The sequence below is a fragment of the Physcomitrium patens genome, chromosome 4 (assembly GCF_059467195.1).
Source record: "Physcomitrium patens ecotype Gransden chromosome 4, ASM5946719v1, whole genome shotgun sequence".
NCBI classification, from domain to species: domain Eukaryota; kingdom Viridiplantae; phylum Streptophyta; class Bryopsida; order Funariales; family Funariaceae; genus Physcomitrium; species Physcomitrium patens.
Genome location: NC_143413.1, coordinates 17612552 through 17684640, shown reverse-complemented (window position 1 = coordinate 17684640; position 72089 = coordinate 17612552). Strand labels below are relative to the sequence as shown.

The 72089-nt window shown below is 30.7% G+C and overlaps 3 protein-coding genes across 3 annotated transcripts; 1 reads left to right on the top strand and 2 right to left on the bottom strand.

Annotated features, from left to right (window-relative positions):
• The first annotated feature begins 34144 nt into the window (after window positions 1-34144).
• LOC112281271 (chaperone protein dnaJ 8, chloroplastic) lies at window positions 34145-35673 on the top strand. The gene is made up of 2 exons (XM_024517583.3): window positions 34145-35021; window positions 35203-35673. Exons 1-2 carry the CDS (start codon window positions 34707-34709, stop codon window positions 35374-35376), a joined length of 489 nt encoding a protein of 162 aa, XP_024373351.1. The 5' UTR covers window positions 34145-34706; the 3' UTR covers window positions 35377-35673.
• A 618-nt stretch (window positions 35674-36291) lies between these two features.
• Window positions 36292-39366, bottom strand: LOC112281270 (transcription elongation factor TFIIS). The gene is made up of 3 exons (XM_024517582.3): window positions 38569-39366; window positions 37097-37788; window positions 36292-36910 (listed from the first exon to the last, which is right to left on the bottom strand). The coding sequence occupies exons 1-3, from the start codon at window positions 38731-38733 to the stop codon at window positions 36580-36582; spliced, it is 1188 nt and encodes a 395-aa protein (XP_024373350.1). The 5' UTR covers window positions 38734-39366; the 3' UTR covers window positions 36292-36579.
• Window positions 39367-52187: 12821 nt separating this feature from the next.
• LOC112281514 (serine/threonine-protein kinase STN7, chloroplastic) lies at window positions 52188-55900 on the bottom strand. The gene is made up of 4 exons (XM_024518121.3): window positions 55463-55900; window positions 53885-54445; window positions 52845-53500; window positions 52188-52682 (listed from the first exon to the last, which is right to left on the bottom strand). Exons 1-4 carry the CDS (start codon window positions 55866-55868, stop codon window positions 52521-52523), a joined length of 1785 nt encoding a protein of 594 aa, XP_024373889.1. The 5' UTR covers window positions 55869-55900; the 3' UTR covers window positions 52188-52520.
• Between the last annotated feature and the right edge of the window lie 16189 nt (window positions 55901-72089).

Here is a 72089-nt window from a genome sequence, read left to right as displayed (position 1 = left end):
AAATGTAGTAACCAAAGATCATAATAGCATAGTAATATTTGATATAATAAAATCTCCTTTGAATCTATTATTTTAAGATTATTATGATTAAAACATTATAATTTTTAAATAGATTGAATTTCTTATAATCTTGACTTTTCTTGTAGTTTAATCTAAATTTTTTATAATCAAATAGAAATACTTAAGTCTAATACATCCAAATCCTTACTAGTAGATGCGAGAGCTTTCATGCATGTGATAAAAAAAAAAAGTCATCTTTTGCTATACATGCCACACTTATTTCTAATGGTGAAAAGATATCAAGAGGTATTCCTAATCAATATTAAGATTTTTAAGATGTCTTTGAAAAGAAGAGTGCAAATATTCTTCTTAAGCGTTGATCTTATGATTATTCAATTGATCTTTAAGAAAAAACTTAATTGCTATTTGGACCAATCTATAGCTTATTACAAAACAAGTTAGATATACTAAAGGAGTACATTGATAAGAACTTAGCTAAGAACTTCATATACCATTCAAAATATCAATCTAGAATTTTTATCTTATTTAAAAAAAATAAATGATAGATCTTTGTATAGACTATGGAGGATTTAATAAGATTAATATAAAAAATAAATATTTTTTATCTTTGATTTCAGAACTTGACCAAATCAATGAAGCAAAGATCTACACAAAAATAGATCTATGAGGAGCATACAACTTGGTCCTCATCAATGAAGGAGATAAATAGAAGATTACTCTTTAAACTAAATATGAATATTTTGAATATAATGTGATGCCTTTTGGATTCACAAATGCACGAGCCACTTTTCAACATCTTATGAATGATATTTTTCATGAATTTTTTGATGATTATGTCATATTTTATTTAGATAATATTCTAATCTAATTTTAGAATATAAAAATATAGACTTTATGTTTATTGTGTATTACAAAAACTTAAAGATACATAGTTATATGCTAAGATAAAAAAGTGTGTATTTCACTCTATTCAAGTTGACTTCCTAAGATCCATCATTTTTAACAAAGACCTCATAATAGATTTCAAGAAGATTCAGACTATCATGGATTGAAAGATTTTAAGAATAATAAGAAATGTGCAATGTTTTTGGGCTTTCCTAATTACTATTGGATCTTCATAAAGAATTTTTTTCAAGTTGCACCTCCACTTACATGTTTGATTTGTAAAAAAAAATTAAAGTGGAATAAAGAAGCCAAAGCATTGTTTGATGCATTAAAGAAGGAAATTATTTTTGCACCAATCTTATATCATATTATTGCATGGCATGATTTTCAAACTAAAAATACATTGGATATCTAGCTATTGAAAGTTTAGTTTTAACTTATTGGCCAAGTTTCAATAAGTGATTTATTTTTATTATAAAGAATAAATAAATATAATAATAAAAAAAGATATTTTATTAATAAAACCTTTTCCTTTAAGAAGATTTGTACATAAGGCTTTTTAGAGCATTTAGAAATTTATTGACATCCTTTGCTGTATTAAATCATAATTAATCATTTGCTTGCAAGTTAGATTTTTAATAATTTGAAAGAAAATCCATAGTTTCTTTTCAAAAACTCATCTTTATATTATAATTTTATCATAGCTCTATATCTCTATTATATATATATATATATATATATATATGTAAAATCTTGGCTTCCAAAAATTCCTTTATTTTGCACAAAATGTTCAAATTGTAGCAAAATCCTTTCAAAATATTTTTTTTTTCCAAAAGATTTTTCCAAAAATTCCTTTATATATATATATATATATATATATATATATATATGTAAAATCTTGGCTTCCAAAAATTCCTTTATTTTGCACAAAATGTTCAAATTGTAGCAAAATCCTTTCAAAATATATTTTTTTTTCAAAAGATTTTTTTCCTTTTAAATTTAGAATTTCATATCTCTTGATTCAGTTATTTTATTTTTCTTAAATTTTTAGAAAATATAGCATTTATTCTTAAGCTTTACTATAAAAAAATAAACTATAAATTTACTACAAATTATTTGGTATCTTAGAAATCCTAGCAACTACTTTAAATTCCAATTTATAAGTACCTAAGTATTATTTTCTTTATATCTCAAAAATCCAAAATTCAAATGTCACAAAATTTGGTATATAGTTTGATAATCTAATAATATATATTTATAGAAATTTTTATCTAAAGTTTTGTCTAAATATTTGACATATGGTTAGAATCAAATCATTCATGAAATTGATTAATTAACAAATCTTAATTTAAAAATACTATCTTCAAGCAATTGTTGCTCTTTTAAATCTATTTGAAACTTTTTTTTTTTGAATAAAAAATGTAGTCCTTCAAATCAACATTTTAATTGTATAATATCATCTTCAAAAGTCTTTTATATGCATGCATTATTTTCCAAAGAGTAATAGTAGGTACAAAATCAATATCTTGACTTTGAGCACCTATATTTCTTTTATAAAAATTCCAAATTACACAAAATTTGCACAAAAATTATATATGAAATCCTAAATTTAATAACTTTCATATTTGATGTTAAAATTCCAGCAAGAAAGTAATCCTAATTCCAATTAAGGCCTCAAGCAACCTCCTTGATGTCCATTGGATATGAATTTTTATTAATAGGAAAAGAGATTTTTATCATCCATCTCTATTCATCCATATAGATGGCCTAACTATTCCACTTTATATAAAAATCCTTCTCTAATATTTATTTTAATAAATTTTACATGGGATGTATCCTAAACACCAAATAAAAAAATTAAAAAATTAAAAAATTAAAAAGTCACCAATGTCTAATAAGGGTGGCTCTAAATATGTAAAAATTATTATCAATATAAAAATCAATCTCAATAGTAGCCCTTTTATTCTATCTACTTCAAAGTAGAAATCTAACTATATTTTGTAACCAACTAAAATTTAATAATCTAACTTTCATTATATTGTATAATAAATTATATATTATATATATTTATGTATTTTTTTTACATATTAGTCAAACCAAAATACAACAACATTTATTTGTCTAAGATATTTTTTATAGAAACATATCCATCAAATTTTGCCTTGGATATATTATTATTATAAATGGAAGTAAATCACAAATTCTACCTTGTAGCTTTTGATTTCAAGAAAATTTTCACAACAAAGATCAATTATAAAATCTATGAATTTTTTTTTTTGCAATTATAGATTCTTTTTAAGAATGGTGTCACTATTTGGAAGGCACTTCTAATCTAGTCATCTTATATATGGATTGCAAGATCCTTGAGTATTTTATGTCATCATGAATGTTGAAACATTACAAGGGTCCTTAGAGCATGTCATTATCAAGATTTGATTTTAAGATCACATATCAATCTAAAAAATAATAAAGTTTATCAAACATATTTTTTAGATATTCTTATCTTATACCAAAAGAAGAGGATGGAATTTTTCATAAATAAAGAATGATTGACTTGATGCTTGAGCAATTTCATCTTTAAGCAATAAAATTAATATTAATTATGGATTCAATATTTATCAAGAAAATTCAATCAAGTAGGTCTTATGATTTTTTAATTTAATATATATATATCTAAAGTTTCATGATAATTCAAGGTTTAAGTTCAATAACAACCTATTTTATTTCAAAAGTCGCCAATATATTCCAAATTTTTACATGTTCTTTAAGCTCATTACAACTCTCTAGTAGTGTTATACTAGAAAGTAGCATAACATATAAAAATAATATAAAATATTATAAAATTATAGATTGTGATAAAAAATAATAATAAAAATAAAATATCTATTTAATTTATATAAGTTTATATTTTAAGTTTTGTAATTAAAGATAGAAATTGTAAGATTATTGGTAAGCAATTTATAGGGCTTAAGTATCAAAGGTGTAATATTTTGGCTCTTAGGCCATCCCATGTAGATAGATAAGATGAGTGATAGAGGATTTCATTCCCATTAGTTGAAGATTATGCTCAATAGGCTTCAAGATGTTTTTTTTAGGATCATGTTGGGATTTGAAGCCACTTTATGGTGGCCATTTAAGATAAGGCAATGTTGTGATATAATATGGCTAATGAATGAAAGAAAAAAGAAAATATAACATTATAGAGGATGCTAATTTAAAATATTGTAGGAAGTTATCTTAGAAATATAGATAATAGTCAAAAAGATAATAATATTAAAGAGTGCTAATGCTGACTTTTTCCAAAATAGGCTTCTATTTACTTTGTATGCCCATAAATAAGACAAAATAAAATAGATTAGAAAATTAAATGATATAGGCATGTACAAGAAGGAATTAAGAATAGATTTTAGAAAAATTTACCTGAAGAAGCCAAGGCTTGATATCCAAATTGGATTGGTTGTCAACTTGGATGAAAATCAGATTGTGAGGTACAAAACCACATACTATGGTGACTCTAAGGTTCTTTGGTAGATCAAAAAATAGAATATGAGAGAAAACTAGAGAAGAGATTTTTGAGCATTGATTTTATGTCGTTTGAATTAATATTGAAATTTTGAAGGATTTTCAAAGTTAGTAATGTTTTTTGTGAGAATAGGGTGTGAAAAATAAAAATATGTTTATAAATTTGAAGGTTTCTTGAGTTTTATATTGTGTATATAAGTGAAGATGAGCAGTGTATTGATATACTCATTGTAAATGTATATGCAAAATTTGAAGATAATCAAACAATAATATTGAAGTATAAAAAGGTTTTTGTAGCTTGAGGTCTCAAAAATTAGAATTTTAAGATTAGTAAGTATTTCTAAGATTTTTAGAATTTTTTTTTTTGGATTGAAAGAAATTTCATCTAAAAATCCAAGATATGGTCCAAATTGAATCCAAAAATTGATTTTGAACTTATAACTCGTTTGAACAATTAGTCGTAGCTAGAGGTCTAGTACTTTTTTGAGGCAAATTCTTTCTACTACAACACTATTAGTACTCCCACTAAGAGAGCCTCAAAGCACTAATTCTTTAGTAAATCAAGATAGAGGATACAAAGCAAGAAGGTACAAATAATGGAAGTAATTAAAATCTTGTAGATGAATTTTGAAGGGCCAAGCAAATATTTATGGCTCAAAAAGTTACTAATGCAACTTTTTAAGGGACCACAAAAGCATTAAAGGATATTATTGGCAAAGTAAGGATATTTGATAGGAAGAATATTATTAAATTTTTGAAGGTCTATACATGTGAAATAGAAATCTATCAAATTCCAAAAGATATGATGATTGATACCTTTAATTTAGCAATTTTTTCAAAAATCAAAAAAATGATGAGACAACTATATGGAAGCATCAATGTGAACACATGGACTAGATTTGAAGAGAAATTAAGAGATGGAAACTTTGATGAAGATATTGAAAAGTTGACTAAAAAGATTTTTTTGATTGAATAGACCAACAGTCAAACAAATATATAGGTCCAAATAAGCTATTGAGAGAATTTGAGAATAAATTTAGATAACTCTAATTATCTATAAAGCTCTTTTTAGAAGTGAAGAAAATAAAATTATTTTTATAACCTACAAATAAATTAATAGAATATAGATTGCTTCTTCTTCAAGATGGAATAGCAAAAGGTAGTGTTACGACCAATTAGAGGAAGTTGGAGGAGACATTGAGCCTCATTACTAAACAATTATATGTGAAATCTAGAGGATTTGGAACAAGAATGGAAGCAATATCAATAATAGCTATAAAGCTCCTTCAAAAACTTTGGTGACTTTTATTCCATCTAGCTCTTTAAAGAATAAGATTATAGATGAAGAAATATTTAAAGAATTGATGATGGGTATGAAAAAATTGAAAGCAAAAATAAATGCTTTGAAAAAAAGCACAATGTCAGGCACTTCATGATTGGCTGAAGGACAAAGGAATTTGTATTGAAGTGTATTTGATGTGATGATCCAAACTATAAATATAGTGATTGTAGATTATATATAAATTCCATGAAGAATGATATTATTACCTTCAAAGAAGATAAAATTAAAGATGTAATGGATGAGCTTGTAGAGACTAACTTTGAGAGAATAAGCATGAAAAAATTGATGGAAGATAGATTGGAGAAGAATAATTCTTTATGTGATAAAAAAATAAAGACTTATATTATTGAAGCCAAGTATTTGGAGGTAGAAACCTCTATAAATATATCTACAAAAATAATAGTGAAAAAAATATAAGCTTTAGAAGACTCACTAAATGAAATAATCTAGTTGATGCAACTATCATCAAAGCCTATTTGGTGAATAAGTATGGAGAGAAGGAATTTTTTGATATATTAAAAAAACAAAGAGAGACAAAATTGGTGAAGAAGAGGAGTTAGGAGAGTCAACTAATAAGAAGAAGGTCCTAAGTGGTAGAAACATTGCTCCAAGAAAAGGATCAATAAGCAACAAAAGGCAAAAACAAGAAACAAGGAGAAGAAAGACAATACTAAGAAAAAAAAATAAGACAATAGTCTATAAGCTTCAATTTGATATTGAATCCTTAGTTGATATGAAGGGCATCTTAAAAGAGAAGATTTTGGATGATAAGATTGAATTTATCTTATAAAAAATTCTTGGTATTGCCAAAAAAGACTTTTATGAATTTATTATCAATATTATTAAGATGAAGAAGCAAATGATAATTGAATTAGTAATGAAAAGAGCACTAGATACTCTCATGACCAAAGAAGAAGAAGAGGAGATTGGATAAGTATTTGCCTTGTATAGAATAGGTAGAAATTGATTTTTGTAGGACATTAATTAGATATTAGTAAAATTGATTAATTATCTATTAGATAATCAATTTAGGAGGTAGGATGGATGATTTAGTTGTGATATGTGGTTAAGTAAGAAATATTGGTTGGAATATTTATTTTAGAGTAAGTATAAATCAGTTGAAGAAGAAGTAGAAAGGACTAGACTGTGATAGTCATGAGCCGGGGTAAGCTTGGTACTACATCTTATTTTTATTATTTTTTATAAAAAAAAGGTAATGGACGGATTTTGAATAATGTGAAGTGAAATTTTGTAATGAAAGATAGATTTGATTTATATAATGTCAAATAAAAAATTAAATTTATTATGTGCTGAATAATAAGTGGAGAATTGAAAAGTCAAGAATTGAAGATGTTTGTGAAATATGGATATGAATGGAAGAATTATAGTACATTTATTATTGAGAGTTGAGAGTGTTCGACAAAAAGAAGTTTATGGAGTTTGAAATTGTGTGAAGCAGATTAGTGGGAATGAGAGTTAATTTTGGAGAATTCCAATGATTGGATTATGAAATACTTTATGGAGTCAATTAAGATAGTACAATATTATATATTATTATTATAAGTTTGGAAAGAAAAAAAAATAGTGAATGCGTAAGATGGAATTATCAATTGTAATATTTTATTTATTAAAAGAAGAATTGATAGAATGTGGAAGGTATTGTAGCATTCTTAGGTGTTTTAGTAGATGAGAAGATAGTTAATTTTGTGATCTTAATGTGTAAACTCATGTGGATAATCTTTCTCTATGTTTGAATTCTCTTTTACAGATTTATTCTAAAAAGGTATTTAAAAAATGAGTAATACTACAATTACACCTTGAAATTTAATGATGTGGGTAATGGTGACCAAAACAAAAAGTATAGAATCATTTATGATAAGACTCAAAATTCAAAAATTAAAGTTATAGAAAATTTTTTATATGATGAAATAGAGAATGAAGTGCTACAAATATTTTTATGTGATAGAATGGCCAACATCAAGGTAAAAGCTAACATTAACAAAAATCAAGAAAAAAGAATTACAATAGAGGCCAAAGTATTTTAATGTGAGGCCAAAAAGATATGGAAGAATGAAAGAAAAGCTTTGACAGCTTATATTCATCTATTTTGGATAAGTGCTACTATAGAGATATGTATAAAGATTGGAGGCCTTAAATAACCAATTTTAATATTCGTGGATTATAGCTCTAAGATCAACATCTTATCAAAAAAGATTTATGAGAAAGGCAATTGGCCAATTAACACCAACTATAGATGAATATAGAGAGCTACTAATAAAAACATAGCCTATGTAGAATATATCTAATAATAGGTATCAAAATTGGTGATGTAGAGGTGGACTAAAACTTTTTTGTATAAAAACAAAGAAATTATTCAATCATTTTGCAGCAACCACATATCATTACAACAAAGCTATATTGGATGATAGCTCATATTATGCCAAGTTTCATAGCCATGATAGCAAGAAGTTAGTCCAATTTTTTTTAGTATGTCCAAATCATAAGAAGCATAGAAATTAACTTAAAGAAATTTTCATAGACTATGAATATGATGATTTTTTGGATTTATAAATTGCACACATGGAGCATGGAATGCCACATGTTGTCACGGCCATAATCATGTAAGCTAATAATTACATATAGAAATAGGTAGAAGTAAGTAAAAGTAGATAAAAGTAAGTTAATTCTATAATATTTAATATAGAAGCTTCCTAGAAACTTCCTAGACACTGCTTTGACTTCATAGGTGTCTTTAATTGAATTTTTGGATTAGAAACGTAGTCAACAAGTTGGCCATGTGCCACACATGTTGTTAGCTTGAAGATCAAGCTAACTATGTGGCCCACACGTAGAAAAACTTGCCTTGTAAGTCAAGGCATGTGTCCTACAAAGTCAACACATATTGAAGGTCCTATAGAACGTTGCCACGTAGCCCCTAGTTAGATAGTATATATAGAGGCAAGAGTGAAGGCTTCTACACTCTTGTCAACTCCTTTCTTCCTTCTAGTCCAAGTTCAAGAGTCTTTAGTTTCTTATCTTGTGGCAATAGCCATTCCAGTTTCATTTTAATATACATACTTGTTTATATTTTGACTTATTATATCGAGATAGCCTTTTGTGTATATTTTCCCTCATCGAGTCTTTGTCCTTGATAGATTGATAAGAGTACACTTACAATATTAGAGCTTTGTTTTTCTTAAGTAAGAGTGGATTACCCCTTTCTCTTGACAAGACATAAGCGTATTAGAAGTTTGCGGATTACCCACTTCTAAAGTGATATTGTTCTTAGTATCTTCTTTGTTATCAAGTCTTTCTTTTCTTTTGTCTTGAGCAGTATCAAACAAATTTTTCTTCTTAGTATCATTATGGCAGAGCTTCTTGAAATGAAGAGTGTAATGGCACAAATGTAAGAGCAAATGAGGGAGTTAATGCTTGCGATGCATCAACTCAATTCACCAATAGAAGAAAGAACAAGAATAGCAAAAAGTCGGGATATAGAGATGATCGGAGCTGCTTCAACATCTACAACAAATCACGTTCCTTCTCCAATTGTATAACATCCTGTAAGCACTAGAGAACCAAGAATTGCCTTATCCGAGAAATTTGATGGTACGAGATCTAAGTTTCGAGGGTTCATCAATCAAGTACAATTGGCAATTGAACTTCAACCGCAAAGCTATCCAACTCCAAGATCACAAGTCATGTTTATTGGCACTCTACTTTTTGGTTCTGCATTATCGTGGTTTTTGTCTTTTCTTGAACAACGTAATCCAATATTGGATAATTTGGAAGCTTTTTTAGCGGAGTTTCGATCTATGTATGGTGAACACGATGCAACTTGTGTTGCAACAAATAAGATCCGAATTCTGCGACAAGGAAATCGCTCAGTAACACTGTATGCTTCACAATTTCGACAACTTGTAATTGACATCAAGTGGGATGATGCTGCACTCATCAGTCAATTTTTTTATGGATTGCAATACGAAGTAAAGAAATTGATGCTCAACTTACCTGATCCTCAAACTTTGAGTCAAGCAATCGATTTTGTGGTAAAATATGATAATCGACTTTTCGAATTTCGATCCGAGAATCATTCACGGGAACCTCAACGTTATTACTCAATGGCAACATCAACATCTTTGCCAAACGTACATTCGGAGGTAGAAGACATGCAAATTGACGCGGTACGTTTTAAATCCCTAACTGAGCAAGAAAAGATTCGTCATCGTCAAGAAGGATTATGTTTATATTGTGGAGAACCTAAGCATACTGCTCAACATTGTCCAAAGAAATGACGCAACTATAAAATGAGGGGTACAACGATCAAAGAAGACAACATGTCGGGAAACGGATTTGGCCAGCTACAATAGGGACCATGCAGCTGGAACCTTGTACAATTCCAAATGAAGGTCCTATCCTCTCCTCAGAACCCTCTCCTTGTTTTATAATAGACTTATATTTAGGACCTAAGAATTACAAAGCCTCTGCTTTATTAGATTCAAGAGCCTCAGCATGTTTTTTAGATGAACAATTTGTTAAAAGTCGTAAAATACCTTTTATACAGAAACCTAAACCCATACATGTAGAAGTCATAGATGGTCGTCCCTTATCTTCTGGAGATGTCACTCATGAAACTCATCCTATAAAAGTAACAATAGACGGTCATGATAGCTACATAGCTTTTAACATAATTAAATCCCCGTCCAATCCAGTTATTTTAGGTTTATCCTAGGTAGAAAAATATAACCTTCAAATAGATTGGAATTCATGTAAACTTGACTTTTCCCAGAGCGTTATTAATAGTTCTACCAACCAAGTAAAAAATTATAAGTCTAGTATAGTAAAACCTGTACTGATAGGTACAAAAGCATTTATGCATGCAGCAAAAGAAGGATCAACTTTTGCTATTTATGCTGCACCTATTTCTGAAAACGTAAAGACTTCAAGTGGCATTCCAAGTCAATATCAGGAGTATCAAGACGTTTTTGAGAAAAAGAATGCAGATATTCTTCCTGAGCATCGCCCATATGATTGTTCAATCGACCCCAAGGAAGGAACTCAGCCACCATTTGGACCAATTTACAGTTTATCGCAAGATGAGATGGCTGAACTCAAGACATATATTGACGAGAATTTAGCAAAGAATTTCATACGCCATTCAAAATCTCCAAGAGGAGCTCCAATTCTATTCGTAAAGAAAAAAGATGGATCTTTACGAATGTGTGTTGACTATCGAGGACTCAACAAGATCACAATCAAGAACACGTATCCATTACCTTTGATATCAGGACTCCTTGACCAGTTGAATCAAGCTAAGATCTATACAAAAATAGATCTAAGAGGAGCATATAATCTAGTACGGATCAAAGAAGGAGATGAATGGAAGACTGCGTTTCGAACCAGATATGGACATTTCGAATATAATGTCATGCCCTTTGGACTCACGAATGCACCAGCTGCTTTTCAACATCTCATGAATGATGTATTTCGTGAATTCTTAGATAATTTTGTCGTCTGCTATCTAGACGATATCCTGATCTATTCTAAGAACGTCGAAGAACATGAAATACATGTTCGTCAAGTATTACAAAAACTTAGAGATGCAAGATTGTACGCCAAGATGGAAAAGTGTGTATTTCACACTACTCAAGTTGACTTTTTAGGATACATCATTTCAAATGATGGTCTCATGATGGATTCTAAGAAAGTCCAAACAATCATGGATTGGAAGATTCCAAGGACAGTAAGAGATGTCCAATGTTTCTTGGGATTTGCCAATTACTATCGGATCTTCATCAAAGATTTCTCACGAGTTGCAACTCCACTTACACGCTTGACTAGTAAAAATAAATTCCAATGGAATCAAGAAGCGGAAGCAGCATTTAAAGCCTTGAAGACATCGTTTGTCTCTGCACCAGTCTTATATCGTATTGACTTTTTCAAGGCATTTTTTATGGAAACAGATGCATCAGATTTTGCCTTGGGTGCAGTTTTATCACAAATGGGATCAGATGACAAACTTCATCCGATAGCTTTTCATTCAAGAAAATTCTCAGCAGCCGAGATCAATTATGAGATCCACGATAAAGAACTTCTTACAATCGTGGATTCCTTTCAAGAATGACATCATTATCTAGAAGGCGCTTCTAGTCCAGTCACTGTGTATATAGATCAAAAGAACCTTGAGTATTTCATGTCAGCACGCGTATTGAATCGTCGTCAAGCTCATTGGAGTATGTCTTTGTCAAGATTCGAGTTCATTATCACTTATCGGCCAGGAAAACAACAAGGTTTGTCCGATGCCCTATCTAGACGTTCTTATTTTGTACCAAAAGAAGGAGATGTAGCTTTTGAGCAACAAAGAACAGTCCTCTTGAAACCGGAGCAATTTCATCTCCGAGCAATGAAATCAACATTGACTGTTGATTCAACTTTTTTCAAGAAAATCCATTCCAGTATGTCCTCAGACCCTCTTGTTCATGATATCAAGAATAATTCTTCCAAGTCTCATGATCCTTCTAAGTTCGAGTTCAAAAATAATCTATTATATTTTGAAGGACGCCTATATGATCCAGAAGGAGAAGCACATTTACGTGTTCTTCAAGCACGTCATGACTTTCCAGCAGCAGGGCTTTGGATATAATAAGACTTTGGAACTCATATCAAGAGATTTTTGGTGGCCATAAATGTGGAAGTCAGTCAAAGACTTTGTACAATCATGTGATATTTATTCAAGATCAAAAATTCCTCGTCATCGACCTTACGGACTTCTTCAACCATTACCTATACCAGAACAACCATGGTCTTCTGTTTCTATGGATTTCATCACAGATCTTTCAAGCTCAAGATCTTATGATTCTATATTTGTGATAGTAGATCGTTTCACCAAGATGGCACACTTTGTGCCATGTACAAAATCTATCACAGGTGAAGAAACAGCTAAGCTTTTCATTGATAATATCTATCGCTATCATGGATTACCTAAAGATATCATATCGGATAGGGGAACTCAATTTGTGTCAAGATTTTGGAGGATCCTTTTCAAGATTTTAAAAGTAGACATAAAGCTATCTTCGGCTTTCCATCCTCAAACTGATGGACAAACAGAGCACGTAAACCAAGTCTTGGAGCAATATTTAAGGTCTATTATCAACTACCAACAAGATGATTGAACAACCCTTCTACCATTGGCAGAGTTTGCTTATAATAATACGGTACATTCTTCCACGCAAAAAACACCTTTCTTTGCCAATTATGGCTATCATCCACGACTTGATACTTTTGATTTTTCAAAAGTTGATAATCCTGCAGCAAAAGATATGGCAAATCGGTTGTCAGAGTTACATGCAATAATGAAGACACAATTGAAGGAAGCTCAAGAACGACAAAAGATAAACGCAGATCTATATCGTAAGGAGCAACCACAAATCAACATGGGTGATAAGGTATGGCTACTTTGTCGCAATATCAAGACTACTCGACCTTGTGACAAGTTGGACTATCGTAGGCTTGGCCCCTTTTCTGTTTCTGAACAGATCAACCCAGTTGCATATCGGTTACATCTACCAGAGTCAATGAAGATCCATCCTGTATTCCATGTGTCTCTTCTTGAACCATATAAGACAGTGGATATACAAGGAAGAAGACAAATGCCACCGCCTCCTATAGAAGTAGATAATAATGAAGAATTTGAGGTGGAAGAGATATTAGACTCAAGGCGGCCCTGAAATAAGCTGAAATATCTTGTTCATTGGTGTGGATATGATATTAGTGAACGCACATGGGAGCCATCCAGGAATCTAGCAAATGCATCAGCTAAAGTCAAAGTTTTTCATCAACGACATCCATCGAAACCAAGATGAAAATCTCTCTTATAAAAGAGACAAAATTGAAGCAACATAACATTCAATTTCCTATCCTTGTTTGTAACTTCTTTGCATTTGTGACGCTAATTAGATGGAGAGCCAACAACCAGCGGATTCAACTCAAGAACCTTCATTTGCTGACCTATCCGACGAGACATTACGATTGTCACAACCTTCAAGATGACGCAATCGAGATGAAGATCTTCAAGAATGACATGTTCTTCCTCGAATAGATAGTGAGATACAACGCGTTTGGTATCACGATTTGAGAAGGGACTCCCGATGTTTGGTGATTTTGCTAGAGGTAGGAACAACTCTTGATGGTGTTCCAAATATTCTATTTGAAGGAAGTTACGAAGGCCTCAACAATGATCAAATAACTGGGTGGTCTTCCCGCCCTGGTATGGGGCACTATGGATGGTTGAGAGGCCCTATCAATCATCTTCAAAGAGAACAGAGATCAGAGTATGTGGCAAATTTAATTCGTCGCATCATAGATTTCTTCAACATATGATGACCGCTCCTCGTGGAACTCGTCTCTAGAAGGGAGGGTAATGTCACGGCCATAATCATGTAAGCTAATAATTACATATAGAAATAGGTAGAAGTAAGTAAAAGTAGATAAAAGTAAGTTAATTCTATAATATTTAATATAGAAGCTTCCTAGAAACTTCCTAGACACTGCTTTGACTTCATAGGTGTCTTTAATTGACTTTTTGGATTAGAAACGTGGTCAACAAGTTGGCCATGTGCCACACATGTTGTTAGCTTGAAGATCAAGCTAACTATGTGGCCCACACGTAGAAAAACTTGCCTTGTAAGTCAAGGCATGTGTCCTACAAAGTCAACACATATTGGAGGTCCTATAGAACGTCGCCACGTAGCTCTTAGTTAGATAGTATATATAGAGACAAGAGTGAAGGCTTCTTCACTCTTGTCAACTCGTTTCTTGCTTCTAGTCCAGGTTCAAGAGTCTTTAGTTTCTTATCTTGTGGCAATAGCCATTCTAGTTTCATTTTAATATACATACTTGTTTATATTTTGACTTATTATATCGAGATAGCCTTTTTGTGTATATTTTCCCTCATCGAGTCTTTGTCCTTGACACATGTATAAAAAAATCATCAATTAATATATGCCTTAATATAAAAAGAAGTGATTGTAAGCTTTAAAATTTGATAGAGGATGGATTTGTGAATTTTTAAAAGGTTAAAGATTGAGATTCTATGTATAAAATATCAATTATAAAAATTGAGAAAAAATTAAAAAGAATTGGTGTGATTTTGAGTGATGAATTTATTTCTCAATTTATTGAAGAAGAAGGATTTTCAAATAATATTTTATAAGTTTTGGAGTCTTTACATAGAGAAGATATTATATTGATTGATATGATAGTAGAGATTCATTCAAGAGGATTGTATAAAGAGATATTGAAGATAGCTACTGATGCAGGTTGATCAAGAATTATAGCTTAGAGACTAAGATAATAGTAAATATCAAGTATAAGACCTTGTCAAAGAAAGTAAGGCCAGTACCAACACAACTACCATTAGACTCCAAAGATCATATTAAGAAGGTTGAAAAAGAATCTAAATTGAGGAAGACAAGAAAGATTGGATACAATTTCATAGAAGAGACATTGACTAAGTTAAAGATTAGAAGAAGTGATTTCTTGAAAGAAATTGAGAAGAAAAGATTTTGAAAAATAATCTCCATGCATGATAAAGCTTTTGCCTCTTCATAAGATGAGATTGAATGTATTAATCCAAAGATTGTTGTGTCAATAGTTATTTTCATTATTTTACATGTGTATTAGGATTTGAAACTAATTCTTGTGCTAAAAGCCTTACTATCTAAGTTCATGAGTCTATTCAAAGAAAAGATGCAAATAAAAATACTTGAATTATCTATGGCTCTATTCTCCAATTGATAGTTCATAGTGCTAAAGAAATCTAAAGCTTTTTGATTCACCTAAGATATGCAGCCAACCAATAAGGTGACAATGAAAAACAAAGGATGATCACTTGTGGATGAGGTTATTGAGACTTTTATAAAACATGCCATCTATTCTATTGAAGATCTATATTTTGTTTATTAGAGAACTTTCAGCTTGCATTAGAAAATAGAAATTTGATAATCATGAAGATTATATTTGAACTTATGAGAATGTCTACTTTGCCTTAAGATGACACTAACTCAATAGCTCATAGGTAAAATGCCATGAATCAAATCCTAAGAAATTTTGTGCTTTAAAAAGACTAATTTTGTTTTAGTTGCTATATATTTTAAAGACTATAAAGAAGATGCTAGAGACTTAATATTAGATGGTAATGAATATAAAAAGTTTGTAAAGAATCACATTAAAGATGTTGATAAGATTTTAAAGAAGCTTAAAGAAGTAGATCTAATCTTTTTTCTTAACAAGTTTAATTTTAGAATTGATAAAATTATGATAGTTAGACACTTATATAGAAGGTATGGTAGAAAATTTAATCTTAAAAAGATTGATGCTCTTCCTAAGATGAAAGCAAATAGTAGCATCACGAAAGTAAAGAGGTTTTTAGAAGCCTGTGTCTTCTATTAAATTTAGGTTCTTCACTTTACTCACATAGTTGAGTTATTATATAGTCTTTTGAAAAGAAATATTAAGTTCAAATGTGAGCAAAATAAAAGATTAGCCATGGATAGGCTAAAAGAGATTTTGAAGTTACCACTAGTCTTGAGGCAAGTTAACTATGATTATAAAAAACTAGCTATTGTCCCTATTGATACAAATTCTACTATTACTATATGAGCTATTAGTCACAATGATACAATAGATAAAAGTTTTGCCATCAAATTTGGACCAAGAATTTTTACAAATAGACAAAGAGTATATCCACAAGTAAAAAATAAACTTTTGAAAGTACTTACAGTTATGAAAATAGAAAAAAAATTACTTAATTATAGCTAATGTGGTACTAAAAATTGATTATTTACTATTATTAGATATGATTTCTAATTATTCTATTTTTGATATTACCATGCTGAAATAGATAACTTATATTAGATCATTCAATCTTATATTGGTATACAATTTTGGCAAGAAGAATTTTGTAGTAGATATGCTATTTAGAGCCACATATATTTGTAATGAAGAGATGGAGATACAAGAGATTGATGAAGAAGATGAAAATGAGTACTATGATTATGTACAAATTATTAATTAAATAAGTATTAGTAGTGAAGATGAAACTTTCAGAGAAGATCTTTATAGAAGCAAGTTAACAGATATTGGCATCTATTTGAGTATGAAGAAGAGATAAGAAGGCTATTCAAACAAGGCTTTTAAAGAAATCAAATATTAATCTTATGACTATATTCTAAGAAATATTTTTTTTTAAAAGATGCCAAAAAAAAAAAGATAAAATATTATTGAAAATGGTAGATGATGCAAAAACTAAAAATTAAGTTCTTAAGGAATTTCATGATATACTTTGGATAGGCCATAGAAGAGATTGAACCACCTATTATAAAATCAAGGAGCAATATTGATGGAAGAGCCTCTATAAAGATATAAAGGAATTTATAGTTTCTTGTATTAAATACCAATTGGAATCCAAAGTCAGATATAAAGATGAATTGCATCCTACTTATCTACTTACAATACTTTTTCAATGGATGATTGACTTGATTGCAATACTATAAGAATTATAAGGTATAAAGTATCTTTTTTTGGCAAAAGAAGAGCTTTCAAATTATGTTGAAGGTAGAACTTTAAGGACAAAGATCATAGAATGAGTGTACAGATTCATCTTAGAAGATATCTTTTTTAGATATAATAACATTAGAAGGATGAGAGGTGATTGAGGAGAAATAAATACAATAGAGGCTAGAATTTTTTTTCCAAAGATATGATGTGAAGTTGAAGCTAACAATTTTTCATAACCTTAAGGCTAATAGCAAGAGTAAAAGAAGATATCTTTTTATCATTAATGCTCTTATTAAGGCTTGTAGAGGTAAGTCAAGACAATGGCTAAGAATTCTACTATTTGCTTTATGGACAAATAGAACTAATGATAGAATTGTTATTAATTATATGCCTATTGAGCTAATTTTGGACGAAAAATCAATTATACATGTTGTGGGTCATCAAATTGACTCACTTATTTTTTTAGAATAAAAATATATATTTAGAATGTTTTAAATCATAATATATAGTAAATAGAATAGAAATCCTTAGAAAAATATAAAATTAAAATGTTAATGGTAGAAATAGTATCTTAACAAGTCTTGGAAGCAATTAACTACGTTGATTTAGTATTTTTATTTTATTGTTGAATATTAAGAATTATTTATTAAAAAAAATATTTATTTTGGTCTTCTATCTATATGTACTACTTATAAAAACTATAAATTTTATTATTTAGAAGAAGCATGAGAAAGAACCTCATATCATTTTTGTTATTGGTATAAAAAAATAGGATTTATAATGGATTCAAATTAGTTTTTATTATTATCAAAAATCACCAAGGTTGGAAAATGTAGCCTTAGATAGATATTAGCATTATTGAAATATTATAGAATTTTTCAGAATTTATTTATAATTTATTTAGAATATTTTAGGAATTTTTAGAGCAATTTTTAAGATCTTGGTAAAAATGAGTTTTATCACTTTGGGAGCCTTTATGAAGAAATGGAGCAAGATTTGAAAGCCACACAAGGTTTACAAGCTATTTGGGTGTTTTTGAACACCATGGTGAGGTCAAAATTGCAAAAATGTTGGTCCTTCTAGTAGAAAATAGGAGGACCAGCATGTAATATAATCCTTGTAGGAAGGGGAATGCACAAGTTACATATGGGTTGTAGCACCTTGAAGGTAGTTAGGAGGATAAGACTAAGGCTTCGTGGCGTCTCTAAAACCCTCTTAGAAACTACATGTGAGCCTTGGTGAGGCTCGAATCCTTGATCTATAAGCAAGTTACCTTAGAAGTAAAATATTTTTATTTCATTTTTTAATTATTTACTTCATATCTTTAAAACTTCATAACTTATTCATAGTAATTCGGATTTACATGTATCTTATGTCATTGGAAAGAAAATAAAATTAAATATCTATTTTTTTTACTTTTTTACTTTTACTTTTATTAGATAAAAACATAGTGCATAGACTATGTCTTAGTTTTAGAGGTTGTAATTGCTTCATGTCATTTATTTCAATTGCTTTGTGGTTGTTCTTCTTTTGTTCTTGTTATTTGCTTAATTCACTTCACAACACCAATTACAAGCAACTCTTAATTAAAGCCATCTTGTAACTTAGGTTGAGGAGTGAAAATTTACACTCACACATATAGAGGATATGATATCCTAATATCCTAATATTATATGGATATTAGGATATGATACCTTTCTTGAAGAACATGATATCCTAATATCATATGGATATTTCATTGGGATTTAGATATTCTAATATCATATAGATATCATTTTTATTTATGTATGTATTTATTTATTTTTATTTTTATTTTATCCTTAAAGATAAGAATGGATGAAAAGATTAGAATTTAAGATTAATTTCCAAGTGAGATAAAAGTTCTTTGAAATTATTAAATAATATGAATTGATGGTAATAAGACAAATGAGTGATAATATAGCAATTTAGGTGCTAAAGAATGTGATTAGACGGTGATTAGGGAAGAAAAACTTACTTAGAGTATGCTACGTTGAGGGCAGCAGATTCCTTGTCATTCAAAAATTTGCTAACAATTCCACACAGCTCCTATGTACTTGAAATTTTTTGTGGTTGAGGTTGACCTAGAGTTGCTCCTATCTATCATATTTCATGGTGATCCGAGGTCTGACATTCGAGATGTGTGTTTTCAAAGCAAGGTGACTTGAGTTGCCTAGGCAGCAGACCCCCTTCTATTTAAAAATTCACTAAAAATAAGTTAATAGTTTAAAATTTACAAGTATAATTTTTTCCTTAAACCAAAATTAGTAGAGTTATTTTTTCAACAAATCCTAGAAAAAAAAATGAAAGTAAGTACTAAGATACAATTTTTCAAAACTAGTTGTTCAACACTGCCAAGGTAGTAGATCCCTTCGCATTTAAAATTCATTAAAAAATTGATATAGATCGGGAATTAGTGATTTAAATTTTGTATTAAACTAATTTTTAGAGTGCTTTCATTTCAATAATCCACATTAAAGTTGAATTAGAGGTCACCGAGATATAGAGTTTTTAAGCTAACGCTCCTACACTGCCAATGTAGTAGATCCTTGCCACCTTGAAAACTCACCAAAAATTTGTCACAACTTCAATTTAGGCGTGCGTTATGCTGTTACAAAGCTAAGGATGAGTAAAATTTGTTTAAAAAGTTTCATAGAAAGAAAATAAAAAGAGATAGATTAAGCAATTTAAATTGAGGCCATACAAGTTTAAAGAAGAAGATTTGCATTCACAAGATGGGAGAACATTTTGCCATGGCTTCGCCACAAGAAGATGGAAAGAGAGAGAGGGAGCTCAATCATCCAAGCCCTCTTAACCAGGTGGGAGGAGGCCCAAAAGTGGCGGACACATCTCTACCATCAAAATCGGAAAATCCCTAACTAAGATCAAGGGTCTTCAATAACTCTCAGCCCAAATCCGATTTCAAGGCTGGAAATGCCTAAAACTCAAAAATTAACATCTTTTTGGTAAAACTAACACCACCAATGTCTCTAAAATATATTTTTATCCTATGAACAACTATTCAAGAGTCCAAATCTGAGTTCTAAATCATAAGAATCAATTAATTTGCTAATTTAGTTGTAAATTTCAAGTACAATTCTAATTCTAATTAGTCTACTTGGAAATTAGGAAGGATTCTTGCCATCAAAGCCTTCATAATCACCATTCTTCAATTTAAACTCCCTTAAGTATGAGCTCTTGGAAAATCCAAAACCTAATTACAAATTGGCCTTGAATTTGTGATTTTTTTTTCTAATTTTTTTTTTTTTTCAACTTCAAGAAGTGATTAAAATCACTATGAGAGGAAACTCCACCAAAAATTTGGCTTGTCTCCATCTTTTTAAGATCATCATTAATTTAAAAATTAGACTTTATATTTTTAATCCAATTAAATTACAAAATGAAATTTAAGCTTAAAAATCTTCAAAATTAATTAAGAAGATAGAGCAATTAAGTTTAAGGGACTTTCTAACCACAGTCAAATTAGAAATTAGCTTTTGGATTGAAAATTAAGATTGTAGATTAATTTAAGATATAATTCTTAAGAATTAGAAGAGAAATTTTATTAAAATTATAGTTTTATTACTAAAAAAAGATTTAAAGTAATTCAAGAAAAGATAATCATAGACCTTTTAAATTTACTATTTTTTCTTTTTAATTTTAAAATAGTCAATCAATCTACTAATTAGAAGTATCTATCTAATTAACAACCTAAAGATATGATCAAAGTCATAATTAACTAAAAAACTAATTTGGATCTATTGATTAGTTATATTAGCATTAGAAATTAATAAACATATGTTAAAAATTACAAAAAAAATTGTAATTAACCATTGGATCTTTTAATTATGCTCACATCCATATAAACAACCATCCTAAATTCTTTCTAGAATGTTTTATGATAGATCCTACTTGATCTACTAATCTAATTCCAATTCTAGAAACTTCCATGGTTCGAACTATGTATCCTTATGTGTCAATAATATAAATATCTTATCTATATTGTATTACAATTAATCTCCCTCCATTAATGCGAAACGTCCTCATTTTGTTGTTGATGGTATTTCCAAATTATCTCTTGGAAATAGATGAGGTTTTGTACACATTTCCACATTGCATCATCGATGGGATAACCTTTCTAAAGAACTTTGTATTCAAGTTGTAGATATCCACTGCGACGATGAAAGTAGTAATACTCCAAAATGTTGCCCACTTCATATTCTTATTGCTCATCAACTACAACTAGTGGTCGTCGAATTTAATTGTTGGTCATCAACTACAATTGGTGGTAGTAAGTCATTGTATAAATTCCTCCATTGTTGGATTGTTTCTATTGAAGAGACAATAGAAAGTTGTTGGCGTAATTGAATATTGACTAGTATTAAAAAATAATTGTAAATGACTAATACTTGCTTAAATACTATCATTATAAGCAAACTCCAAAGGCATCAAGTATTCATCTCAATCACTATGATGAACCACTACAAATGCTTATAGCATATCTTCCAAGGTCAATTTTGTATCATTTGTTTATCTATCTTTTTAGAGATAGAAGGTTGTACATATGGCAAGTCATGTGCCTAGTAGCTTGAACAAGGCTTGCCAAAAACTTTTCATGGATTGTGGATCCCGATCTAAAACAATGACATGAGATAATCCATAGTGATGAAAGATGATATCAAAAAGACTCCTACAAGTACCGAGGCATCAATATCCAAGCGTAATATAGCCAAGTGAAGTTGCTTCGAGAATCAATCTACAAAGTCGGCAACCGCAGTGAAGTCTTGCTTGAGAATGCTCCAAGCACCTAGCTCTGGAAGGTAGAATAGAAATTGCAACAACAAAATCTTAACTCTAATAGAATATTAATTAAAACTCTAATTAGACCATAACAATGCTAAGCAAGCTTTAAGTAAATTCAAAGAAACCTCAAAGGAATTACAAAGAAATAATAAAAAATCTTAAAAAAATATTAGAATAATGACAAATATATCTCAAATACATCTCAATTCAATCTTAATTTAATCCTAGTTAAAATCCTATTGGACTTCATTCAAACTTTAAGCCAAAAACTAACTAAATCTTAAATCTTAAATAAATTCTAATAAAATCTTAAACTCTAAATAAAATCCTAATTTAATATTAATCTCTAAATCAATTCCTAATCAAATCCTAATCCTAAATCAAATCCTAACCTCAAATCAAATCTTAACCAAACCGTAAATCCTAAATCAAACCCTAATAATTCTTATAACAGATTTAAACCTCAATAACTGATGAAAAAACCATTGATCTTAATTCAAAATTTACACACTTTTTAAAAATTAAATTAAAAATAAGCACAAATTTTTTTAAAAAGATCGAAATTACCAAATACATGATAACTTCAAAAACGTGCTTGAGTATTGGTCAACCTCCTTCTCTGACCTTGATGCCAATCTTTTAGAGCCAATATTTTTCTTTTTCATTGTTTGATTGATCTTAAAATTCTCATGTATATAGGCAAACAAGTCTACTATCCTCACTCATAAATTTAACTCCAATCCAACTAGTAGATTGCAAGAAATCTTAATAACCCTCACTAGACCTAAAATTCTACTTTTTGAGACCTTGACCCACTTAAACCTCAATAACCCTTAATTTTATTATTAGATCAATCTAAAATTCACAACACATATTAAACACAACTATAACCATTAATCCACAGAATTTCACTTGTAGATTTATTACAAAACTCTCAAAATTTTCCAAAACATCAATTCTATTTTATTTCATAAAAACCTAAATCATTCAAAACAAACTTGATTTTATAAAGCCCTTATCAAGTCATTACAAATCCAAATCATCCAAAACTAATGTTTATAGAAACCATATCTAGTCTACTATCAAATTCTACTCTTCAATTTATAAAAGAACTCCAGAATCGTCATCGAGGCTTAGTTTTGTACCTCAGGGTCTGATTTTGACCCTAGTTCATAACTGGCCTTCTTCATGTATCAATATCTAGTTTTTTTACATAATTTTTGCTAGAATTTACTCTTAACTTTCTTCTAAAGATACTTGTATCATTTATTTTTCTAATCTATCTTATTTTGCCTTATTTATGGCCTTACAAAATAAGTAGAAGTTACTATTTTAAAAAGGTAGTACTACTACTAAAAGCTTTAATACCTTACTATCTTTTATCCATATTTTTTTATTTTATCTTTTAACTTGGCTATTCTATAATAAGATATATATTACCATCTTTCTTATAGTCATATTACAACATGACAATGGTATGATTATGAAGAATCTACGGCAAACAAGTAATGAAATCTATAGTCACATGCTTTCAATGTGCCATAGGTAGCAAAATTGGCTACAATAGTCTAAAAGATACTGAGTTGCATGCTTTATTATGTTGATATAATTCACAAGAGCATACAAAAGTTCAAACATTACAATCCAAATCTACCCAAAACCATATATTTGAGATTCATTCTAGAATCTTCTCTCATCTTAGATATCCAGATATTAGGATATCATATTCTTCTTGAAGTATGTGTGTCCAAAGTATAGTATTGTCAAGTATATAAATCTACTTCTTGAAATAGAACAAGCCATTATTAAGATTATAATCTTAATACTGTATATTGTCTACCTTCAGTCAATTGCTAATCATCTTAAAATAAGCATCCCAATGCATAGCTTCCTTCTATTTTGCTTCTTTGGTTAAATTTGAAATGATACTATTAATAGTAGCAACTTCTACTTTGTCTCCTGATTTTTCTTTTAAGTTTGGTCTTCATGATAGGCTATTTGACATAGCAAGTTATAGTTGTAACTTGTATTCAAGTTAGATATCAAAAAGCTGTAATTGTTCTTTTCAACAATAATATTATAATTTCATATTTTCTAGATGCAAATTGTGTAGCAAAGATGGATGGTCAGTCTGAACAATCATAGGCTTCTCCAACAAATAGTGTTGCTATATCTTTATAGCGTGTATAATTGCTAATTGCTCTCGATCATATATAAAGTAATTATGATATGTCCTTTTGAGCTTGCATGATTCATATATTATAGGTTGAAGGCCCCTATCAAAGTCTTGTTGAAGGACCATTTCAATAGCAAAGTTGAAAGCATCAATATCAAGTATACAAAGAAGGTTGAGATCATTCGGTTGCAATATTAGAGCAGTAATGAGTGCCTCCTTCAATCTATCAAAGGTGCTTTGCTGCTCAAGTTTCTATTCAAATAAGGCACCTTTTTTCGATAGATTTGTCATTAAGGTAGCAATGTATGCAAATCATCAAACAAAATGGTAATAATATCCAATAAGGCCTAAAAATGAGTGGACTTTAGAAGCATCTTTGGGGGTTGGCCAATCCTCTACTACTTTCACCTTATTTTATTCTATACGCATGCCTTTAAAGGACACCACAAGCCTCAAAAAGATGACTTTTGACTTTCAAAGTTTATATTTTGATTACTTATATTAGAAATGATTATCTTGTAGCTAGTGTAGCACTTTTTATAGGTGTTGGTCATGCTTCTCAAGGATTTTATTATACATGAAGATATCATCAATGAAGATGACTATATACTTATTCAAAAGGTCTTGAAACAATCTATTCATGTGACTTATAAAAGAGACTGAAGCATTAGTGAGGCCAAAAGGTAAAACTAGCCATTCAAAATATCCATAGCGCATACAAAATATTGTCTTTTTTATATCATGTCTTACAATAGGTGTCTATCAATAGATACTCCAAAGATCCAATTTATTAAAGATGGTTGCATTTCAAAGTTGATCAAGAAGATCATCCACATATGAAAGTGGATATGCATTTTTAACAGGCTACTTATTAAACCCTAGATAGTTGATGTAAAAATAAAGTCCACCATCTTTCTTGGGTGCAAAGAATATAAGTACTCTCCATGGTGATATGCTTTCATAAATGAGGCCTTTTTTCAAGACTTTGTCCAATGTCTTCCACAATTCTTCAAGTTCTTTTGGTGCTAAGCAATAAATTGGTCAACTTGTTGGTTTGGCTCTAGCCAATATTTTTATTTGAAAGGAGGCACCTCGATCAAGAGGCTTACCACTAGGTAGGTCAATTGGAAAGACATCTCGATATTCCTATGTAAGTTTATCTGTCCATTCTACTCCTTTGATTGTCTTTAATACCATGGATGTAAGATTTGAAACCACTATATATACTGATTGCTTATGTTGTATTTGCTTCTTCATAAAGATCATTCCTACAAGTAAGTCTTCGGTTGTAGATTATCTTTCCTCTTCACTTGATATGGAGGTACAAAGAGTCATCTTACATCTACCATCTTTAAAAAAATATTTCCTTGCTATCCAATTAACTTGCTTATTTTTCATTTCTATCTATAGTATATTTATGATAACATCATATCTTAGCTTTGTCACCTTGAACTACTCTCTTACAATGTAGGTGTCAATCAACCTTAAGATTTCTTCTTCACATGTCTCACTCAATATGTTCTCTTGATCATTTGTAAGATATATACTTCCTTCTTTGATTGCCTTAGTTTTAATTCTAAATCAATTAGAAATTTTAGTTGAGATGCAATTTTTTATATAGCCACAATCTACAAGCAATCGATATGGTTGTACACTTAATAGTATTATTACATGCATCAATTGACTCTTTTTATAGTTTTCTAAGGCCATGCCATTTGTCTTTGAGAGACATTAGTTATTCCTAACATTGGCCCTTGGCACCTTTATTGGGGAGTCTCATTTTCTTGCTCTATCTCATTATTGACGTTATGAGTTTTGAGACTATGAAGCCGCCTTTTTTTGTTAAAGTTGGAATTTTGACATTTTGGACAACCTCTAATTTGAAAGCCTAGCTCCCTATAATAGAAATATAATTCTTTTTCTACCAACATTTGTCATCTTTGTAGTGTCAATGAACTATGTAAGGTATCAATCTCTATTGGCATTGATTATTGTACCTTAGTATTAAATAGCAGTATAGAACTTCATGTTATAGATTATACTCTATGATTTTAAAAATTTATAGTATTGATCCTCTCTGTAATCTAAATTGTCTCTTCAAATGTTTTTGGATCCCTTAGTTCCACCTCTCACTGGATCTTAGGTTTCAAACCTTCTAAGAATTGATCTATTATCTTTGCCTCCAAAATATTGCCAATTTAGAGATAGGAACTTGAATCAAGAGATATAAACTTACACCAACTTAAATTATGTAAGATTTGTCAACTCATCATGTGCTATCTTCTCCATGTTGATGGATCAAAATTAATTCATAAACTCGGTCTATGATTCCTCCCAATCACAAAATCCATCTTAAGCTCCATAACTTTGAATTTGATGTCACTACCAAATAATTGTCACATCACTTAAATAGTTGGTTGCATATACAATTCCTTCAATGATAATTATGCTAGATAGTTAGAGGTATTTTTGCATGTTGAAGAGTCATTGAAATACATCTTCTTGTCTTGAAGTTCCATAGTATGTACTAGACTTACTCAATTTCAGCTTAGCAGATGTTGACTTCGTTGTCCTTAAAGCTTCTATTTGCCCTTGTAAAGTAGCTATTTGGTCTAAAAAGGTATTGTATTTGAATCTCCATCTAGGATTTCTCCACCATATCTTCTATGCTATAATTTCTTCATTGGACTCCACTACTATAATGTCTTATCATCTCTTGATTGACTTTTTAAGAATAGATCTTGGTAGCCTCAACATAATACTTAACATAATTACAACAATTGACCTTGGACTAGATGATGACTATCAATACACTACCAAAAAAATGGTCTAACACTCTCTTTGATATGAATGCAATAGAACTAATCTATCTTAGAAACCCAAGACCTTTGTAATCTACCGGAATATAAAGCTTTATTACAAAGTAGGAAAAAATAGACTAGAACAAAAATGAACAGAACTAATCAAAATAAGATACAAAAGATAAAACTAAGTAAATGGAAATAAAAAAAATAGAATTGAATAAAAAGATGCTAAACCAAATTTTATTGAAAAAAAAGATCTAAAGCCTAACTTCTCCACATGCTCCAAAAGGCCCTAGCTAGTCTTATTTATACTTTGTTCTACCACCTTGGACTTTCTAAAATATTCCTAGATGATAGATCCCACTTAAATAACTACCTTAAACTCCTTTTAGAAGATTCTATGGTGAGCCTTACTTAGATAATCATCCTAAATTCTTTCTAGAATGTTCTATGGTGAGTCCTATCTAGTCTACTAATCTAATCTCAATTCTAGGAACTTCCATGGTTCTAATTATCCATCTCCATGTATCAATAATATAAATATCTTATCTATACCCTCTTATATAGATGATCCTTAATCAAGTTTATTCACAATTTTGATGTGGCTTGTACAATGGTGGTTTATGCATCAAACTACATTACTTAGGTACATTTTTAAAAATTTACCATCATTGAATGACATTCAAACAAAAGTATTAAAGTCTTATCAATATATTAATCAATTCCTTGGTCTTCCAATATATGTGAATGTTGTGGCTTTGAGGTCTTATATCCATTGACCTTGTTTGATTTGAACCAACTTGGTATTATCTCATGTACCTACAAAAGTACTTTTTAGAATTAAATGACTTCTTGGATGCTATGTTGATGATATCTAAGATGTTAATCAAATTTTTTTAATTTTCATTAAGGATAATGAACCTCTTCTTTCCTTGATTAATAAGATGGAGGCACCTTGTAGCACATTTTATACATTTGTAATATTTTTCTCATCATTTGTATTTTAAGCATGTAGACTTGATATGAATTGAAATATCAATTCACAAACCTATGAAGAGCCTAACACCAATAAAAAAAAGTGTATCATAAGCTATTTAATTGGCACCATAGTTGCTTTTGATCTCACTAAAAGACAACATCATTTTTTCTTAGATCAAGCTATAGACCTTGATACATTAATATGAATTTTTGGCATATGTCTTATTGTTCAAAAGTATTTTCATGACCATATTAGTAATTTGAGGTTAGAAAAAAATGGTCAAAAGATAGTAGATCTTAAATTTATTAAGGTTGAAGAATCGAAGTCATTTCTTTGTTTATAGAAGAATAAAATTGATAAGCAATAAGTTCAACTTTTCTTTACAATTTTAACTAAAGACCTAGTAAAAAAAAATGATCAAGAGGCTTTTTTATGGGATTTGTTTTTAAAAGATATTTTATGATCTAAAAATATTTATAATTCATACAAATATTGTAATAATAAAGCCTTTTATTTGATTAGAATTGAAGATATCAAAGGCATAGGAGTTGTTTCTTTAATATATTAGTAGTTAAAGGCCATGAAAATATGTAGTGGTGCTCCATTGGTGAAGAATGAAACCACAAAGTTTGATGATTGGCCATTGGATTTAAGGCCACATCTTACTTATGTTGAAGCAAAAAAAATACAAGGTTTTATCTACTCATATTGCAATTGTTTTACTTTCAGTCTTGAAGACCTTAAAGGTTATAAATATAAATTTATTCATATCCAATTGGAAGATGATCACTCAATCTTTCAACAGCCATACAAGCTTAGTACCTCAAAAAAACTAGTATCCAAGTTCATTACTAAGAATTATTAGTTATAAGCTTGATTGATCTTTCTAATAATAAGTATACTAGTGCTACAATTTTGCCTATGAAGAATAATATTTTTGGCAATTGAATAAAGAAGCAAATGTATAGAGACTACCATCTTTTTTATTGTAAGACTAAGTTTGATTAATATTCAATGGCAATGCCAAAAGAATTATTTGATTCAATAAAATTCTTCCAAGTATTTTTCATTTTGGATTTAAGATTTGATTATCACCAATTACTACTACTTATTAAAGATTACATAAAGATAAAAATTTGGAGAGTTGATTAAGATGACAAAGATCAAGTCTAGTACTAAAAGTTCTTTCTATTTGATCTTAAGAATGCACTAGCTGAATTTCAACATATGATAGATCAAATTTTATATCACTTATCATTTGCTTGATGCTACATTGATGATATTATCATTATTAGTAGCACTCCATAAATTCATGTGAGGTATTTATATGTAATGTTTGAATAATTATGGCAATAAAGATTGTACTTGTATCATAGAAAGTATAAATTCTTCTATGAATGATTACCATACTTGGATCACATGATTATCTTAGAAGGTCTTTGTCTACAACAAGAAAAGCTAGATACCTTGGAGAAAATCCTAACACCAAGTGATGTTTTATGATTTTGGACTTTCTTAAGATTAGCAAATTACTACCAAAAGTTTGTTAAAACTTTAGTATCATTGCCAAACCTTTAATTATTTTCACGGATAAAGATCAACCACGAACTTGGGGTCATGAGCAACAATATATATTCAATACATTGAAGCAAAATTGGGTTCAACTCTAGTGCTTTAATATCCAGATGCTAATAGACCTTTTCAACTACACATAGATTGAAGTGCAATAGAATTGAGAGCAGTCTTGATACAAAAGGATGATTTAGGATGGAAATATGTTATTGCATTTGTTTCTAGAAGTAATAACAATATAGAGTCAAATTACTCATTTTATGAAAGAGAAGCTTTTGCAATAGTTTGGACCATTACTTACTTTCAATTTGACTTATATGATCAATGTTTTATTTTAGTAATTAGCGATTAATCTTTAAAGTGACTTATGGAGTCAAACAAGCTTATTAGTAAGCTTACAAGATGGACTTCATTGCTTCAAGAATACAACTTTGAGATTGTGCATGGAGCAAGCATTACCAATTTGGATGCCAATGAACTTTCTTATAATCCATATCCTTCACAAAAAGATTTAATTGGAGCTCGATAGCATTGAAATTGTGATTGAGAGATAGTTCTTAGATGGTATGCAGCTATATACTTGACTTTAATGTCAAGTTCTACAACAATGATTCTTGATTAGAATTCAAATGAGGAATTCAACAAGAATCAAATAATTAGTAATGTATGAGAAGATCTTGCAATCTTACACAAGTTTCAATGAACATTTCTTTCAGCTATCTCTAACATGGAAAGAGATAGGATTAATCACCAAATAACAAGATTTTGTTGAAAAAATAATTTATTATTTTGTATGTGGCGTGATGAAGCTAAGCACATAGTTCCAAAGCTAGATTAAAGATCCTCTTTAATACACCATATGCATGAAGAACTTAAATATTTTGGAGTGTATAAGATATATTCTATATCATGTAATTTCTTATGTGATAAGAATTGAAGATTTCTTCTATTATGTATGTCACATACTTTAGTGGTCTAATTACTACAACACTAGTTTAAAGGAGTACAGTTTAGCAATAATATCATTGAGGCATTCATCTTCAACAATATGTATTTTGTGGTTCTAATTAACTAGAAGGACTCTTGATCAAGTATAGAAGGCACTTGAAAGTGTGTTGGTTATGCATTTGTATATGGTTTAAATTACATATTATATGATTGATTTGTAGTACTTGATGTGTGATGTGTAATAATCTTTATTTACACAATACTCTAATATATTAAAATGTGCTAATTTTTTAATATATCATGAGCCAATAATGAAGATAACAATATCTTTACTTCTTATTCTCTTACAATTCACAAATGAAAAAAATAAAATAAAAAATATCTTTTTTTTTTAAGATTTTAATTTTAGAAAAGAAACAAGCCTAAGTGAAGAATGTACTTGCCAAAAGGTCTCTTTAAAAGTAGCCCTCTTAGGCTCCTATATTTTTGTACATTTTAAACAATGTTTGCTTTAAGTTTGTCTTCAGATGTAATTTCAATAATAAGAAATTTTCTAAATCTCACATGAAACATATTTAACAATGATGTGTTTATCTTAGATTAAGTTATGGTCTTGATTAATTAGATTTATGTCTAGCTGGTCTTAAAGCTAAATCATGTTAATAAATGCAATATGTAGTGAATAGTTTAAATTACAGTTTTCATTTAAAAATGCTTTTATTCAATCAAGTGTGAATTGTTTTGTTTGTGAGCGATGTTTTGTATTTCAAGTAGATAACAATAAAGGTGAAAATTAAGAAATTGGTTAAAAACACTCATATCTTGACATGTACTTGATATGGACAACCAATAATAGAGACTTGTTGATATCATGACAAGTAAAGACAAAAGATTTCAACATAGAATATTTTATTAAATATGTGATGCAATGCTTATATGACTTGGTTTAATATAACTTTTTCATCTTGTTCTATTGCCAATATGCATAATTTGTTAACTAAAAGTAATGTTAGAATACAAATTAAGCATAGAATTATCTATGCCATCAAGTTTTTAGTAGTTACAAGTATATTTTCTATAAATTAATCCAACACTATAAAATATATATATATATATATATATATATATATAATTTAAGATATGCCAAAATGCAGCGAAGATGCCATGAAACATCGACTCCTCAGCTTGTCTTGAAAACCTTGCAAGATGTCTGGCAGGGTTACCAACAAATGCCCCTTCTGGACGAAATCCTCGTTTCTCAAGTGAAGAATACCGCAAGGCAGCACAAAGTTAAGCATGATCCCTGTCTAGATCGCAATGAATTGGTCGAGACTATTGTTTACCCAATAAATCAATCGAGGCATTGTTGATAGGACTCTTGTTTGTTCCAAAGATCATCGTGTGCATTGCTTTAAGATAAAGAAATAAACAAAAGTGATGCTTGTGATTAACCAAAATATTCTGTAATATTTACTTGTGGTCCTTAATTAGGTCAATTTGTTTTAGATATTAAGCAACATGTATCCAAAGATTCAATATGACAACTAAGCCTGTAAACTATGATGGTGTACTGCATGTTAATACAACTATTACATAGCTTTTTAAAATGCAAAAATATTCATTTCATAAAATTCTCAATTTATTACAATGATGATCAATCTTCAACATAATTAGGACATGAAATATAGTATAATCATGGCTCTACACAGCATAAAATTGCTTGTTTTATGATCTTAAAGTCAATAATACATCTATCTTCATTTTAAAACTGACACTTTCTGAGTTTTAATTTAAGCCTCTATTTTAAGCTTTCATGCCTACTTAAACCAATTTTAAAATTCTTTTCCTACTTCAAGAAACACATATTACAAACTCTAAATGTCGTCAAAATAAATAAATAAATAAACAAAATTACCAGGTTAAATACAATTCCTTATTTCACTCCACAAAATCTCAAATAAGAAGGACAATTTGCCCATAAAATTTAAAATCTGAGCACAGGAATTTATATTTTTGTTAAAAGTGAACAATTAAAATTTTAGGTGAGGCAAGAGAATATAAGTGTTAGGGTTAAAGCAAATTACAATTCGCCAAGTGGACCCACGAGACAAGCCAGATTAAAGCCAGGTCATGCGTTGGCGCCATTTCCACCTCATTCCCTTTCGAACTCACTGTCTACACCAAGATAACCTTCCGTTCCACGTTCCCCTCCCCCTTCGTTCCTTTCCACGTTCCCCCCAACGCTCCTAACCACGTTCACCACGGAAGCCTCGTGCGCAAGCTCCCCGCGCCAACGCATTGCCACGTAGGTCGAGTTTCTATTGCCACGTAAACAAAAAAATTATACTCATCGTGTTCCATAAATCCAGTTCAGATTTTATCGACTTTCTCTTTTCAGTAATTACGTCGACTTTACTTTTGGACCACTTTAACCTCCACGTATGTAGTGGATAAGGTGCCATCTCGGAACCCTCCAATTGAATCAATCGCGACGATCTATGCCGTCCATGTCAGAAATTGTGCAACACAGTGACTGGCTACAGCAAGTTGGGATGGATCGAACAGGTTATTCGTATGCCAAGTGGCAGCATCGGAACGTTTGTCGTATTAGTAGACTGGAGAGTACCGGCTGTGTCTGTGTGCTGGAAACCAGCACTGTCCACGATGACTTGCATGGGATAACTCTATTTTATCCAGAAGGATTGCATAATTGGATAAAAGATAAACTTAAGTTTTATCTGCATTTTTTTCATTATGCTGGATGTTGGATGATGTATCGATGGATGATAATTCTACTTGGATTGACAGTGGGTTTGTTCAGTTGGATTGTGGTGTAAGTTTGGAATACTTTCAAGATCTGTGCATGTATGTATCCCAATCCTACACAGGGACCCAAAAGGCCAAAACCCATGTTCTCCTTGTGGGGTCCTATAGTGAAGGATCCCACATATTGAAGGATCCCAAATCTTTCATGAAAGGGAGTGCACAGGGGCCTGTTGCCATGAGGTAGGCTGCTCAGAATCTGGAACCCCTAGGGGATGAGTACTAGGTATTCTGGTCCAAGTCCATGGAAGGACCCATCCCAGCAGCATCACACCCTGGAGTAGTGCACACAAGCTCAGATTTGTCCTTAGTCAAAAAATGCAACTTCATACATTGGCATCACATGGACAAAGAGCCCTATGTGCACACCACCAATCCAACTTGTCTGACATAAAAAAACAGCTATCAATTTTTGTATATTTATTTATTAAAACTCAACACCTCCATAACCAATGAAGTATCAGCTTCCAATAGCAGACATAGTTTTCATCCATCCATAGATTGGCTGCTTCGGGAATATACCCGACTATTATTTACGTTTACGCGGCAATTAGGTTGCAGTTTTGTGCACGGCAGATCTTATTCTTAGAAAGTCAAGTTCGGGATGGGCCCACGTCACCCATCTGGAGCGGGAGAGGGCCCCCACTAGCAATATAGCAGGCACACATTTCAGCACAATTGGCATAAACTTCCATTCAATTCCCACTCCTACACTCTGCAGCAGCGCCATATTGTCGCGATTACAGAGCATATTTCTTGTCTCCGTTCCGTGTTAGCTATTGAAGAAGTTGTACTCGGTTGAGCCTTCGAAATCAGGATTGGAGTCTAATTCAATCTTAGGCTACTTGGGTGTTAACGTTGACAGGGACGTTGTCAGGGCGGCTGCACACACAGCTGAGTGTTACGCTCTTGAGGCGCTTGTTGTGGAACTGAAAGCTGCTTAAGAAGACTCGACTCCAGGTTATTGCGGTTGCTCTTGCGGAGCTACATTTGATCGCTTAACCAGATTTTGTAAATACAATCTGTGCGTACAGGCCACTTAATTTGTCGACACTACAAGGATTAGAGGAATTAGAGGACGTTAGCTCTTAACACCAGTTGCGCTCTCTCTCTCGCAGACGCACAGTTTGTGCAACCATTTATTGCCCCTGAAGTGTGTGACGGGGTTTGGAATAGTTCTTCTGTGTGAAGGTTTGTGTGTCGAAGGGAACTTTTTTTTTCCTATCTACTCTTGGTGAGTTCGATCGTCTGTCAGAAATGATTACCAGCCAAGCAATCCCAATTCCCAGCGCCAGGAGTGCATTCCAGCAGGGAGAGTACGTAGTGACTTCCTCCCCGCGAAGCCTGAGTGCTATGAGCTCGAGCTCCAAACCGAAGGCAGGTGTGGCCATGGCGTTCAGTGCTGGAGCAGCCACGTCCAAAGACCCTTACTCCACTCTCGGCTTGAGCCCTGGCGCCACAAAACATGAGATCAAGAAGGCTTACCGACGCCTTGCGCTGAAGTACCATCCGGACGTTTGCGAAGGCAACCTCTGTATTACAAATTTCCAGCAAATCAATCACGCGTACGAGGTATTTATTTATCTATTTTTACATCCAGTATGTATCCAATATGGGAATGCCTCAGTAATGGGTCGCGGTGTATAATATTCCTAATGTTAAGATTTGTTCTCTTTTCTTTCCGATGAAGCATACTATGTTCGGAGTTGTCTTGGATCATTTGTTGACATCCTTTGCTGATACTTTTCTGCAGACGCTTCTCAACAACTCCACGTCGCAGTTCGGACAATTTGAAGATGACCTGTCTGACAACTTGGAAGGATTTATGGGAGTTGAAGATGACTCCTGGGAAGACTGGGAAGAGTGGATGGGATTCGAAGGTGCTGGCACTCTGGACTTCTCCAATCATGTTAATCCGAACTTGTAGTTTCTTTTCGGAGACGATACTCTTGTGCACACCATGTAATAAACTCCTGTATTATGCTTTTCTTTGCACGCTGTTTCGTATTACCATGTACATAGCGATGACCGATTGAAATCGGAGTCATCAACTTCACCTTCCGTAGCGAAAATTTTGGAGCGCTACTGGGGCGGATTGTTTATATTTCAGCGTAGGACAGGATGATTCTTTCACATGACAGCCGAAGGCTATGTGGGATGTTGAAGCTTGTGGCTTGTACTATGAGACTATGAAAATTATGAATCACTATTTTGAACTGTACAATTTGGTGCATGTTCCTCTTCTTGAGGAAACGTTTTTTGTCGGATACATGGGATTTATATATTTAGTATTGTACCTTCCAACACGCACTTGATCCATGATGCTCGGTGTTGATTTCTTTTACATGCCTGTTCACCGTCAGAAAAGACCAGATATTCTTTATTCTAGCACTTTGCGTATATCACTAGATGAATATCACTGTGCTTATTTATTAACACACTTTGGCCAAAATCTCTGCAAATGAAATCGACTTCATTAGCATACAAATTTTGTATATTTGACAATAACGTACCTGACATGGCAGTACGATTACATAGACCATGCAAATATCTCATTTTCTATCCAATACTTGTGCAAATGTACTGCTCTTTCTCTTCACTTTCAACTATTCTTGAGCATCTTGCACACGCATTCCAAAAATAAATTCCAATGTACCCGCATGTTCACAAGTCCATTTCAATTGACATTACTAAACGAGAATTTCTGCTGTTGAAAGACTTCAACTTTCTTTAACTTTAGGCTTTGTGGACTCTGTATTACAGTGGGAAGGTGGACAGAAATGTTGTGTCACCTTCTTAGCAGTGTCCTGTTTCATTTCTGGCAAAGCAAAACCACTATCACTTGCAGGAAATTGTCATCGTGCTTTCATTAATTCCAGTAATACAGAGTTGGGCAATAAAAATTTCCACAACACGAATGCTAAATCCACGAGAGAATCTAAAAATCATAGTTTCGAGCAAAGCAGGTGCATTTCGAATCGATTCTATCTACCTCTTACTATTAACCCTGCTTGAATTGGTATCTCTCCTACTTGCTTGTTCGCAAGGACCCCTTATCCTACAACAAATTAGGAGGAAACTGAAGATCGACACTATGAAGGCCATTAAAGAGAAAAGGAACTTTCAAGTATCAACAAAACTTCCAACGAGCGTTGCAATTTACACACTGGACAAATGTAGTCATGGGCTCATCGGCACTCCGAGTCTGGAGTTGGAAGTACGTTGTCTTACGTTGCCCGCACTTGCCACACCTGAACTGATCAGTGGATGCCACGTTCTGCAGCCCTCGCTCACATTCAAACAGAGCCTTCTCTCTGATGCTCTCGTTCTCCTTCTTCCTTGCATCACTAGCCATGTCATCGGCAGTCATGTTAGCAATTTCCTCCGGTTTGATCTCGCCGATCAAGATGCGTCTTCTAAAATCTGGATTGTTCTGATCCTTGAGATTAAACATAATGGACCTGCACGAGAGTACTCAACAATTAAAGCACTGCTCCAGCGTGTGTGAATATTAAAAATAAAATAAAGCATCTCCTCATCATGATACAAAAATTACCTTGATATCAAAGATATACTCGCATGCTCAAGACAGAATACTTAACCCCTGGTTCCAGGAGATAATTGAGTGGAAAAGGTCTACTACATACCTGTATTTTGCTTTTTCACTTCCTTTAGATTGTCCGAGCTTGGAAAATAATGCACTTTCCACAGCTACTGCCACTCTCACTAAGTCCGTCTTCTTCACCATCGCAAGATGTTCATCTGTAACCTCACTGCAACACTTCTTAAAAGCTTCAATGAGGAATTCCCGGAATCTGTCCCGGGTGGAATCCCCAGCCTTCGTAAGGTTTCCAACCTTTGGTTGAAATCCAGAGCCATTAGCTGTGCCATTTGCTGTACTATTTGCTGAGCTTGATGGCGCTGTTGACGAAGCTGCAATTTTCCCTGCGACGTGGGACTGGGGTGCCAACGGAGTAGCGCTCTTACCGGCAGGGTGAGGCTGGGGCATTGCACGGACATTCTTCGTTTCTACCCTTGGAGATGGAGAAACGTTCGTCGATTCCACTTTCGGAGATGGAACGGCATTCTTAGTATCCGCCCTGGAAGTCTTCGAAGTATAAACTTTCACTTCTGTCTTAACTTCCTTCTTTACCACGGTTGCTGGCGGTGTCCTACCTGGGGTTTCGGGTTTAATGGTGGGCGAGACTTCCTTTGAGGTGCCGCTCTTGATTGCAGCTTCATCTGCGACCACCTTCTTCCATTTTTCCAGAAGCTGCTGTGCAGAACCCGATATTTTCGAGGACTGATGTTTTGTTAGCTTGCGCAGCCGCTTGCCAACCTACAACACCATTGTTGCGTCAATTATGTACATCTTCAAAACGCGAGCCAACACCATCCTTGTGAACGACTCAGGGGTAGCTTTGCAGTGACAAAACCTTCTATGAGTACAACAATCTTACTTTAGCTGCAGGAAATAATAACAATAATAATAAATAGGTCGCCACATAGAAATCCTTTTTCACATGCAGCTCCGTCGCTATCCCAGGGTCTAAAGAATGTAAGGATGGATAACCAGACAAAGATAACAGGATGAAATGTAAAAATACACCTTAAAAACATTAGAGTACAAAGCTGCTCCAATGTTACAATCAACATATCATAGAACTCCAGCCTATATTAATAGGCTAGAAAGTACGATAATCTCCAAATCACGAACACAACTTGCCTCCCCTACGCAGCCATTTGCGACTTGAAGGATATGGCCTTAGAGAGGATATCAGTAGCTCTTAGTGTAAGATCTACTCCATGTTCCCGAGAAGCTGAGACTACTTACGTGATTACTAAAATTGAAAGTCCCAGAAAACTCTTCTCCTACCCGCAATGGACAAACACACATCCCTCACAAACATCAGAATAAGTTTCCTCTGTTGCTAACTCTCAACGTCCTTCAAGTACCATTATCTCACAATATGCGCCCCAACTGCTGCCGATCATCGACATTCCACGCAAAAGCAAGGGACGAAGAAAGAGACGCAGATAACCACTCACTACCCTGAGTTGTATTACACAAAATATCGAAGCCACTAAAAATAAAAATAAAAATAAAAATCCCACCCACCTGCGTCGATAACAGTATCGACGTGCTCACTTCGACGGCGCCCATGGCCTTCAACGCCTCCTGACACCGCATCTCCTCGGCGGCCAAGACGGCTCCATCGCTAACAGCCTTCTCTGCAGCATTGCTCGCCTTCTCAAACAAGGACACTAATTCCGCCTCCGCCATCTGTAACAACCCCAAATCTCCTCCTTCCAACTGGAAATCAGCGCCCACTCAATCTCCACTAAAAAACCCTCTCCACAACCCTAATTCAACACCACAAGCCCACCGTTCCCTATTCGAAAACATCCACGAAAGAAACGCAAACCCCGAGCAATCTCTCCTCCCCTCTCCAACACGCAATAACATCCACTCACACACTCAGCACTCAACCGCTCTGCACCATGCACAGACGTAAAAACTCCAGTGTCGCAAAAACCCTGGTCCCGAGACTCCAACTGCGACGCCTAACAAACACCCACCAAAAATTCACCACAACCCACGCTCAACAGTTGCTGCAACAACAACATCAACACGTGCAGCCGACGATCATCGAGCGGGAGCCGGAGAATTGTGGGAGAGTTGAGGCTCAAACAAAAGTCCGATTAAGCGAGAGCGAGAGAGCTTGGCAGAAAGATGCTCCCGCCGCTGCTGAGGGTTTGGCTCACTCACTCACTCACTCACTGCTAATCAGAATAACTATTAAAACAATATACCAAATCACAATACTAAATCAGAATAATGCCTAAAGTATTGCTCAAAGACTCTTCCCGCTGTGTGTGTGTGGGGGGGGGGGGGTTGCTGTATGGCAGTGTAGAGTTTCGATGAGGCAATTTTCATTATGTGGATGTAGTTCCTTCTGTTTGAAGAATTTTATCACATATCATTCATTATTAGGTTCAAAAAGACTATGTGGTGTATATATAATGTGAATACCATTGCTTTTTAAATTGATAGATTGTGCAAGAAAAGGAACCATATATGTTTTGAATAATTATTAATATATATACAGTGACAAACAAAACCGAGTACAAAATCTGAAGTGCCAACTTTCAAGAGCAATTACAGAAATTTCAATGATTGCTTTATAAATCTGAAAGTTACATGGAATAATACACACAGTCTTGTACACATGTACAAAGTTGCACATCAAATTGATAACTAAACATCCTTTTACAAAGTCAAATCAACAACTATGTCTTGTACTCAATATTGTTCAAAGAAAATCTTCAAACTTCAATATTTAGTCCAATAACCTTTTGCTTCCAAAACAGCTGAAATCCTTCTTGGCATACTTTTGTATAGTTTCTCACAATCTTTTGCATCAAAACTAGGATAAATACTACAAACATTCTCCCACAATTGTTGAACACCTCTTGGCCTTGGAGTGACTTGGCTTAAACGCTGTTTGAGAAGGCCCAAAAATGTTCCATTGGATTCAAATCTGGAGATTGAGCTGGCCATCGAAGGAGCTGAAATGGCTATGAAAAGAGCCAAAATTGAACACTTTTTGCCGTATGTTTGGGATCATTATCATGTTGAAAAACCACCTTAGTAGGATCTAAGTTGTAATTCTATGTGGTACTTTGCAAGTACGTTTCTAAAATTTTTTTGTACAAGTGTTGCTCCATTCTACCTTCAATTTGATACCAATCACCTGGCCCAAAAGTAGTCATACAACTCCAAATCATAATTGAACCACCACCATGTTTGACAGTTTGACTAACATGTTTAGGTCCAGGTCGTTCTCCTTCTCTCAACCAACACCAAGACCTACCATCTGAGTTGATTAGGTTAATCTTTGTCTCATCACTAAAAATAACCCGTCTCCAATCATCAACAGTCCAATTTTTGTATTTATGAGCAAAACTCAACCTTGCAAGAACATGTCTTTTGGCAAGTAGAGGCTTCTTTTGTTGCACACAAGCACCCAAACCAGCTTCTCTTAAACCACGCCTCAAGGTGATGTCTGAGAAGTGTTTACCTGTTTTTTCTCGAAGTTGTTTTGCAGCTGCACTTGCCGTTTTGAGACAACCAGCAGTGACAAGGTGCACACCAAGTCGCTTCTCTTGCTCTCCTAAAACCTTTGGACGTCCTTCTCTTTGCTTTTCTATTTCACCACTAATCTCCCTCCTCAGATGAGCTACTGAAGACTAACTCATTCGAAGTGAGTCTGCAACTTTTCTTGTAGAAACACCACTCCTAAGCTACACCAATGCTTGGTGCTTGAACGATTCACACAATCAAGGCATAGAGATACAATTGACAAATCAACTTTCACTGTAGATGGTACACAACAAGAGCAACACAATAAACAAAAAATATCCTCAAATCTTGCAACAAGGAGTGTACATTGAAATTTCGAAATTCAGCAAGAAGAAGCAACCAAAATTGAGTATGCACGTCTGTGTGCTTCTACAACACTTTTCTCATAAATCCTACCTCAAATGATAATGAGATTTTTCATCCATGTAGAGGATTGGATGAATACACACAATAAAAAAGTAATTCTATCAATTGACTTATGTGTCAGTTGGAAGGATCAATGAACTATGAGTGTTCAGATTTTGTACTCGGTTTTGTTTGTCACTGTAGATATAGATATAGATATAATAAAAATTAATGGAAAACAAGCAAACCATATCTTTTTATATAATTTACATCAAAAGATTTTTTTTTTTTTTTTCATTATAACTATAATTTGTACAATATTTTTTTGAGTAAATATTATATGTTTATATATATATATATATATATATATATATATTAAATTATCTATTGAGTTATTACATAAAATGATGGTTAAGTGAAGAGTTATTTGCTTTTAGGTTCTTTTAGTAGAATCTATATTGGCAATGTAATCAACATATGTGATAATTTTTTTATATTATTATTATTATTATTAATTGATTATGTAGAATTTTTTTTTATAAAAAATGATATTTTAAATTTTTTATTTATATTAGCCATATATTAATAGATATTCATTGGAAGATAATTATCAATATACTTTTAGAAGGAATAAAATTTAAATAGACATGCATATTGGTTATGTTCAAAATTATATATTATGATTAGTGTATGTGAATTTTCATTTTAAAAATAAAAACTGAATTATAAAGAATTAGAGAATTAAATATTTTAATTTTTTTATATACATAATTTCTAGAACTAAAATGTATTTTTCATATATGTGTTGATGTGTTATATTGTTATGAAAAATAGTTTTTATTAATCTTGGTTATATGTAATTACTACAAAATCTATATTTATCTATAAAGAATTTGAAAATAGATATATTTATATTTTATTTATATTTTTAATTTTAAATGATGCAATATATCAATTTGATTTTATTTTTTATTTCTATTAAAATTAGTTTTTATTAGTATATATATATATATATATATATAAAGAGAGAGAGAGAGAGAGAGAAAGAGAGAGGGAGAGAAAGAGAGATTATTATTCTTTTTCTTGATATTTTGAAAAACCTTTAACTTTGGAATTTTACTTTTGAAACTCTTTTGTATTTATTTAGTTTCTTCATTCTTAATTACTTCATTCTTAATTACTTAAAGTTTTAAAGAATGTCTTCTAGTATATCTTTGCTTTATTATTCTTTATTTATTAATACTTTCTAATCTTATTGAAACTAAATTCAATTGGGATTTAATAGAATATTGAAATTAAAATTTTAGATGGTTCAAGTTTTAAATTAAAATTTTCAATATAGTATTATTTATAAAAATAATTATTATTTTTTATTAAAATTAAATACTTTGTAACTAATTTATAATCAATATTTCATGTTAGTTAATTTTTATTTTATTATTTTTCATGAAATTTATTCTATTTAAGTAAAAGTTCTATTAAATGATCATTGATATGTTCAATAAAAAAATAATTTCCTTAAATAATATTTAAATCTATATAAAATCTATTTTTATACATATATATTTTTTTATTAGATTTATTTATATATATATGTAATAAATTTATTTACTATTAAATATTTAAATTATATATAAATTTAATAATAATAATTCTTTTATCTACTTAAATTTTAGAATAGAAACTTTTTTAAAAATAAAATAAATTACCTATAAAAACTTTTTACAAAAAAGTATTAGATTCTATCTAAGTAGATATTTTAGTTTAATTCATCATAATGTATAAAATTTCTTGATTCAATAAAGATACAAAGAAGTCCTAAATTAATCTCAAAGAAAAATAATAAGAAATTTTAAAGAAATATAAAAATAAACCTTTACAGAAATAAAAATAATCTTCAAAAAATATTAGAAATAAAAACTTTTAAAGAAAAAATAAAGAATCCTAAAGAAATACTAAAAATAGAAATCCTAATATATCCTAATCAAACCATAATTTAATCCTAACTAAAGCTCTAATAAACTTCAATCAAACTCTAAATCAAATCTTAATTAAAACCCTAATTGAACCTTAATCAAACCTTAGATCAAATCCTAATTGAATCTTAACCAAATTCTAGGTCAAACTCTAATTGAAATCCTAATAAAATCCTAAATCCTAGACAATTTTTAAATCAAATCCTAATCAAATTCTAATCAAATTCTAAATCTTAAACAAACTCTTATCAAGTCTTATAGCAAATTAAAACCTCAACAACTAATAATTGGACTATTGATGTCAACTCAAATTTTGCACACTTCTTGATAACTTAGTTAGAAACAAGCATAAGAAAGATAAAATTGATTGCACTTACCAATTGAGAGAAAATGCATGATAATCCAATTGGGTGTTGGGTGGCCTCATACTCCAACCTAAATGCAAAACTTCCAATGCCAATATCTCCTTCTTGAACTATTAAATTGCTCTCAAATTTCACCCAAATGTTAAAAATCAAGTCTAGTATTCATACAAAAAAATCTCATTTCAAACCAATTGACAGATTGCTAAAGATCTTAGAAACACTTACTAACCCTCAAACTCCAATTTCTGAGACCTCAACCCACAAAAACTCTCATATACTTCAATCTAATTGTTTGATTGATCTTAAAAATTTTATACACATTTATAACTAGCACACCAATAAACTCTCCAAATTTCATTTATATATACACCACAAAACTCAAGAAACCTCCAAATTTATAAACATATTTTTATTTCTCAAATCCTAATCCCACTAAGAATATCATTAACTTTGAAAATCCCTCAAAATCTCAATATTGATTCAAATGACATAAAACAAATGTCCAAAAATCTTTCTTCAAGTTTGTTCTTAAATTCCTCTCTTTGATCTCCAAAAGAATCCTGGAGTTACCGTATATGCATGGTTTTGTGCCTTGGGGTCTGATTTTGACCCATGTTGACTACTAGTCCTCTATGGATATGAAATTTTAGTAATTTGAGGTAAGTTTTGCTTTAACCTATTAGTAACTCTCTCCTAAACATGTCTATATTAATTTCTTATCTCATTTACTTTGATTTCGCTCATTTATACATCTACAAAGTGAATAGAAGTCTCATCTACAAAAAGCACCATTAAAACTAAATCTTATATTACTTTTCTATCATTTATCCTTATTTTTCTACTATATCTTTTAAAATAATACATTATATAGATATCAATACATATATATATATATATATATATATATTTATAATTAAAATAAAAAATAAAAAATTAATTAATTGATGTTATGATTATATAATATTTTTTGTAATAAAATTTGAGGTCCTTCAAAAAATAGTTATTTTTTCTCCATAAGTTTGAGGTAAGATTATTAGAATATCTACATGTTTATACAATTGAATTACCTTGTGCTTAATTTTTCAAGGTTATTATAACTCTTAAAATGGCTAAAAACATCTTCTTAAGATGGTCCAATTGTAGGTCAAAGAAAAAAACTAAAGAAAAAAAAAAAACACATATTATTAATAATAAAATTTGACAAAAATTTTATTTTTATTTTATTTTTTTAAAAAATAAATATTTAAAAATATGTAAAAATAAAAAATATAAATTTATATTTATATTTAGCATCTACAATATTATTTGCTATGGTCTTGATATCTTCTACTTCAAAAGAATACAACACCTATTTTGAAGTTTATTTTATGTATATAAGTACATTGTATAGATCTATAAAATTTAGAATAAATTTTCATCCATAATTCTAAGACTCTAAGTTATCTATTATTTTAGATTAGTAGTAGTAATTAAAAATAATTAAAAACCTCTATTCATTAGACATTGTATATGTAACTAATACTATAGGATTTTGCAACATTAGATAAATTCAATATTACTCAAAGATCTAAAAAACCCTTATGTAACCAAATATACTATAGTTAATAAGAAAATATTTCTAAACTTGATTCTACAACAAATAAATGTTTATGATATATATATATATATATATATATATATATATATATATATAAATTATTAATTTAAATAGATTGAAAATTTTACAAAATATATACTTATGTTAGAAATATAAGTGATGATTTTAATGAGGCCAAATAAAAGTAATTGAGTTAAAAAATTGTGATTATTAAACAATATAATAGAAGATGCAATCTTATTGCTAATAAGAATTGGATTCAATATTTAAATGTTTGCAAAGATTTTTTTTATTAAAAAACCTATAGACTTTAATGATTATTATTATTACAATTTTTTGATATATATATAATTAAATAAAATTTATCAAATATATAAGAATCTACAAAAAATATTCATTAATATTAGTAACATTTAGAATTATTGAAAAATTATAAACAAACTCTTTATTAAAAATAAAAGAGTATTGTGTCCATAATATTTAGTAAACAACTAATAGGGTGGAGTAGTAAGTATACAAAGTATCAACTTTAATAAATAAAAGAGTAGGAAAGTTCCTAAATATGTCAACAAGCTTTGACATAAGAAGATCAATTTATTTGTAATGATTGAAAGCAAGATGATATAAATAATTGTCTTGTCATCTTTCAATTTCTTTACAATGTACATTGGTTTCTTCTTAATAGGATGATAGATAGATGTGTAGATAGAATAATATTGATGAAAACCAATGTTGGTAGATATTAGAAGAAAGAAGGAGTGTATGAAGATTGTATTAGAGAAGCTTGCCAATTCATTAGAAGATATGATGCAAATTGGCATGATCATGTATATTTTGTTGCATAAGTTTAGAATATATTTTATATAATTTTAAAATTATTTACATAATATATGTATATAATATTATAAAAAAATATCTTAATATGAAATTTTTTAGCTACAAGATATGTTTATATAAACTATAAATTTTATTATCAAAGTATAAAAAAATCTATGATCTTATATATTTGATTGATGATTATTATTATTATTATTATTATTATTATTATTTATAATTAAATTATAAAGATTAAATTACTTATATCTCTTAAATTATAAAATTACTAAAGATTTTAAATATACCATTAGAATAAAAAACATCACAAACAAATAAGAAGGTGTGTCAATTCAAAATTCCAAAATGATAAAGTACAAAAAAAATAAATAGAAAAAAATACTAAATCAAAAGCTATATATTTAAAACTTAAAATACTTATAGAACATTTTAAGTCCAACATTGGATTTATAGACAATACCAAAAACTAACTATGACTTAGTATTGACAATCAATTCTAATAAGTTTGATGTTTTCATATTACGTATTTTATTTGTTTAAGAATACATCATGCATTTAGCAATAGAAGCTATGCATATCTCTCTCTCTCTCTCTCTCTCTCTCTCTCTCTCTATATATATATATATATATATATATATATTGCAACAAAAAAAGAATCTAAAAACTCTAATAAAATCCTAAAAAATCTTAATTGAATTTTAAAAATTATAATTAAATCTTATACAAATCCTAACTAAATTTTAAAGAAATTTTAAAAGAACCATAAAAAAACTTTAAAAAATAAAATTTAAATAAATCCTATTTTTTTTTAAATCTTAATAAAATCCAAAATATTTCCTAATTAAAATTTAAATAAATCTTAATAAATTCCAAAATATTTCCTAATTAAAATTTAAATAAATCTTAACCAAATACTGATTAAATCTTAAAATATCCTAATCAAATTTTAATCAAATTCTAATTAAATCCTAATTAATTATAACTAATTATTATAACAATTTTAAAACTTGAATAAATATTAATTAAATTATTTATCTTATTTAAAAATTTAAAAATATTTCAATCTATAAGTTAATAGAAAATACACAAAAATTGAAAAAAACCAAATTTAATGAATAAAATACAAGAAAAAAAAATCTTAATTTTCTTACATGCTAGTTAGTCTCTTTTTCAAATCTTAATTTCAATCTATCAACAACAATAGTTTTTTTATTGAATTGTTTATTTTTTCTTAGAATTATCAAAAATGTTATAAACTAAATTTACTATCTGTCCACAAAAAAAAATTCAATCAAACTCACAAATTGTTCAAGATTGAAAAAATTCTCATTGATTTTTGAAATCCAATTTTCAAGACTTTAATCCAGTTGAGTTTCAAAAACCTTTGATGTAACCATTTGATTGAATTTAAATTCAAAAATCAAATTTATAACATGTATACTCACCATTTTCAAAAACATTACTTATTAATCTGTATCATAAACATGTACATTTATTTGGATTAAAGGAACTAAATAGAAGTAAATAAAAATAAGTAAATTTGATAATATCTTATAGAAAAGCTTCTTAAAAGCTTTATAGTCATTCTATTCTTAATATCATACCATCTTTGAGTAATTATCTATTTTTTTCTAATAACAATAGAATGTATTGATCTTTTGGTTCATTATGATTCATGTCTTTAACAATTTTTTATAATGCTAATAAAATTTTCAAAATTGTTAAAGATTTCTTTATTTTAAAAAAAATCCAAATCATATAAAAAAAAACTCTCTTTTTGCAAAGATTTTGCAAAGTTAATATTAATCCAAATCATTTTAAACCAATATTCTAACAACCCTCATCAAATCTTCTTTATAATCTTACTTTCTAATCAACTTAAAAAAATAAAATAAAAACTCCTATAATTGTCATAAGTGCATGGTTTTGTGCCTCAAGATTTGATATTGACTCAAGTTCATAATTAGTCCTTCTATGTATCAATATTTAATTTTTTTAGATAATTTTTGCTAAAAAATATTATTTACTTCTATCTAATAATATTTTAAATATAATTTTTAATAGTTTATTTTTTATCTTATTTATGTCTTTATAAAAATAAAATAAATTTTTATATATAAAAAAAAAAAAATATAACTAACACTAAATTTTTGTATTACCTTCCTATCTTTAACATATGTTTAGCTACTATATTTTAATATTAAACTCTTCTATGATGTAATGTAATTTTTTTCTTCTAATTAATAATTAAATTATTATCAAATATATGAATTATAAAAAATCAAATGATCAATACACTCTTTTGTCACTTGAAAAGAATAGATAATCACTCAAAGATGATAAAATATTAAATTAGAATGGCTATTGCTAAAGACAAAAAAACTAGAAGCTCTTGAAAAAAAACTAAGGACATAGAAGACATTGATAAGAGTGAGAAAGGCTTTATTCTTGCCTCCATATATACTATCTAATTAGGAGCTATATGACAACATTCTATAGAACCTCTAATACATGTTTAATTTGTAAAATACATGTCTAACTTGTAAGTCAAGTTTTTTATGTGTATGCTACATGACCAACTTATACCATAAGTTATCAACACATGCAATATGTGACCAACTTGTTGGCCAAGTTTATAACCTACTAATCAACTACGAACTTGTATAAAATCAAATCCGTGTTTATGAAGCATTAAAGAAGCTTCTCCATAAGACATGATTAATATATCTACATTCAATTTCTACCTAATATTTCTTATTTAGATAAGTATATATGTTTGTAATAGTTATAACACAATAATGATGTATAAAAATTAAGTCAATATTTTTATTTGTACTATGTTAAAGATATTTTATTACTTAGCTAAAAAATTGTAATAAATTTAATTTTTTGGTATAAGATAGAAGATTTCTATTGCAAAGCTTAAAATAGATTTCTTTATAGAATATTATTATGTAAAAATAAATATTTTTATTTACTAGATAAAAATAATTTTAAATATAGAATAAATTTATTTATAGTAATATTTATCTTTTTTAAGTTTAATAATATTTAATTAAAATTCAAAGATTTATAGAAGACTAAATATATATGATGTATAATATACAAGCATATGATTCATTATTTTATAAGCCAAAGATAAATAATTATGTAATTATAGTCAAAGACTATCAAGAGTTATGCCATGCAATATTATCTATCATACAAAAATAAAACTTAGATGATATATCTATCATAATTTTTGCAATGTTTATAAGATTAAATCAAATTCCAAGTCTAAATATAATATTTTTTAACCACAAAATAAGCAATTACTTATATAAGCTATTTATTTCATTTCCATAGTAAAAAAAATTTACATTCAATTTTTTTTAAAAAAATATTTTTATATAAAATATAAAAGATAGTTTTGTAATTTTCTAGACTACAATTTTATTGAAGATTTTAAATATAACATTAGAAACAAAAGTATCAAAAAATAGAAAGATGGGTCAACTCAGAATTTCAAAAAGACAAAAAAAAAAAATTAACAAAAAAATATCAAGTGAAAGGTCTTATATCAAAAAATTAGAATAATTGTATAGCATTCTAAGTCTACTATTGGATTTGTAAACCTCTAAATGTGAGAATAGATTAAATATAAAATTCAAAATTTTTATCCATTTGCAAAGTCAATTCAAAATTCAAAATAGTCATATCTTCAATATTTATAAATTTATGCAATTTTGAAACAATGCAATGACATATTTACAATGTGCAATGTAGAAATAGACCTAATGGTATTTTAAAAACTTTGGACAATATTTTTATAATAAAAATCAAAATACTAATGTCTTTTAATAAAAATTATATCTTAAAAATAAAAAAAATTGTAGAACAAATTATTTATATGATTAGAATTGTAAAAAAAAAAAAAAAAAAAAAAAAAAAGAAGAAAAGAAAGAAGGATAATAGGTTAAGTTAAAATTTTAAAAATAAAGAAATAAAAAATTAGAGAAATTTATGTAATCCTAAATCTTCATCTCTAAATCTTGAAATATATTGAATCAACTCTAAATATTAAATTAAACTCAAAAATAAGAAGGTAGGTCAAGTTATAATTGAATAAAGATAAGGATGTCAAAAAACTAAAAACACCAATGTTAGTTCAACTTACAAATTACAAATTCTAAATCTCAATTTTTTTATTGATTTTAAACACTAAAATTTCAGATTATTTAAGTATATGTTTATAATAATCTTTTTTTAAGGTTTCTTTGGTATGATCTAAATCCAATCTTTTTAAGTTAATATCTCTTTCATACTATTGAATTTTATATATCTTACTTAGGCTTGATTTTACACTTTTCACTAACTTATGAATATGTTATTTATTAAATTTTAATCTATTTTAAAATAAATATATTGAAGATTTCATTGACCATTCTTTTTGATAATGATATCAAGGTTTGAACACCCTCCTATATTCAAGGTAGTCAAAGATGTAAAGTTGTCTAATTTCTTTAGCAATGATGTCAAGTTTGAACACTTATTTATTCTTAAGATACTAAATGATGTGATATTGTCCAATTTATTCGGCAATAATGTCAAGCTTAATCATTTTCTTATATTGAAATTATTCAAATCTTTATAAGAGGCTAATTGTATCTATATAATGACAAAAAAAAATTTAAATCAAATTCTAAAATTAAAAAAGAAACTTTGATTATTAACACAATCAATAAATCTACCATTCTTAAACAAGCTTTGACTAGTGCTTATGCCAAAGAATGGTAATTTTCCATTGAATTTAAAATTTAATAAAGATCAAAATATGTCTAAGTGGATTTTAAAGTTAAATGAAATGCTAATGAAATTATTAATAAATTTAAAGTTTGTTTAGTTATCAAAGACATTACATATGTTATTAGCCTTAACTATATAGAAATATTTTTTTTAGTCTTATAATTGGATTTAATTAGATTGTGACTTGCTTTAGCCACTCAATACAATCTTAAAATCAATCAATTAGACTTTAAAACTATTTTTTTTAATAATAATATAAGCAAAGAGATATATAGAAAAATTCTAAGATGCATGGTTGTTTATTCTTATAATTTAAATAAGGTACTTGTTTGTTGCTTAGACAAGTCGTTGCTAGATTTGAAACAATCTTCACCTCCTTAGTATATTTAATTATAAGATTCTCTTTTATTTTATAGATTTTTTCTAATCAAAGAAAATCCCAATATTCATATAAAATGTGACAATATAAGTTTTATTATTATAGCCATTTTTGTAGATGCTTGTGTAAATTTAAGTAATAAACTCACATCTATTATTTCCTTAGTATAAAGAATTTTAAATAAATAAAGAAGCTAATTTACATTATATTCCTAGATTACAAAGTTATTGAAATTAACTTAATAATACCCTTGCATTAAACCAAGAAACATATTTATAATTTGAACTTTAAAGATATTATACAAATAATTGTATTATAATCTCTACTCTTCTTAAAGCTAGTAAAAAATTTCAAAAGAAAATTGTCCAACAAATCAAGATGAAAAAGATCAATTGGTTAGCATTCCTTATTTTAAATCAGTTAGTTGTTTATTTCATTTTATAGTATGTACTTAAGTTGGTATAATATTTAGTTTTAATACTTTGTCACAATATTTATTCAATCTTAGAACTGTCTCTTGATAACAAATTAAGTAAGTTATGTAATATATTAAAGAAAAAATAACCAATAGTTTTAGTTATAAACAATCATCTATAAATCATCTTTTATATGATTACTTGGATGCTAATTAGATCAATGGTCAAGATACTTGGCACTCCATATTAGGCTACTTTTTTCTTATTATTGGAGCAATAATCACTCAAATTACTATAAAACAAACTTTATTTTCTATTTTCAATACCAAATTCTCACACACACACATATATATATATATATATATATAAATGGCTTTCTCTAAAGAATGTCCTAAAGTTGTATAAATTACAAAGATTATTAAACTATATAAAATTTCTTCAAAAAGATCTTATTACAATCAATGTTGACAACCATATTGTAATATCTTTAAGTCTTGATTTAAAATTCTATTTTCATACAAAACATATAAACATATGATTGAGAAAATTCCAACTCTAATATTTATCTAAACATTAAATGGTGGCTAAAATTCACCTAATAGGAGTTATAGTTAGTCATACATTTACTGTAACAAATAATTAGTTATGTGTTTGGTAAATTGTACAACAATGTGCCTCTTGACATAAGGGTGTGATCCTTGATTATGTACTTAAAGGTATTTTACCTTGTAGAAATATAATTCAATTTGACTCTTTCACAATCTTATAGAGGTAAGGTACTATATGTTTACCTACTTTAAAAGTTGTAGGCTTGAGAACTCATTCATAAGCTCAGAAGATCAGTCATATGACAGGTGAATGAACCCAATACAGTGCAATGAAGCCTTCAGATCAAGGTGAGTGTAAAAATTTCCATGAACTCTCAAACTAGACATCCCACAATAGGTTACAGAATTCATATACAAAGGAGGTAGTCTACAATTCTACAGTTATCATTTCATCATCGAAGATATCAGAGTTCATACACACAACTCAAATCTATATCACTGACGTCTAGCACTTAAGGAACTTACGTTATGTGGCTGCACCAATGTCATCAGCTGTTGAATATCCGGACCAGCAGGTGACTGATAGCCAACAATGAGTTCAGTACGCTTTAAGAGCACAAAAGATGCGCGCTGCAATTGCCTCCGATAGGTCACAACAAGCAGATCCATTCGTTTGTCGCCCCTAGTTCTGCCAGCGGTTCCACCAGTTGACTCGTTTAGCACCTTCACCTTTCTGAATTTCATCCACAGTTGCTGCAATGGTTCGAGCGGCTTTTCGCTGTATTCTCAATGCTTGCGCCATCGCATTGCGACGGACTGAACCCTTAACCTTTGGTTCCTTCTCCTGTATACAACAAGAACTGAAATCAAATTCGATGTCTACATCATTTGACTGCTTCGAATATTTCTAGTTGAAGACGTGGTTAAGATCTCACATATATACCAACTAATACTAACGATAAAACAGATTTTGAGGCAGATTCTCTGAACCAAGAACACAACATACCCGCATGCTTTGTAACTGAGCTTCTGTGAATCCCCCCACACTGTCTGTTCCAGATTTCGCCATGAGCGATGTCACCCAATCAACACCCTCATTGTCCGGTTGTGCACCTCGCAATACATTCATTCTTAGTCTTTGCATGATAGAAAGCCCAAGCAATCCTTCTCTTGAAAAGTAAGGATGTGCCAGCGCAGCGTTTGCACTGATGCGTTTACGGCCTTTAAACCGCAACATGTCTTGTACAAGCTCCCATCCAACACCACTATCCATATCCAGGATTTCAAAACCCTGCTTAATATCCTGGCTTTGCTTGGCCTCGACTAATTTCCGCCATTCAACCATATCGTAGTCTCTGCGTTTAAGCTGTCGGTTGAAAGAAATGAGCCCGCTGTCAGAGCGGAGGTTCGGAAATGCCATTTGTAAATAAATGAGACCCAGACTATAAATATCAAATCTATCTGGGAGATTCATCTGCCAAAGAACAGGAGAAAGTGCAGCTGCTATGATAGCAGGAGGGGCTGAAGGCGTTTGGGTGCTCATAATGTACTGCTCAGGCGCTGAATACCTGGGATCCAATAGAAACTCTTTTGGAATATAATTGATCCCTACTCTCAAGTCGGCTGCGGCTCCTAGATCAATAATTTTAAAAGATTTGGTTTCTGTAAAAGGAGCTTTTTTGTTAGACGACAAGTCCATGCAAAATGCTGTAATTGCGACTTCACTAGGAACGAAAAGAAAAAAATATAGTCGTTTCTATACAAATCGTTGTGAACGCCAACACATGCTGGCAAAATAATTCCGAGTATATTCACAAAAAGAAGAATTTCGAAAAAATGACAGGAAAGCCCATGCAAATGTACTCATAATTTGAATAAGCTTCTAATGAGATACTTTTAGAAATGAACGACGGTCCTATCTGTTTTCATCCACAATCGATAACCACAGCTCACTGCATGGAATAAGGAAAATCTGCATGCAGCTTGGAAAGCATGTAAAAGAAATATCAATGACAAAGGATGATCAGTATGATTGAATACAGTTACCTTCCGAATATATGATGTTTTGAGGTTTAATATCACGATGTACAATCCCAGTTGAATGCAACTGGGCCAGTGCGCTCAAAATCTGTCGCATTGTAATCCGTATGATTCTGTTCTGACGTTCAGGACCCCGGGGCAAATCACCTCCTTTGCCTGGTCCGAGAAGAAGTTCTTCTACGTTGTAAGGGAAATCCCTGCTACCCATCAGGTCAGCCAAAGTAGAACTTCCCTCATACCTCCACAATAACCAGAACTCATCTTTCCCATTACTTGAAGTCTCGTCGAGAAAACCATGAATAAAATCTGCACAACTTTTGCGACAAGCGCGTCTCACACGCTCATTCATCCAAGCCTCTACAGCTCCATATTCATTTGCTTTCTTCACTACCAAGGGGCCGTCCTTTTTCAGTAGCTGCTTGTTAACGAGGGATGCCTTGTATACAGTGCCAAAAGCACCTTCACCTAGCTTCTTCCCAAGATTTAAATCCTCCTTCTTGAACATGGGACGAAAGAGATTCTCCAGAGGGGCAAGCACAAACATGTCCCAGAAGCCCGGCGCGACTCCTGATCATGAGAAAAGAGTGAAAACCATGACTTTGAGCAAGATCCGCGTGAAACAAGCAAGCTCTCTTATTGCCGTGATATGTAGAAAGGAACGACGACAAAGAGAATGCTAAATTTTAAGTAAATTTGTACACCTCATCCATCTGAAAAATATCGTAGTTAGCGCCATATCTTGTGCACTTCGATGCAATGATTCTCCTGAAAGACATAACTATTTTCTGAGCTTTATGTCTATGTGCTGCATTAAATGCAGAATGGAACTGAATATGACTAAGATCCAACACTTTCGAAAAATCCCTCCGTGCTATATATATATATATATATATATTTATATATTTACGTATGTCACCTTAAATGCACCTAGCTTGCGTTAGAAATTCGTCGATGCTCTTGTGATTTTATAATAGTTCCTGAATAAAAAACAGCAGAGCGACCTCGGCACCCAGTGATACAACCTCATCGCCTGATCATTTTTCGATTCAGCTCTTATTTATATTCACAACAATCAAGACAAGAAAACTACTAAGACGGCACGACCGCTATACCTTCAGTTTCAGAGGGCTCAATTTTCAATCATATTATTGTGATAAGAAGTCTACAGAACTCTACCTTTCCGCTACGCTTACTTCGAAAATAAAGTATTCAAGCAAAACGATGATCTCCTCACAACCGATGAGAAATTTTAACTGCAGTAGATTAAGTTCTAAGAATACTATAACAGAATCCGATTGTATTATCAAATCACTAGCTTGCTCCCTCACTTACATAACTGCAAGTTCACGTGAATTTCAGTGTCAAGAATGTACCGAAGCTGAAGGGATTTTGTAGACCTCATTAGCACACAGAATCTAACCTCAGCTCCTAATCACCGTTTCCCTTATCTGAATTCCAATTTTTTACAAAAATTAAATTACTGCAAGCAAACCAATTAACACAATCACAACCAAACCGCCTCACAAATCCAATAATTTTTTTTCAAAAAAAGGAACAAATTCTCAAATTAAACCGACGATTCACCTGGCGTAGCCCATAGATACGTCACAATAAGCACGGTCAGCGCCACACCGGGCGTCGTAATCTGAAATCCCTGTCGCGGCAACGTACTCCGATACACGACGTCCCCGCATTCCATCACAGTGCAAGGCAATCCCACGCCGACTCCCAACACCAGCCCATGCAAATGCTCCACGAGCTCGAAGCTCGCGCGACATACAGCTTTCTTCCCTCGCCTCCCCCGCGTGCTCACTCCCAATCTCAATCCCAATCTCAATCCTGGTCCCAGTCCAAGCACCTCCCCTTTCCATTTCACTACCAATTTCTGCTCCGCGCAACTCCTCCGAGTCGGCAAGCTTCCGAGCCGCACCGCCGCAACGTCTAACAGGGAGAACGCCCTTCCACTCGTGCACGCCATGGCTGTATCCATTACTGCTCCGGCACCATCACCTTGAAGCCGGGGAGCTCGCTCTCTCACTTCACCGAGCTTGGAAAAGCAATTGATACGCAGCGCTGCTAAGCCTTGACGACCACACACTCTGCGACCTCGGTGATGCCCGTGTGAACGGGGCCCCTAGATACTATTGTGGCTGGGTCGGATATCCACGTGGATTCTAGGTTTAGCCAACCAGGTTAGTACTGGACTTGGATGGAGCGAGTGCGCCTTGGTCGCCTCCTTTTGGTCTCTACTCGACTTGGATTGGTCGTGGGTCTGACCAATGGACGTGCGACCGTGTTCCTCCCTCCATTGGGGCGGGGTGGGGAGGGGCATGTACTCTTCATGCTTTGGTGTCATGCCTTTTTGTCCATTATGTTGAGTATTGAGTGAGGTGGAGCGTGTTATAACCGTTTGTATATTGGAAAATAAATTAAACTTGAAGTTGAATGGTTATGATTCATCTAATTGATTATTATTGTTTTTTTGGTAAAATAAGGGGAATGTTAAATAGACCCACGCTTATACTAAATTGACCCACCCATCCTAAGTATCATGAGAAAAAAAAAAAAAAAAAAAAAAAAAATGACCCCTAGATTCATTTCTCCACTATTGGATCCAAATCCAATGAAAACCAACCACATTTATGATGGCTATCATATTTTCATCATGGGTAGGTTGGTTTATTAAAAACCTGGGTCTATTTAACATTCTCTTAAAATAATTATATAAGATTCAAATTTGGTTTTTGTGATAAATAAGAATATAAATAGGATTTGAATGTACAATGACCTTCTCTTTTCTTTTTTCAGCTATTCTATAAGACTTAACAAATGGTAATCTATAGAAATTAATTACCAAAAATGTATTAAAATTACAGAATAAGCTTTACTACTAATCTGATGGTTATTTTATCATTATAAAGTACATGATAGCTCAAGTACATAGGATAATGTGTTCATGAATTTCTGTTTCTGATCAAATAAAAATTATGCTGACTTGGTATTATATTCTCAGCTTTATGAATATCCATTATTAAATCTATCCAACTTAATAAGATCACATTGTATCATTCGAAATTTAAAGAATTTAATAACCCATATATCCATCATGACTTTAAGAAATTCAATAATAAATTCAAATAAAATTTTATAAGAATATAATTTATTATTATTACTATACAAAAATTTCTAGGATTTTTTTTCTCATTAAACCCTATATTCAAAACCATGTATAATACATTTTAACCACAAAAATATTGTTGCAATTTGACAAAAAAATGTTATTCAAATTTTTGAAATTTGAATTGCTATTATTTCCGTTGAGAAGAATACATTTGCTTGAACAGACAAATCCTAAACCTGGTCGCACACAATTCATTAAGCTGTAATACATGATCAAATACTCTCGACTAAGAAAAATAAGTTCATTTACTTAATTACCAAAATAGGCCCAAGAGTTTTTATAGACAAAAATCATTCTACTAAATTTAATATCAATAGTTACAAACAATACATATGTATGTATGTATATATATATATATATATATATATATTGGTTTTGGCAAATGTGACATATTTTACAGTGGTTTTACATGGAATTATATAAAGAGTACAATTCATTTTTTAAACCTCAAACTGAAGTAAAATAAGGATTCAAATGAAATATACTAAAAGACATTGAAGAAAAACATTACAATAATAACAAAAGTTATAAGCAAAACATATAGATTATTATTCAACTATCAAAATATGAATGTATAAATTAGTTGATCTTCAAAAATTAATTTTTAAAAGAATAAAAAAAGAACTGGAATATTTAAACATTAGATTAGATTTTTAAAATCTTAGTAAGGTTTAAACTATTATTATAAGAAAAAAACTAACAATATAAGTTTTTTATAAGTGAGTATAATCATAAATATGTCAAAAGCAAGATAGTTCTAAATTTGAATGATTACATCTACTTATATAAATACTACAAAAATGATTATTGAATTGATAGCATATATAAATTAAAGAAAAAAATTTCAAAAAATAAACAATTAAAGTTTAAACTTAATAATAATATTATTATTATCATTTTTATTGCTTGCTAAAATTTTAAAATCTTCAGAATCAATGACAGGATGTATCTTAAATTAACTTAATATACTTTATCATACAAGGCAATGAAATAAAATATTTGTTTATATGCCTCAATAATCCATATAAATTAAAATATATATTATAGATCAATCTTTAGTAAGAATATCATTAATTTAAAAATAATTATATTTAAAATTATTAAAAATATTAAAAATATGTTATTTATTTATTTATTAATAGAATTATAATTAATATTTTTTTAAAAAATTGTATCAATGATACATGCCACTAAAATCCACAAGTTTGATAAATGTATTATGAATAAAAATTCTTTTATAATGACTATATTACAATAAAAAAAATCAAAAATTCAAATAATAATAAAAACACCATCACTTTAAAATATCTAAATCTAAAAATATATCTTATTATATTAAATAGAATATTTGGTATATGCATATATTTTTAAATTTTTAAATTTTAATCTATTAAAAAAATATTCATTATTAGTTTAAAAGAAGCAAGGCATCTACATACAGTCTTCATATGATAGTTCATACATTACAATTTAAATCAATTTAAAAACCTATAAATAATTGAATGAATATAAAGATTTTTTTTTAATTAGAAATGGTTGGTAGATATTTTTTACAAACATCACTATTTGCATTAGTTCTTAAGACAATAAAAGAAGGTAGAAATAATGGCAAGTAAATTTGATAATAGCTTATGGATAAGCTTCTCAGAAGCTTTGTAGACATGGATTTGACTTTATAAGTATTTGTAGGTGATTAACAAGTTGAAAACCTGGCCAACAAGTTGGCCATGTATTGTATATGTTGACCACTTATTTTATAATTTGTTTACATGTTGCATATGTTGGACATTTGTTGTACAAGTTGACCATGTAGTATACATGTTGGAAACTTACTTTGTAAGTTAGACATGTGGCTAACAAGTTGGACACATGTTGGATGACCTATAGAACGACTCAATGTAGCTCTTTAAGTAGTTAATATATATAGAGGCAAGAGTGAGGTCTTTTTCAACTTATCAACTCCTTTTTGTGTTCTTGTACTTAGCTCAAGAATCTCTAGTTTCTTTGTATTTGACAATACCTATTCTAATATCAATATTTAATTTGTCTACTTTATCTTTTTAGATGTCACAAGAGTATGTTGCTTCTTTAGAGTTTTGTTATGATTCATGTCTTTGATAATATGTCACGGACCAAAAATACAAACAAGAAATCTAAACAAGAAGTTCAAGAAGAAATGACAAGAACTAGATTATCAGATGACTACAAGAGTAACGCCAAGAGAATTGAGCTAGAGCTTCAAGAGGTGTGTTGTCGAGACTGAAGAACTCTTCAGCCTCGACTCCTATATATACTACTGGCCTATGGTTCTAAGGAAGTGCATCAAGAAGCTTCCCAAGAACTATGAAGCTTCTGGAGCAACTACCCAAGAGCTAGGAAGCTTCTCAAGTAACTTCCTAGAATCTACTAGAATATTCTAAGAATCTTCTAGAGCCTTCTAAGGGAATCTTCAAAGAATCTTTAGAGAATCTTTGAAGAATATTCTAAGAGAATATTCAAGGAATCTTCTGGAAGTTTCTAGAGACTTCTTTCTAGAAGGTTCTAGAAACTTGTCTCTAGAAAAGTCTAAGGACTATGTCCCTAACATCACCTCTTCCTTTAGCTTCGAGGTCTCCGATAAGCAATGTTATCGTCAGTCAATACCAATGCAAGAAAATAAAAATCTGTCGCATAACCTCTGCTATGAACTCCAATTGTTGTTCACGAGGCAAGTGATTCAATGGTCCTTGAAGCCAACGGTAGTGGCCCACGCCTTCAACTTCTGACCAAGCATGAACCTCCGTGTCTTCATTGTGAAATTGTCGTGCAAACACTCCTTCTGGCTGACCATTGTAGGCAGGCTCGACCTCAAATACAATCACCAGCGATCTATTGCTCGGAATCCTTCGACGTCGTCGTGGTGCAAGCGGTTCTTCATCTCGCGGTCGTCTTCGTGAGCTAGTTGCTTGAGATGACATGACAAGTGTAGTATCTTGGCTATCCATATTCAAAGGCTAAAACAATAAGAACAAACTTGGGCTACTAACAAAGTTCTACGCTATCTTGGAGAGAATGACTACATCAACTATGGATTTTGGTGGTGCTCTCTCCTCTTTTCTGTTTTCTGGATGAGCAAGCTTCAGTAAGAAGCTATCGTCGAACCGGCTTGGGTTTCTCAGGATATCGTCGATGAAACTCCTGTACCTTTTGTGGCGCATTCGCGAGATTTTCGGTCGGCTCTCATGTTCGTTCATTAATATCGTAACCGCTCCAATGCACAAAGTATTCTAATTTACCCCGTCTTTGCCGTGAATCCAGGACCTTTTCCACCTCGTATTCTTCGTGGTTCTCTATTTCTATGCTAGGTGGTGGACATTGTACTCTTCCAGGAAAAGACGATTCTCGATAAGGCTCCAACAAAGAAACATGAAAGACAGGATGTACCTTCATAGTAGTTGGTAACTCCAGACGATACGCTACAGGATTGATCTGCTTCTGGATAACAAATGGTCCCAATCTCCGATAGTCCAATTTGTCACATGGCCGCTTGGTCTTAATATTTCGTCGAAGCAACCAAACTTTGTCTCCAATCGTGAATTTAGGTGCCTGATTCCGAAATTTGTCCGCAGACGCCTTATAAGATTCTTGGGCAGTTTGCAATTGAAGCTTCAATGTAGTTTGAAGCTGCGAAAGCTCCTTCACCAATCCTTCAGCTGCCGGATTGTTAATCGTTGACGAACTCCATAAGTCAAGCTTCGAATGGTATCCATAATTGGAAAAGAATGGTGTTTGTTGAGTTGACGCATGAAGGGTGTTGTTATATGCGAACTCGACTAGCGGTAGATATGCGACCCAATCATCTTGTTGATAGTTGATGGTGCAACGTAAATATTGCTCTAAAACTTGATTCACCCGTTCTGTTTGGCCGTCCGTTTGAGGATGAAATGCCGAAGAAAGCTTGATATCCACCTTCAATATTTCAAAAAGAGATTTCCAAAACTTTGACACAAACTGGGTTCCTCGATCCGATACGATATCATCTGGTAGACCATGATATCGATACACATTATCAAGAAAGAGTCTTGCTGTGTCTTTGCTTGACGATGTCTTCTTGCAAGGGACAAAATGCGCCATCTTTGTAAGCCGGTCTACGACAACAAAAATGCTATCAAATGAATTCGATGGTAGTAGATCCGTAATAAAGTCCATGGAAATCGAAGACCATGGTCGGCGCGGAATAGGCAATGGCTGTAGAAGTCCATAAGGCCGATGTCGAGGGTTTTTGGATCTTGAACAAATGTCACAAGATACAACAAAATCTTTCACATCCTTCCACATTTGAGGCCACCAGAAATCGCGGGAAATAAGCTCCAAGGTCTTATTGAATCCAAAATGTCCCGCAGCTAGAAAGTCATGACGAGATTGAAGAACTCGGAGTCGTGTTGGCCCTTTTGGGATATACAACCGCTCTTTGAAATATACTAGATCTCCTTCCATCTTGAATTTATCATCACTAGCATGTTGCTTGATATCAAGGGCTAGAGAATCTTCAATGGTTGCGGCCCGTACCTGGTCGAGGAAGTCAGCATCAATTGGTACAATAGCTGCGTTGAGCCGAAATTTCTCTGGCTTCAACAATGTCGTGTACTGTTGATCAAATGCTGCATCTCCAGCCTTTGGCGCGAGATATGATCTCCTTGATAATGCATCGGACAATCCTTGTTGCTTCCTAGGCTGATAAGTAATAACAAAGTCGAACCTGGATAGCGACATACTCCACCGAGCTTGACGCCGATTCAAAACCCGAGCCGACATAAAATACTCCAAATTCTTGTGATCCGTATATACGGTCACTGGATGTGCAATTCCTTCGAGAAAGTGGCGCCACTCTTGGAAAGAATCTACTATAGCAAGGAGTTCCTTATCGTGGATCTCATAGTTGATCTCAACAGCAGAGAATTTTCGAGAATAGAACGCAACTGGATGGAGCTTCTCATCTATGCCCATCTGTGAAAGTACAGCTCTCAAAGCAAAATCCGAAGCATCTTTCTCCAAATAAAAGGCCTTTGTAAAGTTCGGATGTACCAAGATTGGAGCTGTAGTAAATACCATCTTCAAATCTTGAAATGCTTTTTCTGCGATAGGTCTCCATTCGAGCTTGTCCTTACACATTAACCGAGTGAGGGGGGCAGCAACTTGAGAATAATTCTTGATGAAGATCCGATAGTAGTTAGCAAATCCAAGAAAATATTGTACGTCCCTAACCGTCTTCGAAACTTCCCAAGACATGATTGCTTCCACCTTCTTTGGATCCATCTTCAAGCCTTCCGTAGTCGCGATGAATTCCAAAAACTCCATCTCAGTTTGGTGAAATAAGCACTTCTCCAATTTGGCATAGAGTCCTCGCCCTCGAAGTTTTTTGAGTACCAGACGAACGTGCTTCTCATGTTCTTCCTCGTTCTTAGAAAATATCAAAATATCATCTAGATAGATGACAACAAAATCGTCTAGATGCTCTCAAAAGATGTCATTCATCATGTGTTGAAAGACCGCTGGAGCAAAAGTAAGACCAAATGGCATGACATTGTATTCAAAATGGCCATACCTTGTTCGGAACTTTGTCTTCCATTCATCTCCTTCCTTAATTCGCACAAGGTTGTAAGCTCCCCTTAGGTCAATCTTTGTAAAGATCCTTGCACGCCCAAGTTGTTCTAGAAGACTAGAGATCAAAGGCAGTGGGTAGCGATTCTTTTTTGTCACCTTGTTGAGACCTCGATAGTCCACGCACATCCGAAGTGAGCCATCCTTCTTCTTCACAAATAAGATTGGTGCCCCAACTGGCGACTTCGAATGACGGATGAAGTTCTTGGCTAGATTCTCGTCAATGTACTTCCGCAACTCAGTCAACTCCGTCTGCGACAAATTGTAGATTGGTCCAAAAGGTGGTTGTGCTCCTTCTTGCAATTCAATGGCATAGTCATAGGGTCGATGCTCTGGGAGCATATCAGCATTCTTCTTTTCAAAGACATCTTTGAATTCTTCATACTGCTTTGGAATAACCAAAGTCGAAGTTGCATCTTCTCGAGTCGGAGTTGCGAAGATGACAAGAGGTATATTTTGCTTGGCTTCCTTCATGAAAGCCCTTGCACCTATAAACAAGGATTTGTTTCTAGACATTGTCTTGGCAGATTCCACCTTCAAGGAGTTTGTTGGAAATGTCACTTTCCGCAACTTCCAATCTATCAATGGATTATATCTATCAAGCCAAGATAGTTCCAAAATGATAGGACATGAAGGGATCTTGATAACATTAAACACAATATTGCTCTCATGGTTTTCAAGACGTACCTTCAATGGTTTAGTTTCATGGATAACATTGCCCGAAGACAATGGTCGTCCGTCTATGACTTCTACATGGACAGGCTTAAGTTTCTTTACAAGAGAAATATTGTGAAGCTTGGCAAACTCTTCATCTATAAAGCAAGCGGATGCACCCGAGTCTAATAAAGCATCGACTTGTAATTCTTGAATACCCAGATGTAAAGGTACCATAAAACAATCTGAAGGTTGAGCTAAGAGAAAGGGACCTTGATTAATTTTGGATGTTGAGATGTCTAGCCGCACGGTCCCTATTGTGGCTGGGCGTCTTTATTTTCCTGCATGCTTGTACTCCTGAGTCTTGTTGTTTGAGGCTTCTGTTTCTTCCGACAATCTGCAGCTTTATGGCCCGCTTCTCCGCAATATAAACACAAGTTTTGTTCAAACCGTCGCTTCCTTTCCTCAGCTGTGAGGGGTTTGAAACGTACCGCATCAATTTGCATGGGTTCAGGATCTGTGGAGTGATTCTCTGGACCTTTTGAAAATGTAGCAAATGCTCTATCATTTCTCCAGCTTGATCGTCTTTCTTGTCGTAATTCAAAGAGGCGGTTGTCACAAATAATTGCCTGAGATATAAGTTCTTCTAAAGTATCCGCCTTAGGCATGGTGATCAATAAGTTCTTAACATCATCTCTCAGTCCATATCGAAATCGTGTCATCAACGCCTTATCATTCCAATCAAGATCACATGTAAGCTGTTGAAATTCTGCAGCATAGATTGCAGCAGAACGTGATCCTTGTCGCAGATTTTGTATCTTTCTTTTAGCCACTCTTTCTCGATCGCTATCTCCAAACGCAGCAGTAAGTCTCTCTATGAAAGCCTCTAGCTCGTACAATATTGGAGAATCCTTCTCCAATAGTGGAGCAAACCAAGAGCGAGCATTTCCTGATAGAAGAGTACCTATGAAAGCAACCTGGGTAAATCCATTCGGATAACGAGAAGGATATAGGCGTAGGTAAAGCCGTACTTGTTGCACAAAACCTCGGAAGTTGGCTCTTGTTCCATCAAACTTGTCTGGCATACTCGCTTTTGGTTCTTTCGTACTAATCCTTGAAGTATCCACAGGGGTCGTATGTGACACATGTCTTGCTTCTCTCAGTCGAATAATCTCTTGTTGTAGGCTATGAATTTCGCGTCTAGCTTCTTCGGTCACTAGATCAATTTGAGGTTCTTTACTTGGATTGCGAAGAAATGCAATCTCCTTTCGTACACTATTCATAAGAGCTTGAAGATCTGCAAGAGTTGTCACTCTATTGTCTACTTGTGGAGATGCACTGTCTATGACCTGGTCTACTTCCATATTTAGAGAATAGATGGATTAAAATTTTGAGAGAAGAAGAAATTGCTAAGTCTCTTGGAGAAAATTGTAGCACTACCTGCCACTAAAACCTACTCGGAGAAAAGAAAAGAAAAAAAAACACTAAACGATTTCAGTTTTAGAGGAGGGTAATCCGCAACCTCTAAAAATGCCTCAATGCTTTCGAGAAGAGGGGTAATCCACACTCTATCAAGAAGACAAAGCTCTGAAATCGATGTTAACAGTCTTTTTTACTAGCTATGCTAAACAAAAAGAAGGAATTAATATCAGTCCAAGAGAGGGTAATCCGCAACCCTTAGAACGCTCAAGTATCTCCAAGGAAAGGGGTAGTCCACTCTCTGCCTCAAAGAACTAAGCTCTGATATTGTGATTGAGAAAATATCAGTTTAGAGGAAGGTAATCCGCAACCCCTAAAGCGCTAGAATACCTTCAAGAAGAGGGGTAATCCGCTCTCAAACAAGAAGGATTCAGCTTTGATATTAAAATAAAGGTAGTCTCGACAAACTGTTACGGACCAAAAATACAAACAAGAAATCTAAACAAGAAGTTCAAGAAGAAATGACAAGAACTAGATTATCAGATGACTACAAGAGCAACGCCAAGAGAATTGAGCTAGAGCTTCAAGAGGTGTGTTGTCGAGACTGAAGAACTCTTCAGCCTCGACTCCTATATATACTACTGGCCTATGGTTCTAAGGAAGCGCATCAAGAAGCTTCCCAAGAACTATGAAGCTTCTGGAGCAACTACCCAAGAGCTAGGAAGCTTCTCAAGTAACTTCCTAGAATCTACTAGAATATTCTAAGAATCTTCTAGAGCCTTCTAAGGGAATCTTCAAAGAATCTTTAGAGAATCTTTAGAGAATCTTTGAAGGATATTCTAAGAGAATATTCAAGGAATCTTCTGGAAGTTTCTAGAGACTTCTTTCTAGAAGGTTCTAGAAACTTGTCTCTAGAAAGGTCTAAGGACTATGTCCCTAACATAATATATAATACAAGTTTAGATAAAATCAAAGATATATATATATATATATATATATATATTTGTAGATATCATATTTTTGTGATTAAAATCTTAATTTTTCAAGTTTAAATACAATCATAGTTTAGAAAATTACAAACCTTACAAGTCTTCTTAGTATTTGTAATAGCTTCTTACAATAAATACACAAATTAAAATTAAAATTTATTTATAAAGATTACTATTTAATTTCATTATTTATAATTTAAATTTTATTTTTTAATTTAAGGCCTTTGAAAAAATGATAAATTTTTTTATTATTTATATATATATATATATATATATATATATATAAATTTTAAAAAAATCATAAGTATCTTTAAAAAAACTATTGGTCTAACACCATTACGTGCTTTTAAGCAGCACATATAGTTGATAAGATAAAACATATAATTCTTTTAGATATTATAAACATAAAATAACATAAAATAAGAATAAGAATAAATCTGAATTAGAATAATGTTTCTTTTTTTAGATTCTTGCTGAATTAAAATTTGTCTATTTGTAAAATATTATAAGTGTGTGCGATTTATATATGATGTTATTGTACATGGAGTCTTTTTGAGTGAATTCCTTTGCTCTATAAGATTTTTTTTATATCTAAAAACCTTATTATTGAAAATTTTGTAGCATAATTAAAATAAAATAAATTTCAAAAAAAATAAAACAAGGTAACAAATATTAATATTATAATGTTTTGTAATTTCTTGATCTAGTACAAAATCAAATGAAAATGATTCCAAAAATATTTATTTATTTTATTATATATATATATATATATATATATATATATATTGTAGTAATATCTTTTAAAGTATTAAAATTTTATTTAATTATTATCTAATAGAGGAATTACTATAAATAATAATAAATATGTGATTTTAAAATATTTTTCAACATTAAAATATGTAGAAGCTAGAAAATATCAAAAACATTACAACTTATTGAATTTTAAAGATTTACTAAGAAATTTGAAAATATCATAACATTACAATGTTTTTAGATATTCAAGATTTTTTTTTTTGTATTTAATATGAACCTATAAATCAATCAAATATTAATAAAAAAAGAAATTTCTTCAATTTTGGGGATAGTTCTTATTTTTAAAAATGCTTCTAATACTGGATGACTTTAGTGTTTGCAACTTTTATATTTAAAAATATTTAGATATTATGTAAATGGCTGAAAAATATTAGAATCTAAGTATTTTAAAATTTTATTCTTGTTATAGGTTAAGAAATAGAATGTACATCTGAATTTAATTTTAATTTTAATTTAATATAAAAAAAAGCATAAGAACTTTTTGAAAAAAATAAATTGTTAGAAAATTTACTTATTAATATTATTTAACTATTCTTGAAATAAATATTAAAAAATTTCAAATAAAATTATGTATTTATTTATTTACAATAATTTAATATGTATCTTGTACTAAATTAATATTATTGGTCTTATCAACTAAAGTGCTTATTGGCACAATGTAACTTACAAATTTTAAATTTTATTTTATCTTTCTATATAAAAGATATAATTTAAAACATTTGAAGTATTTTTACTTTTTTCTTTTTTATCTTTATTAACTAATATCTAATTATTTATTTTGAATTAAAATCATTTTTTAAAATATTAACTATTTTATATTTAGATTTTATAATCTAAATAAAAAAATTTCTTAAATTCATAGACTTGAAATATTAGAAAGAATTAATGACAATAAATCGTATTCTATCCATCATAATCACTTCTAAATATTATATTCTTTTGACAAATTTTCTTATTATCAATGATTGTTCATCAATAACTTTGAATTATGTTGGTAAGGCTTTATATAAATACTAAAATTTATCACTTAAAAAATCTTAGTAAATAAAGCATATTAATATGTATCAATTGAACTTCTTCTAGTTATTGTAGGTATTGTTGTCAAAAGTACTAAGATTTTGTATCAAGCATCACTAAATTGAAAATTGTGTAATTTTTTAATTATTATTTGTAATTTTTTTAGAACCATAATCATCCATTTAAGTGTATCAAAAATAAAAATTTACAAATGTATTATTTGGTTAGAATCATTACTATTTTAGAAATATTCTATAATTCTTAAAAATAATCACAATAAAAAGTACACAGGTTCATAGTAAATTTGTACCAGTGTTAGTCCTTAAAATACACCAAAACTTACCACTTGTTTTTGAAAATTTTGTTAAAGTGTCTAAAAAACATATGCATCTACCTAATAAAATAAAAGTTTTTAGATTAGTTGAATATCAATGCTACAAATACAATTTACATTCAGTTTAGTATCAAATGATTATTCTGAAGTATATTCAGCCTAGATTGAGACAAAGTTACCTAAAAAATGTATACATGGCATTCCTTAAGATTTAAGTCTATTGCAAAATAAGATAATAAAAGTAAAAAAAATCTTATGATCAAGATAATCTTGTACAAAACATCTATATACTTCTTCTACACTTATTCTTACTATTGTTCATACAAATTTATATTGTTTTCCCTTTATATTCTTAATTATTGCAAATCCTATGGTTTTTAATATGTGCATACATCATAGCTAAAATATGTTAGGTTTATTTTATAAAAAATTATTATTAAGCTTGAAACTAACTTTTATGTTTATTAAAAATAAAAATAATATAATCAAACTAATCTTTGTGAAAAAAAAGATATTACTATATTTGGCTCAAATACACAAAATTGCACTATTATTTTAGCAATCAATTAAAATAAATAAAAAAATTGAGGCACTTAAGATTATTTTTTCTAATAAAAAATTAATAAAGTAGCAAATAGTAGGTTAAAATTTCTAATTTATTACATTATTATATTTTTGTGCAGTATTAAATCTTTACACAAATCCTTATCATAGCTAATTGTACTGATAAATTTTTTTATTTGACAATGCTACTAAGATCATCAATAATATTTTAAAATTATTAAAAATAATCGTATTATATATATATACTTATACATGATGGATTTCATTTTAGATTAAAATTAAAAAAATAAAAAAAAATAAAAAAATCTATCTAAAAATATTTGTTAAAACAATTATTATACTTAATGATTGATGCATTGTTATTAAAGATAATTTTGATACTATTTAAATAAAATTTTATTTTTTTTAGGATCTAAAATATATAATTTTTTTGTGCATTGCTAATAATTTAGATGGAATACATAGTCTGTAATTTATACTTCATAATTTTATTAAATGTATACAAAAACAGAAATCAATTTATAAATCTTTTGTTAATCAAACTTAATCTTATAAAGCAAGTAGTATCAAAATCCACTATATGTTATAATATTGAGTTTAATTATTTTGATATATATAATTTTTTAAAAAAAATCAAATAAAAATTACTCATTGATAGACTATCTTTAGTACAATTAGTAAGTTTTAGTGTATAAAAAATAAAAAATATATTACACAGTTTTAATTTTAAAAATTAGAAGGATTTTAATTATATAAAAATTTAATAATATTATATTAAAATATAAATTTTTAAAAAAATAATTATTATATTATATTATATTATTATTAAACTTTAGATATGCAAATTTAAAAAACAACATGATAATATGTCAAGGACATGACCTTAAAGAAGATGCATAAATTTGGAAAATTTGTGTCAAAAGAAAAGTGGCAAAATAAAAATAAAATAACATGTATATTAGAAGGAAACTAGAATGGCTATTACCAAATGACAAAGAAACTAGAGACTCTTAAATTTAGACTAGAAGTAAGAAAAGACTTGACAAGAGTGAAGAGGGCTTCACTCTTACCTCTATATATACTATCTAACTAGAAGCTACGTGGCAATGTTCTATAAGACATCTAATATGTATTGACTTTGCAAGACACATGCCTTAGCTTATAATGCAAGTTTTCTACATGTGGGCTACATAGTTAGCTTGTTCTTCAAGCTTTTAACATGTGTGGCACATGGCCAACTTGTTGACCATGTTTCTTACCTAAAAAGTCAATTAAAGACACCTATAAAGTCAAAGCAGCATTTATAAAGCTTTTAAGAAGCTTCTGTAGAAGATATTATGGAATTGACCTACTTTTACCTATTATTATCTAAATCATATAAGTAATTATTGGTTTACATGTGTATGTTCGTGACACTATATATTCATAGCTCAAGCTCCAAGTAATTATATACACATTTCAAATTGCTATACATACAATTATTCTATTGATCAATCAACAAATAGAATTTTTTGGACAAAGCTTCAAAAAAAAAAAACAAAACAAAACAAAAACCCAAAAACCTTGTTCCTAGTCCCTCATGATTCTTAGTCCTACAAGACTTGGATTTCTTCTCTGATTTTTTAGCTACCCATTCAAGTTCTCTAATTTTATGGAACTTAACAATTTAATCATGATCATGCAAGTACATTGACAAGCAAAAAATAAAATAAAATAAAATAAAATATACATTTTTTTTATTAAGTCTTCAAAAGTTCAGTCATAGAAATTTAGTACATCTTGTTTCTCTCATTTGCATGGTCCATGATTTATAGCACACTCTAGCTGAGGATAAACAAAGGCAACTCAATACTAAAATTTAGAAAAAACATCATACTAATGATGAATAGTCTCAAGTTGAGGATATAGAAATGCATGTGAAAGTGGAGGATGTAAAGAAATCTAAAACTGAGGATACCGAAGACCATAAAACATAGGACATAGATCAACACTTAGTTAAAGATAGTGAAAATCATTCTATGATTAAGGAAAAAGAGAAGCATTTCAATATTAAAGATGTTGAGAATTATTTTGAGGTCAAGGAAGAAGATAAGCATTCTAATGTTGAAGATGGGGTGAAACTTGAGATAGAAGATGTTGGAAAGCATCATATTGATATTGAAGAAATAAGTTTCAATGGTAAAGATAGAAATAATACTGGAGAAAAAAAAAAAAAAAAAAAAAAAAAAAAATGATCATATTATGGATGATGCTAAGCATAAATCTGAGGACAAAGATGAACTTTTCCATATTGAAGGTGTAGCTACAAAACACAGTATTGAAAAAGAGAAGAATTCCAAATCTAAGATTGACATAAAGTTTACAACCAAGTGCGATGAAATTGATGTAGTTGAGAATAGAGTTGATAATGATAATGAAGTTTTCAAGAAGTATAAAACCAACATTGAAGAAAAAATATCACTTTGATCTCATCATCTCATAAGTATGGAACTTGCTCTAAGTAAGTCTAATTTGTCATTTCTTCTTCAAAAGAGCCTTTGCTTTAGTAACCACATTGACACTATAAGTATCAATAGCATCATAATAGAGGACCTTGCAACTAATTTTTCAATACAAATTGATTTTACAAGCTTAGTTCTTCAATATTAGTTTAGTATAGTTTCAATACATATTACATATCTTTTGGTATTTGCATAAACTTGAATATGAGCTTGATGTATTTTATATACAATTCTATTGTTGACTCATCACCAATTGTTACATGATCTCTGAAAGAACAAAACAAATTAGATATTTAAAATGATCACGTCATCTAAGTCTTATTTTACAATTTTAACTACATGCTACATTTAGCATAGAGCTCAATTGCGTCTAGTTTGATTTATATTCCTAAACTCTACATCATGTGAGAAACACTAAAAGAAGTTTGGAATAGATATCATAATCAACTCTTCACTTTGAGATATTGTGGTGCTATTGTTTGTAATGAGGTGCATTACAATGTATTCGTAGGGAGCACTCTTTTCTAGTATTGAGTGTACTCTTGGTGAATTCCTCAACCAAAGCAGTTACTCAACCAAAGCAATGCATATTGTAAGACTAGGGAGTGGGGGAAGAGTTCAAAGACTTTTTGTAGGACTAAGAGTTGTAGTAGGAGTGGGAACAAAGTTCAATTTTGGCTAACCAATCAATGACATTGTTGAAGGGATTTCCATGCCACTTGATTCCAAAGTCATTGCAAATGTAACTCTTCACACAACATCAACTAGCCAATCAAAGATCTCTATTTGTTTTGGATATGTGTATAGCAATTTGGAGTGTGTGTAGCAACTTGAGATGTCCTTATAACTTGAGCCTATTCATTTGTTCACATGTATGCAAAGTTAAAATGTAAATTAATGAAAATATTCTTATATATATAGAGAGAGATTTATATATTCAAAGAATTTTTTTTTACTTACTTTAATCAGAGAAAAATTGCAAGATATGCTTATTATATCATTCCATCCTTTTGGCTGTTAAGATTGAATACTTAGAATTACTTTACCATTCTGTATGAACTTTGCGACACTATATTCTGTTAAATTGTAACATTTTCTC

Excerpts from the sequence above, each read along its gene's own strand:
- LOC112281271 (XM_024517583.3), top strand. The coding sequence starts at position 34,707 with ATGATTACCAGCCAAGCAATCCCAATTCCCAGCGCCAGGAGTGCATTC. Across the intron at positions 35,022-35,202 it reads AAATCAATCACGCGTACGAG|ACGCTTCTCAACAACTCCAC; the intron begins GTATTTATTTAT and ends ACTTTTCTGCAG.
- LOC112281270 (XM_024517582.3), bottom strand. The coding sequence starts at position 38,733 with ATGGCGGAGGCGGAATTAGTGTCCTTGTTTGAGAAGGCGAGCAATGCT. Across the intron at positions 37,789-38,568 it reads CGATACTGTTATCGACGCAG|GTTGGCAAGCGGCTGCGCAA; the intron begins GTGGGTGGGATT and ends ATGGTGTTGTAG. Across the intron at positions 36,911-37,096 it reads AGTGAAAAAGCAAAATACAG|GTCCATTATGTTTAATCTCA; the intron begins GTATGTAGTAGA and ends ACTCTCGTGCAG.
- LOC112281514 (XM_024518121.3), bottom strand. The coding sequence starts at position 55,868 with ATGGATACAGCCATGGCGTGCACGAGTGGAAGGGCGTTCTCCCTGTTA. Across the intron at positions 54,446-55,462 it reads GTATCTATGGGCTACGCCAG|GAGTCGCGCCGGGCTTCTGG; the intron begins GTGAATCGTCGG and ends TCTCATGATCAG. Across the intron at positions 52,683-52,844 it reads CTCAGTTACAAAGCATGCGG|GAGAAGGAACCAAAGGTTAA; the intron begins GTATGTTGTGTT and ends TGTTGTATACAG.